Source organism: Helianthus annuus, chromosome 11, assembly GCF_002127325.2.
Source record: "Helianthus annuus cultivar XRQ/B chromosome 11, HanXRQr2.0-SUNRISE, whole genome shotgun sequence".
Lineage (NCBI taxonomy): Eukaryota > Viridiplantae > Streptophyta > Magnoliopsida > Asterales > Asteraceae > Helianthus > Helianthus annuus.
The window spans coordinates 185178717-185250805 of NC_035443.2; the positions used below are offsets into that span (position 1 = coordinate 185178717).

A 72089-nucleotide genomic window follows, 5' to 3' on the forward strand; every position below is an offset into this window, starting at 1 on the left:
TCCGATCTTCTTTGATTCTCAATGGTCATAGGTATGAGGGAAAGATTCCCAAAAGCAAGATAGAAGCCGAACGATTAGCAGCACTCATTGCCATTCTTCGGTGTATAGGTATTTTGGTAAACCTGAGATCGAGCGTGCATATAATTTCTATCGATTTAGTTTATCTTATTTAACTTATGTATGTGATTTTCTGATTCTGAATTTGGGGTAGATATGGCAGACATTGTTAATGTCAAGTTGGCGTCTTATCGTGAAATCAGTAGGGTTAAGGAAACGGGAACATCAAGATGAGGTGGCCATGAGGCTAGGAAACGAAGACGAAGAGTCAAGTATTTACCCTCTTAAAACCTTTCGTCTATGGATTTTGATTTCCTGTTTGTAGGAAAAACTGGATGAAGTAGATGGTTACGCATGGGGAGAGGCGTTACTGTCCACCTACTACTATGCGATTGAGAATAAGAAGAAATCTGTTGATGCCAATTGTTGGCCTCTTTTGGTAAGACTGTAAGACAGCCACTTTTTGGTGAGACTGATTATAGTTTGAATGGTCTAAAACAATCGGACCATTCAACCATCCCCCTTCCCCTTCTCCCGCCTACTCCATCTCCGATCGATCACCATCTGCCTGCTTGCCGCCACCTGCTCCTCTCACCTCCGACTGATGCCGACTCCTTCTACCTCCGACTGACGCAAGCTCCTCCCACGTCTGGCCTCCGTCCAATGCCGCCTCCATCTTCCAGTGCCAGCCTCCGGCCAACGCCTACTACTTCCAGTGGTAAGAAAAACCGATTTCCCTTTTCCTCCATTTTTTCGATTTCTTTTACCTTGTTTGCAAACAGGAAAAGCAAAAGTATTGTACCAAGTTTGAAAATTGTATGTTAAATTCAAGTAATTTAAGGCAAATTATATGCATTTTTTTTCTTCAGATTTTGCCTATTGAGATTCTTGTTTTATCAAATTTTGTCAAAGTTTTGAATTAGGTTCTACATAAGTACATTTTGCTTATTCATCGATTTAGTTTATCTTATTTAACTTTTGTATGTGATTTTTAGATTTTGAATTTGGGGTAGATATGGCAGACATTGTTATTGTTAAATTGGCGCCTTATCGTGAAATCAGTAGGGTGGGTTAATGAGATGGGAACATCAAGATGAGGTGGTCATGAGGCGAGGAAACGAAGACGAAGAGTCAAGTATTTGCCCTCTTAAAACATTTCGTCTATTGATTTTGATTTCCAGTTTGTAGGAATTTGGTTGTGTGTGAATTTCTGCTAGTTTCACTAAACCTCGATACGTTCGTATGAATCACCCCTCGTGTTAATTTGGTGAAACTAGCTGAAATTCACACACAACGAAAATCCTACAAACTAGAAATCAAAATCCATAGACGAAAGGTTTTAAGAGGGTAAATACTTGATTCTTCGTCTTCGTTTCCTAGCCTCATGGCCACCTAATCTTGATGTTCCCGTTTCCTTAACCCTACTGATTTCACGATAAGGCGCCAACTTGACATCAACAATCTCTGCCATATCTACCCCAAATTCAGAATCTGAAAATCACTTACATAAGTTAAATAAGATAAACTAAATCGATACAAATCGATGAACAAGCAAAATGTACTTATGTAGAACCCAATTCAAAACTATGACAAAATTTGATATAACAAGAATCTCAACAGGCAAAATCTGAAGAAAAAAAATGCATATAATTTTCCTTAAATTACCTGAATGTAACATACAATTTTGAAACTTGGTATAATACTTTTGCTTTTCCTATTTGCAAACAAAGTAGAAAAAATCGAAAAAAATGGAGGAAAAGGGAAATCGGTTTTTCTTACCACTGGAAGGAGTAGGCGCTGGACGGAGGCTGGCACTGGAAGATGGAGGCAACGTTGGACGGAGGCCAGAAGTGGGAGGAGCTGGCGTCAGTCGGAGGTAGGAGGAGCCGGCGTCAGTCGGAGGTGAGAGGAGCAGGTGACGGCATGCAGGCGGATGGTGATCGATCGGAGATGGAGTAGGCGGGAGAACGGGAAGGGGGAGGGTTGAATGGTCCGGTTGTTTTAGACCATTCAAACTATAACCGGTCTTACCAAAAAGAGGTTGTCTTACGGTCTAACCAAAAGAGGTCAACAATTGGCATCAACAGACTTCTTCTTATTCTCAATCGCATAGTAGAAGGTGGAAAGTAAAGCCGCTCCCCATGCATCTACTTCATCCAGTTTTTCCACAAACTGGACTAGATAATTATGGACGATATAATCATTACTCATGGGAGTAACAAAGCCGACAATTACTATCAAAAGAAGGGCAATCAGCTGTTCCTTGTGTTCTTTACTTTGGGCTTCTACTATTTTCTTCAAAGTGGGCACGTTCACTTTCTCATTTCTATCAAGTGAAATGAACACTCTTTCAAATGCCTCTTTATCCCGGCTGGTTTATGAAATTACTGCCTTTCCATCAATGGGCAAACCGGTCAAATACAAAATGTCCTCAAGTGTCACAGTTAAATGATGGCCATTTATCTTGAAGTAGTGGTTCTCCCTATCATATTTCTTCAATAACAAAGATAGTAGTGTAGTTGGAGTATGGGTTGTACTTGTGAGCCGCAACAACCTTAGTAGACAGTGACCATCCCCTTTGCTATCAATGATCTGATCAACGACTCTCTTTTAAATGCAGGGTCTAATGAATTGTAGATTGTCCCCAATGTACCAACTTTTCCGGTTGCTCTGTACCGAGACATTTAATCTGTAGTACCTAGCAGTTTGAAATCATGCATCAGACAAAAACTTTTAATAAACAAGAATTACACAACAGGAATAAACTGTAATTTGCAGTAAGAAATCCATTACAAAACATTTGTGGCTATTATAATTTCAATTAAAAACCATTTACAGATCATTCTCATTTGTAGCTACAGCATATTCAATTTGAAAACACTGTTGCCCATTTCCATTCCATTGTTGCCTATGTCCATTTCGTGACGGTTTCGACAGCGCCTCGTTCCACTATTTGGTGAACGAAACATTAGTCGGTTTGATCCGTTTTTGTGTAAAAATCGATTTGTTAAAACCGTTTTGTTAGTAATAATTTAAATCGTAATTTAACATTTTTTAGAACGAAAACTCAAAAAGGTTATTGTACCATACCTTAGACCTTGTTTGGACGAAATCGAGAAGCATTTTATTCGAATGAACACTCCAATGTCAGTATCTTCTTTGTTTGGCCTCCAAGTTTTAGGTGTTATTCGGTTGCTAATCATGTATCAGTTTAGCCTAGTTATGTGAATGTTTTTTTTAATTGCATTTTCACTTTCCCTTAGTCCTAAATTACTAATCAACTATTTGATACATCGCAGGGGAGTGGTGAACCCACCACCTTTTTGAGTTTTCGTCCTAATAAAATGTTAAATTACGATTTAAATTATTACTAACAAAAATGTTTTAACAAATCGACTTTTACACAAAAACGGATCAAACCGACTAATGTTTCGTTCACCAAATAGTGGAACGAGGCGCTGTCAAAACCGTCACGAAATGGAAATAGGCAACAATGGAATGGAAATGGGCAATAGTGTTTTCTAATTGAGTATGCTGTAGCTACAAATGAGAATGATCTGTAAATGGTTTTTAATTGAAATTATAATAGCCACAAATGTTTTGTAATGGATTTCTTACTGCAAATTACAGTTTATTCCTTTTGTGTAATTTTTGTTTATTAAAAATTTTCGTCCAATGCATGATTTCAAACTGCTAGGTACTACAGATTAAATGTCTCAGTACAGAGCAACAGGAAAAGTTGGTACATTGGGGACAGTCTACAATTCATTAGACCCTGCATTTAAGAGAGTCGTTGATCAGATCATTGATAGCAAAGGGGATGGTCACTGTTTACTGAGGTTGTTGCGGCTCACAAGTACAACCCAGACTCCAACTACACTGCTATCTTTGTTATTGACGAAATATGATAGGGAGAACCACTACTTCAAGATAAATGGCCATCATTTAAATGTGACACTTGAGGACATTTTGTATTTGACTGGTTTGCCCATTGATGGAAAGGCAGTAATTTCATCAACCAGCCGGGATAAAGAGGAATTGAAAGAGTGTTCACTTCACTTGACAGAAATGAGAAAGTGACCGTGCACACTTTGAAGAAAATAGTGGAAACCCAACGTAAAGAACACAAGGAACGGCTGATTGCCCTTCTTTTGATAGTAATTGTCTGCTTTGTTACTCTCGTGTGTGATGATTATATCGCCCATAATTATCTAGTCCAGTTTGTGGAAAAACTGGATGAAGTAGATGGTTACACATGGGGAGCGGCGTTACTGTCCACCTTCTACTATGCGATTGAGAATAAGAAGAAGTCTGTTGATGCCAATTGTTGGCCTCTTTTGGTAAGACTGTAAGACAGCCCTTTTTTGGTAAGACCGGTTATAGTTTAAATGGTCTAAAACAACCGGACCATTCAACCCTCCCCCTTCCCCTTCCCCTTCTCCCGCCTACTCCATCTCCGATCGATCACCATCTGCCTGTACACTGAAGAATGGCAATGAGTGTTGCTAATCGTTCAGCTTCTATCTTGCTTTTGGCAATCTTTCCCTCATACCTATGGGTCGTCCGTATTATAAACGCCCTGGTTCTAATAAGGCAAGTTTTGGAATGACTATTGTATACTTTTTTTAATTATGTATATTCTTAACGATTATTATTTGATAGGAAAACGATATCATTGATAGTAAATTTTACTCATTTGAGGATGAACTCTGGCTCTGTCGCTGTGGACGTGATTTTTGCCGCACCGCGTTTCGTAATGGACAAAAATATAGGTGTTGTTGTGTTAGGGTGAGAATTTCAAGGGCTATTATATTCAAGTATGTTTGTTTATAGTGTTGAATTAACTATTAAGTTCATGTGTGCCTGGGCAGGGAGGTGATGCTTGCAAGTTCTTTACGTTGATCTCGACCACCTGGGGTTCCACTTCCCCAACACATTGTCAGTCTCCTTCCAGCCCTTCAAGCCGAGGTTCTCAGTCAACCATTGGATAGCCTTCACATCCCACTCCCCCGACTCAATCACAGTCTTCCCGCTCTCCTTCCAGTAGTCAAGGAGCAAGAATGAGTAGAAAGGAGTTGCTTTTACGATCTCTCCAAGTGCCTCAATCAGCAAATGATGCCTACGTTGCTCTTATCGAAGAATTTGCTAGCTGTAAACTAGAGGATGAGTAGCTTACTAAATACGGTGAGGCGGGGAATAGTTTGCTGACTGTGAACCCAAGTTTAATCTTCTATCTCTTTTCTCAAAGAAATAGAGAGATTAGTCCAGTAGTATTTCATGTACTGCATATACAAGCATCTTGATACCATTTGTGATTCTCTCTCCCTAGCAACTTGTTTATACATGATCTGTGTATGGCTATTGATGCAAGTAAGTGTGGTGGATAGGTGAGTATATATGTTTGTTTTTCGACGACCGGAGACTAACAACTTTAGGGTTCTGTTGGTCAGGGTCCATTGGTGGCCAATATGTCAATAGCTGGGACTGCCGGTGGTTATTTTTTAAGTTGGGAATGTTGGCGGCCAACGACGAATAGTTGAGATTATTTAAATCTGGGCTTTGCAATGGTAAAGAACCTGACTGAACCGAACCGGAAGCGAACCGGAACTGTTTAATGTGAAATTTAAGAACCGGAACCGAACCGTATTTTAACAGTTCTGGTTCAATTTGTAACCAGATTAAACGGTTCTTGTGTAAACGATTTTCGCCGGAACCGGTTGTCCATTAAATCCTAAAAAAAAAACACTATCTTCGCGTACTGAAATTGTTTGATTCGGAAACTAAAAAGAAAAAAAATTGGAAATATCAAGTAAAAATACAACAACATATCGCAACAATATAAAGTACAATTAATAAGAGATCATCAGCTATCCTAAAATACAGTTAAAGAGAAAGCATTTAACATTAAAGTATCATTAGGTATTAAACAAAAAATCATTTAAAAATTTAAGTTGAATATATATATATAGGAGACCGTTAAAATGAAAACCACCTACAGTTGTAAGAACCATGAGAACTACACCGTATGGGCGAGTTGGACCAATTTTTTTTTTCATAAACGTAGATGCGTGTATTATAAACACATTTGTAAAAAAAATGTCGTGTGTGTAGTTTTGAGCACCACAAGTTTGTGTTTAAGGGTAAAATTTACGGTACCCGTAAACACAAATTTGTGGTGTTCAAAACTACACACACGACATTTTTTTGGAATTTTTTTTACAAATGTGTTTATAATACACGCATCTACGTCTATGAAAAAAAATTTGGTCCAACTCGCCCCGAATCAAAAAGTTCTCATGGTTCTTACAATTAGAGGTGGTTTTCATTTTAGCGGTCCCCTATATATATATATATATATATATATAGAGGCATGTTAACGTACAATGGATCTTATCGTACAAAAAGTATGCGATCATCCCAGCTGTACGATCTGGTGCAAATTCACTCTTGAACATGCGATTTTGCGGAAAAGACCAACATGCGAAATTGCTTTATATACCAACATGTGATTTCATCATATTTACCGACATGCTAAATTGCTACAAAAAAATAACATGCGATTTCATCAAAATTGCCAACATGCGACTTCCAACATGTTTTTTTATAACATGCAATTTCACAATCGCGTACGAGCGTACGATAAGACCTATTGTATGTTACACTTTTCTCTCTCTCTCTCTCTATCTCTCTCTCTCTCTCTCTATATATATATATATATATATATATATAGGGAGCCGCTAGAATGAAAACCACCTCGAGTTGTAAGAACCGCGAGAACTACACCCCACGGAGCGCCGTTCGCCATGGTTTATTTTACAAGTAGATTTGTATATTATAAACACGGCCGTAAAAAATCACGGCGAACAGCGCTCCGTGGGGTGTAGTTTTTTACACCACAAGTTTGGTGAAAAAAAAGAAAAAAGAAAAAAAATTAAAAAACACCAAACTTGTGGTGTAAAAAACTACACCCCACGGAGCGCCGTTCGCCATGATTTTTTACGGCCGTGTTTATAATATACACATCTACTTGTAAAAAAAATCATGGCGAACGGCGCTCCGTGGAGTGTAGTTCTCGCGGTTCTTACAACTCGAGGTGGTTTTCATTCTAGCAGCCCCCTATATATATATATATATATATATATATATATATATATATATATATATATATATATATATATATATATATATATATATATATATATATATATCAACTTGTATTCTTTCAGCTTGAATATATCAGTCACTTTGCATGCATGTAGAATAAAAATTCAAATTAGAATTCATAATAAATTTCATTTTGTAGTGTTTCTTGTCGTTGATCATTATCTAAGACCATCCACAATCAAATATCTAACTCTATCTCTATAATTACATTAAAAACACTATATTTTCTCTTAGTTTTTCAATTCAACGATATTTTTTATACTTTTATCTTTACCTTTTCTCTCTTCTCCACTCATAGCCACTTTTATAAAATATTAAAAAATTATAGAGATGAACAGTCACATGAGCATTTGTTAGAAGGGTGGCATGGTGCCAATAAGCGTGGGGTGGGACGGGGTGTTGAAGGGTGACATAACGTGACACGTGGCATACACTTTTTATACAAATCTGCACATGAGCAACTAAGTCTTGCAACTACTACCTGCACATGGGCAACTAAGACTTGCTCATGAGCAATTATAACCTGAACTACCCAAAGGTCGTCTATAAGGTCACAACGATGGACAAGTGTCAAGCAACAGATCTATTATCGATTCCTCCGGCTTATGTAAGTTAATGATCATTGCTAGAATGAATACCGAATGTAACGAATAACCAGATTTCAGATGTAGCAAAAATCACACACGACCTATGGGAATCACATAGTTGAACAAAAATTTACCATTAAATATATAAAAAGTAAACTATATATTTAGTTATTATTATAATTGTTATTTAGATATCCTAAGTTAGGATAACGCTTAGTTGTTTGTTTAAGGTTGCAACGAAATGGTTATGGTAACCGTCATACCGGTTCAACAACCAACAAATCCGCCATTTCCTTTTGTATATATATTCAAACCCACTGTAACTTTATTTTTTACCAAGAAGATATTCAATAAAATATCATTCCAATTCGTTTTGTATACTCTCTGTACAAACACACACACAAAATCACAAACACGAATACGATGACGATGATGATAACGACTTTCGTCAATATGTGGTATCAGAGCCCATGGTTGGAAATCGGAGAATTACTATCAGAATTACATGATCCCGGGAAGTGACGGCTGATAAAGATGAACAGCGGACAAGGAAACGGACGAGAAATAAACAACGATCCCGATTATATAAGTCCGTGATTATGCGCGATTGCAATCCTGAAACAAGAGATTGCAATAATGGAATTGCAATACGAAATTGCATTACTGGAATACGAATCGGGACGTCTCGAAGATAACGGAGATAAAGGGGAAGTCATAACACCGAAAGAAGAGAATTCAATGATACCAGAAATTGAATTCGAGAAACAGGCAATGAAGAAGACAAACCCGAAAGCGGAGATGAGATGGCCGGAAAAAAAATGTTTTAAATAAAAATGATAAGATACAACAAGACAAGGACGATTATTATGATAGAAAAGACGACAAGGATACAGAATTGAGCGAGAAATCGGTAGATAACCCAAGACATCACAAGAGAAAGAATACATATTATAGTGATGTTTTAAAAGATGATTGTGAACAACATGAAAGCAATCGGACACAAAGAATCATGATAAAGGATGTGAACGACGAATGGGATGATGCCCTGTTTTTTAAAGAAGTTTATACAAAAATTACTTCTGCAAATAAATCCGAAAAGATTATACAGAGAAGAAAGAAAGATTTAGCGACGAACTTTAGCGACACAGAAGAGAAGGCTTTAGAGACAGAAGAAGAATTTTTGGCGACAGAAGAACTATTAGTTTCAGAAAGAAGATTTAGCAATCCGGATGACGCAAATTTCTGGAAAACGCACGGGAGAAAACAACAAAGACAAAGACGTTATTGCTATCGACAACCGGGACGCACGATTCATCACGGATACATTAAAGAAAAGAATGAAGACCTATGCATGATTACTCAAGAACATGAAGACAACTACACTTCATATTTGTTAGGAAACTGGAATGCGGTTAAACATTATATAAAGCGAAGGAGGTTTCACTATTCCCATGATTAACCTAGTTTAGTTTAGGGGCATGTGTTAAATATATATAAACTAAACTATATATTTAGTTATTCTTATAATTGTTATTTAGATATCCTAGGTTAGGATAACGCTTAGTTGTTTGTTTAAGGTTGCAATGAAACGGTTATGGTAACTGTCATACCGGTTCAACAACCAACACAACAGCCGTTTCCTTTTGTATATATAGTCAAACCCACTGTAACTTTATTTTTTACCAAGAAGATATTCAATAAAATATCATTCCAATTCGTTTTGTATACTCTATGTACGAACACACACACAAAATCACAAACACGAATACAATGACGATGATGATAATGGCTTTCTTCAATAGGTATGCATGTGCAACTTCTACTTGCACAAGGGCAACTACACCTACACATTGGCAACTAGGACTTGCAACTACTACTTTGCACAAAGGCAACTACACATACACATTGCAATTACAACCTGCACATAGGCAACAAAGACTTGCCCATGAGCAATTATAACCTGAACTACCTAAAGGCCGTCTATACGGTCACAACGTTAGGCGTGTGTCAAGCAATAGATCTATTATCGATTCCTTCGGTTTATGTAAGTTAATGATTACTGAATATGATTTCCTTTCCCCTTTCTCATTCATTTACCAAACTATATATAATATACAATGTGTGACTTATAATAGGAAATAACCAATGACAGCTAATTACACGTTAATTACAACATAATTATCGGGATCTCTATTCTACCCCCGCAGTCGAAACGGGAGGAGATCGGATGCTGAGACTGGAACTGAAGTCTTCAAAGAGATTACAAGGTAGCCCCTTCGTGAAGCTGTCCGCAATCTGATATCGAGAGGGGACATGGAGAATCCTGACTTGACCGCGTTGTACCTGTTCACGGACGAAGTGAATATCAAGTTCAATCTGCTTCGTCCGTTGGTGCTGAACCGGGTTTCCTGAGAGATAGATGGCGCTTACATTGTCACAATAAACCAGTGTGGCACGTGTCAGAGGGTGATGAAGCTCAAGAAGTAAGTTTGGTAACCAACAAAGTTCGGCAACTACGTTTGCGACCCCACGATACTCTGCTTCTTCACTGGATCTAGAAACCGTTGATTGTCTTCTCGAGGACCAAAAGATGAGATTATCACCAAAGTAAATGCAGTAGCCACTGGTGGATCTGCGTCTATCAGGGCAACCGGCCCAGTCTGCATCTGTATAAGCAAGTAAAGATGAGGCTGAGGTGTGTCCAAGTGTGAGGCCGTATGTAATTGTGCCCTTTAGGTATCTGATAATTCGTTTAAGGGCATTCCAGTGGTCGGTCCTCGGAGCGTGCATGTGCATACATATCTGTTGCACAGCATAGGTGATATCCGGTCGTGTGAATGTCAAGTATTGAAGTGCTTCGGCTAGACTTCTGTATAGGGTAGGATCGTGGAAGGGTTCACTCGAGTTGGCGCTTAGTTTAGCATGAGTGTCGACTGGGGTGAACACCGGGTTGCAATTCTGCATATTGGCACGCTTAATAATGTCAGTGGCATAAGACTGTTGAGATAAGAACATATTATTCTTGTTCCTAGTGACCGAGTTGCCCAAGAAGAAGCTGAGAGGGCCGAGATCTTTCATGGCAAATTCAGAAGCAAGCTTGGCCATGAGTTGTTTGCGAAGATGGTCAGAAGAGGTCACAAGGAGAATGTCATCAACATAGAGGAGTAGAAAAGCGGTGTCATGGCCACTGTGGAGAGTGAAAAGAGAAGCATCACATCTGCTGTGGTGAAAACCCAACGATAAGGCATAGTCGGTAAACCGCTGGTACCAAGCACGCGGTGCTTGCTTAACCCCATAGAGTGATTTTCGGAGTAAGCAAACATGATTAGGAAAATCTCGGTTTCGAAAACCCATAGGCTGGTGCATGTAGACAGTCTCGTGGATGTTCCCGTTGGAGAAAAGCGTTTGTGACGTCTAGTTGATGTACGGACCACGAGTTTGCTAAGGCCAATGTTAAAACGGTCCGAATCGTGGCTGGTTTTACTACCGGACTGAAGGTCTCCCTGCAATCTATTCCCAGTTGTTGTGTACGCCCATCACACACTAAACGTGTCTTGTACCGTTGCAAAGTACCATCTGATTTAAATTTGTGTTTAAATAGCCAAATGCTTCGTATCATGTTCATGTGTGGTTCACGAGGTACTAATTCCCACGTACTATTTTTAATAAGTGCATTATATTCGTTAGTCATGGCGGAGTACCATACCGGTATAGACAAGGCATCGGATGGGTTTTTGGTAATGGGGTGATAGTATTGGTGGGGGCGGAGGTTTGTAGATTCAGGTGCTTTTTTCGGTTTGACAATGCCGCTCATGGAGCGGGTGTGCGTCGTTCGTGTGGTCGGTGGTGGAGGGGGTGTTGGTGGAGCGGCAGGATGTAATGAGTGTGTTTGCGGTGTTGGGTGGGATGGATTAGGAGAGACTGGGTGTGGTTGGGCCGACCCAACAGGTGTTGTTGGGCCGTGCGTAACGGGAGGTGGGGATGGGATTGGGAGAGGTGAGGGGGCTGGGCTAGGCTCAGTATATGTGTTGGCAGAAGGGCTCGGTGAGGAGGGGGTGGATGGAGGTGAGGTACGTGATGGGTGGGTGTTGGATGTTGGGTGAATATGAGACCAAAATAGAGGATTAAGGTGGTCGTTGAGGAAATCGTAAGTAGGTGGTTTTGAGAAGGTTTGTTTGTAGAGAAAAGTGGTTTCATCGAACGCGACATGACGACAGATGATGATTTGGTGGGTAATAAGGCTTAGGCATTTGTACCCCCGGTGTGTTGGAGGGTAGCCTAAAAAGACACAAGGTTGAGAACGAATGTCAAGTTTATGTGTGGAAGTAGACGGGGTGAGAGGATAACAGAGGTATCCGAAGACACGTAGGTGGTCAAATGTAGGGGTGGTGAGATAAAGGAGTTCAGTTGGGGATTTTGGCTTGGTTGGTTTGTTAGGAAGAAAGTTTAAAAGGTAAGTGGCGGTTTCGAGAGCGTGATGCCAAAAATGGTTTGGTAAGGAGGCGTGGGCTAGTAACGTACGGATCATGTTGTTTATGGTGCGGATTTTTCGTTCGGCTTTACCGTTTTGTGAGGAGGTGTAAGGGCATGAAAGACGGAAAACCATTCCATTGGCGTTGAAAAACTGTTGAAAAGAAGCATTTACATACTCCTTCCCATTGTCGCATTAGAATGTTTTTATGGTTCGTTCAAATTGGGTTTTTATTCGTTTTGCAAATTGGTGAAAAATAGTAAACACTTGGGATTTTTTAGCGAGAGGAAATGTCCACAAAAATCGGTTAAGTCGTCTAAGAATAATATATAATACCTATGTCCCCCAGAGCTAACAATGGGAGAAGTCCATAGGTTGCTATGAATCATGTCAAATGGTTGTAAAGTGCAAGAAGTAGAAGAATGAAATGGCAATCTAACACTTTTACCAAAAACACAAGACTGGCATACTTATTTTTAAACTTGTTAAAGTCAATGGAACATGAAGTTTTTAACGAATGTAAAGATTGTTGTCCTGGGTGAACAAGACGTTCATGCCAGAGTTGTGAGGAAATAGCTGCAAAGGCTGATGGTGGTGAACCGGCGGACCCAAGCACGAGTGGATATAGATCACCGCTGCTATTGCACCTGAGGATAGGGGTCCGGGTCTTGAGATGCTTCACAAGAAAACCAAAGGGATCAAATTCAACAGATACGGAATTGTCGGTGGTAAATCGACGAACAGACACAAGGTTTTTAAGCAATTTAGGTGAGTAAAGGACATTTTTTAGAATAAGAGGTGGGAAGGGCTTGGGTAAGTATTTGGTGCCTTGTCCAAGAACTGGTATGGTATCGCCATTACCAACAATTATATTTTTGTTAATGCAATTATTAGAAAAAGTGTGGAAATCACCTTGCTCGTTTGTCATGTTGGTGGTCGCCCCAGTGTCCATATAAGGTATGGGATCAGATTGCTGCAGGGACATGGTGTAGAGGGCTTGTTCGATATCCGTGGGAGCATACGCAGTATGATAAGCTTGATTTGGCCTGGGTCCAAGTATGCGTTGGGCTGAATTATTGGGCTGTTGCTGTTGATGGCCTGTATGTGGATATGGGCAAGGGGGACAGGCCCAAGAAGGCTGTTGTTGGGCTTGGGGGACATGATTCTGTAAGGACCAATTGTTGGACCATGGTGGCTGCCAGTATCCGCTATGTGGAGGAAACCATGGGGCGTGACCACGACCTGAATTCCGACCGCGACCACGGCCTCGGGAGCCACAGCCACGACCACGGTGACGTTCAGATGCGGCGGCGTCTGTACGATGATCAGAAGAAGGCGATTTGGATGTTCCGGCGGCAAGGGCAGTACCGGCAGTCTTGGATGCTTGGAGTGCTTGTTCGGCTTTTCGGGCTTCAACTTGGACAAGTTTGGAACGTGCCGTATAAAACGACGGAAGGGGCTCTTGCTGTTGTAAGATTGTGGCGATGCCCTCATACGATTCATTTAAACCGGCAATAAGCTGAAGTACCAACCGTTCATTATCCACAGGGGCGTTCACATTTGCAAGCTGGTCTGCGAGAACTTTCAATTCTTGACAATAAGCTGAGACACTTGAGAACCTGTCCAGCCTAGTATTCGAAAATTTGTGTAGCAAATGAATGGCGCGGGAACTCTTGTTGTCCTGAAAAATATCTTCAATGGCTTTCCAGGCAGCGTGGGCAATCGTGTTGGGTTTAAGAATGGTGTGAAGTAGGTCGTTGGATATGGTGCCGTATATCCACTGACGATCCCAATCGTCATCAATTTTGAGAGCATCTGCTGTTTTGCCATCGGTAGAAGCAGGTTGTTTGGAGGCAGGTGGAGGAGAAAGGTTGTCGGCAACAAGACAAGTCTGACAATGAATTCGAAAAAGTTCCGACCACGAGCCATATTGGCCGGATTCCATTTCGAGAGTGACAGGGATTACAACCTTAATATTTGAGACAGTGGAAGCAGGGTGGATGTTGTTTTTGTTAGACATGATTGAATGGAGCAAGTGAGAATAGGGGTAGTGCCATGAAGAAGAAGGGTTATGGCAGCAGAAGGGTTTTGTGAAAAGAAGGGTTTTGAAAAAGAAAGAGGGGAAGTTTCGAGAGAAATATTACTGGTCTCTTGATACCATATTGAATATGATTTCCTTTCCCCTTTCTCATTCATTTACCAAACTCTATATAATATACAATGTGTGACTTATAATAGGAAATAACGAATGACAACTAGTTACACGTTAATTACAACATAATTATCGGGATCTCTATTAATGATCATTGCTAGAATGAATAATGAATATAACGAATAACCATGTTTCACATGTAAAACCTCTCAATCGAATCAGACAACTTGTAAATGCCAATACAATATCAGAGCCATAGTTATAGGGAATTAGGTTATTTCTATACCTTTGACCTAGACTATCATTAAGTGCTCATTTCTATTCCTAAGGTAAAAAAACTAAACATACCCCACCATGTAAGCAAAAAAAAAAAAAAATCATGTGTGTATGTGTATGCCAAGTGCTCAATGCATCGAATCCAAAAGACTAACCGTACGCGAATGACCTACAACAACACCAACCAAGAATACTAGGATTCAATTGCGGCGAAGCACGAGCACAGATACTAGTTTACTCTAATAAGGAGGGATGAAAATGTAAAGATTCCATCACAATTTACTCTACCCAAACACCCACAAACAATTTATTCTGTCCAAACACCTTGGTCACAATTTACTATGGAAAATGAATAGGGTCTTGAATTTTTTATGCACCATTTCAGTAATTGTGATTCGCATCAAATGCATTACCTAAACCTTCAAGAGTAGTTTAGAACAAAATCAAGGACACTATACTTTGATGAATATTAAAACCTTATTAATAACCAATAACTTTATGCATATGGTAGTTGTAAAATTGGCTTTGGGAGTTTTTCAAAAAAAAAAAAAAAAATTGGATTTTTCATTTCTAACCTTAAAGTTTCAAGCTTTGGCAAGTTAAGTTTAAAGTTTTAATCTTTGTTTCCCTTTTAACCCTAAAGTTTTAATCTTTGACAATTTGAGTTTAAAGTTTTAATCTTTGGTAATTTAACCCCTTTGATTAATTCGATTTTTCACTTCTAATTTAAAAGTTTCCATCTTATACAATTTAACCCCTTTCATTAACTTGATTTTTCATTTCTAATTCAAAAGTTTCCATCTTTTGCGATTTAACCACTTTGATTTTTTTTACTTATGTGTTGTAATATTGGCTTTGGGGTTTTTCCAAAGAAAAAATGGTTATGCATATGGTTGTTGTAACCTTCGCTTTGGGGTTTTACAAAAAAAAAAAAAAAAAAAAAACAAAAACAAAAACTTGATTTTTTTTACTATTCACCCAAAAGTATTTCATAAATTACTTTTAACCCAAAATTATTTGTTTTTTTACTTTTAACACAAAACTTTTTATCTTTTACAAATCTATCCTCACAACTTTTTTTACTTTCAACTTTGGTCCTTTATAATTTTCATTTTCTACAAATTTTTCGCTTTATACTTCGTTCTAAATTTTGTGACTTAACACATCGCAACGTGCGTCTTTGGTTTAACGTTTTTACGTTTCGTTCTAAATTTTGCGAGTTAACACGACGCAACGTGCGTGTGTGGGTGAACGTTTTTACATCGTCTATTTTTTCCCGTTTGACAGGTTCAACATAACGTGTGCGTCCTAAATCGACTTAGTTATAACTAAAGAATCCCCGCCGCATTGCGGCGGGTCGTAATTCTAGTTAATATAAAAAACTAATAGGTAACAATAGAAAATAAGAAACATACTCTTTTAGAAATTCCATAGCCACGTCCTTGAGGCTGACTTTATACAGATGATTTTTAACCTTAAAGGTTGCATTCTCACGATAGTGTTCCTTCCAACAATCACAATCATTTAATTTAAATAAAGTACAACACAGCGGTCATTGTGAACATTCTTAAAATTCACCCCATATTGTAGAATCTCATGCACAACAAAAACCATATTTATTAATACTAGCCTACTAGGCATGCGATTAAGAAACAAGAGGTGGCAAGATGGGTCTGTGTGATAAGTTGCATAACATGACAAATGGATCTGGCTTGAAAAACTTGAAATGGGCCAGGATAGGTAGGGTTCACCTTGAAACACTATCTTGTCCATTTCTAAAATTGAATGTGTTAATTGTGATTAATTGATTAAAAAATAATATTATTTAATGATTATCTTTAATTTTATTTTTTAACAAAAAATAAATGTGTTAATTGTGACTAGTTGATTAAAAAATAATATTTTTCAATGATTGATTTTACTTTTATTTTTGAACAACATTTAATGATTTTCTAATTATTTGATAAAAACTATTAAGGGGGATGCATTCATTAAAAATAAGATATGGCAATTCAATCCGGCCGAGATAAAACACAATCCAAATCAACCAGTTAAGGGGTAAAGAGGCCCACCTCTAAGATAACAATAAATCAGTTGGAACTTGGAAGTAAAAAATAATAATTACCTTCATCATATTCCATGAGGAATTACTACTTGGAGAAGAATCAAGAACTGCCTTGTACGTCGGGTTTGACACGGCGGTTGCAGCCAATACTCTCACCGGTTCACCACCAGCAAACAAATTTTTTGTCAGTGCCCCATACTCAAATTGAATAATTGAGTTCCTACAAACATTTCGGACAGTTCCATCATAGCAAATAACCATTGAGTTTTTGAAAAGAATACCATGCTCAACAATTATATGAACGATTTCTTGGTAAAGATCCAGCCCATTGAACATACAAGCTCAAGACAAGCCCAAATTCCTCAAACGGGTACTTTTTGGAAAATGGATAATTTCCAACAAAATGAGAAGACAGATTATTCGATTTGATGAAAATCGAGATTAATTGATTTTATACAATGTTGTTTGTATTGTATAAAATCAATTAATCTCGATATCAGTGATGTGTCCCCGGCTTGACCGGCTGGTGTGCGTGGCTCCCAAAGCAATAGGTCATGGGTTCGACTCTTGCTTTAAGCAAGTTAACTGGTTTAGTTTTTAACCTGGTTTTGTTAATTAATTTATATCTTTTTAAATCAAATAATTTGTCTTCTCATTTATCTTGTCACCTTAAAAAGTATCCTAACCAAACTAATTATGAATGATAGTATGTTATTTGGTGTAGATATGGGCTTGTGTTCTTAAGCCAGAAAATCATAAAATCACAAACTCACTCCACTGAGTGAGCTTTTTTTATGTAAGGCTGTGGGGTATGGGGCTTGGGTTGGGGCGTGCAGGGCCGGTTTTGGGCCCGGCAAAACCGTGCCGGCGCCCGAGGCCCAAAATTTCAAAGGGCCCGAAAAGTCTTTATAAGCTTGTATATATTTATTAAATTATATATTTAGTATATTCATCCATTTAATATACAAAAAAATATTGGTGGTGTAGTGGCAAACACCATCTCAAAATAATGCAGAGGTCTCAAGTTCGAATCTTTGCTCTATCACTAGGTTTTTATTTTTGTAATTCATTCACCCTTAACCATAATTTTGGGCCCAATTCTTTTCGTCGCCCGGGGCCTAAATTTTTTCAAGAGTTTTCGGGGACGGCTCTGGGGGCGTGGCCCCTTAGGGCTTGGGTTTCAAGCCGGGCATGGGGCGGGGGAGCAAGGTGACATGGCGGTTTGTGAATGGCCAAAAGAAAAGAGCCGTTGGGCTAGCCGTTGGCCAATGGCTATAATAAAAGAAATTAATTTTTTTCTTTCATTTTTTCACTATAAAACTTACATTTTTCTTCCATTTTTTAGCACATTCACAAGATGAATTGATCGTTCAAGTATAAGGTCATCAACATTCTAAATTGATGTCTCCTTTCAACATCATCAACGGTCATATTTTTCAAAATTTTCTCCATTTGTCTAACAGTGAATATTCCATTACAGCTAAAAAATTTGGTTCTTAAATTGTTCAAATATGAAGGTTCCATGTTTTGATCGGAACGCTCTTGATAGATATCCCCTTAATCTTTCATCTTTCATGCCAGTTATCTTGGCCACATCTTTCATACAAAAAAAAATGTCTTCTATTCAGATGGAAACCCCTCTTATTATAATCGAAATATTTACATAATGGCAAAATGTTCCAAAAGATTCTCTTCCCTTTGTCACTCTAGAAAGACTATAAAAACTGGATCCTATCGTCAAATCTACTTTGTTATTAAGTTTAGATCGGCTATGTTTTTCAAATTTTCCATAACCTTGATCGGTTGCTCTTTTTGTTTTACCTTGCGAGTTGACAAATCAAGTTCTTTTTTCTTTTTAACCGGAAAATTCTGAAGCAGATTTTTCAATAGATACCATTTGTCGGAAGCAGGGGCGGACTTAGAAGGTTATTAGGGGTAGCACGGGCTACCCCTCAACCCCGTCTCCGTAGTGTAAAAATACATCTTAACTCCGTTTTCGTAGTGTAAAAATACCCCTCAACTTAGTCTCCGTTATACAAAAATACCCCTGGTCTAAAAAATAAAAAATGGGATACCCCTAAATTTTTGGTCTAGTTCCGCCACTGGTCAGAAGCACTTTTCCCTCAACTAGCCACCTTCAAAGATCAATAAAAAAGTAGGTAAATAATTAATATATATATATTGTTCAAAACATCAATATGCTACAGTAACGGCCCTATTAAACTTTATTTTTGCTCTAATAATAATCTGCAAAAATTCCAAAAGAATCTCATGCATACCTCCTCTATAAACTGTTCTTCTCTCTCTTAATAGCTAGACAATGCATCTACATGAACCTGCTCACTCAAACAATAAAAAGTTCTTATATCATTGATAGGCATGTTATTATGTTTGATTAAAGCCATATTTGGATCTCCCCATCTGACCAATTCAATTGAAATTGAATAGGAATTGGATATTGGAGTGACACTATCTTGGTGATCTCCATTGTTCCAGGAAAGTCACATTATATACATAGTTACAAATACGGTTGGAAATGGTTTAAATTTTGGCGGGATTAACCGTCATGGTGGTTAACTATCGCCATCAACAGTCGTTGCTTTAAACCATCGTATTGTTTAAATTTTGGCGGGATTAACCGTCATGGTGTTTAATCACATATTTATATGAGATGATCCTTTAACAATCTTTGGTAATCATATGTTTATATTAGATGATCCTTTAACAATCTATGGTTGCTTTAATGTATGAAAATGATTTGCCACAACAAGAAATTAGAACTTAAGAAATTAAAAGTTATTAATAAACTGTTGTAAGAATTAAGAAAGGTGCACTGTACTTGTTAGGGTGTACGGGGCGTTCTCGGGGAGTGGTTTCGGTGTTGGGTTTCCCCGATCGGGAACACCGCCGCCATCACTGCGGGGTCCCGAATCGGGGTGTGAATTGGGTGTGGGTTCACCGCGTGAAGATGGCACAACTTTCGAGGGAGACCGTTGACAAACTTTCGAAACCATCTTTCGAAGATGGCACAACTTTCGAAACCAACTCCCCTAATAGGGGAGTGCCGCCATCAAAAAGGGGTATTAGGGGAGTGTTAGAGGGGAGTTGACGTGGCTTATTCTGGTTGGTTACGTGTAAGAGGGGGGACTCACCTATTAGGTGAGCACCCCTTACACCCTTAGTGCTTTTCTTGATTATACAAAAAATAGGTAATTCATGGTCTTAAGTTGGATTATGACCAGAGAGCAATATTGGTCAACAAGAGTCAGTCGTCTTTGTCGACGTTGCTTCTCATTTCTTTAGTATATATATTAACCTGAGTAGAAACTTCTTGGAACCCACACATACGTTTGATAAAAAATATTTTATTGATCAAGACAAAAGAAGCATATATACTTAGAAAAAACGCCCTTTCACATTATCCGTAACGAGAAAAAAACCCGAAAATTGAATGCATCCTAAGGAAAAAAACCAAACCGAAAATCGAATAAGTGGAATATTTTTCAATTATTCGATTAGGTTCCTAGCTAACCATATCTGAATTGCTTATTCGGTTTGGTTATCAGCTCTATAAATCTTTCTAAATAAACGCATAATAGCCGGTTTAATTAGATAATTGAACGGACTAAGTCAGTTTAATCAGTAGAATTCGGTTCTATTATACACATTTTTAATTCGGTTTGGTTCGATTTTAGGTTAGGCTCAAGAAAAGTCCAAAATCAAATAAACTTTTACCGATATATAGCCTACTTTAACTGTTATAGTGACTCATCTTCCTACTTTGAAACTGTTATAGTGATTTTGGCAATCGATGTGTGTGTATGTCCACACACAATTATATAACAGATCGAGGTCCCCTTCAAAGAAATTTTTTGGAAAACCTATTGATATTCCCCACTTGCACCAAAGGAAGAAAAATAATAAAATGTAAACGTCAATGAAATATAACATTATGTATACCTAATCACACTGACAGTATACAAATTTGAGTAAATTGTTTTGTATTAATAATTAAATCCATACCTAATCACACTAACATTATAAAAAAGTGATTAATTTGTTTGTATTAAGCCATACGTGATATAATATAACTTTTTTAAAAGACAAAAAGAAGCATGCGTATATTTAAAAAAATGCATTTCATAGACGTGTATGTATTCGACTAACACGATCTAAAAAAAATTACATCGAGTTAACAATTAAAACAAAACACTACTTTATTTTTGCTAAAAAAAAACTAAAACGATGGAAAGACTAATTTTAAACTAGGGGCAAAATTGTAATTTTTCAGGACAGATGAGCGTGTGCCAAGTAGCCGCCTGACACGAATAAAAATTAAACCGAGTCAACCAATTAAAACAAAACAATATCATAGTTTTGTCAAAAAAAAAAAAAAAAAACCTAAAACGATGACATGACTACAATTATACACTAGAGGCAAAGTCGTAATTTGACAGAAAAAAAAAAACAAAAAACGATGGCAAAACTACAAATTTGAACCGAGTGCAAAAGCGTAATTTGGCTAGGAGATAAAAAAAAACAAAAAAACAATGGAAACTATAACTTTAAACGGGACAAAATCATAATTTGACTGCACCAGTGGGTGAGTGTTAGGCAATCTGAGACTATTCCCGTCCATATGATTTGTAGTACATATAATATAATATAAAACTAGGATTTTGACCCGCCGCGCGTTGCAGCGGCGTCAAAAGTTGTAGTAACTCGAAATTATAAGCTATATTCAACACGACTCATTTTTGAAAATCCTTAAGTGCATCTTTAAACTTCCCCATTGACAGATACGCAGCACCACGCCGAGAATAACCCTAAACCCAGCAAAAAAAATTCAAACTTTTACAACTCATAAACTTTCTACTTAAAATCAAGAAACATAAACAAACCATCAAACCTTTGAATACTTAGGGTCAATGTCAATAGCCCTAGAAGCATCCTGAATAGCACTACCATATTCCTCCAATTTAGTATGAGAAAAAGCCCGATTCGCCCAATACACAGCATTTTGACCATTTAATTCTATCGCTTTTGTATACAAATCAATCGCTTGTGAAAACTTATTAGCTGACAAAACCTAACACAGAGTACACATCAAACATCATATAAATATATAATACAGTAAAAAAATGGATCAACTGAAGCTAATAGAACTTATGGGTTACCTTTAAAAGCTTCATTAACTGCTTGTTTGATTTGTTCGGCCAATAAAACGTCAGATTTTTCAGCAGCCATAGTGGGCATAATAAATAGGACTGATAAAAAATTTGGTTTTGTGTTGGAATTAGATGAAAAAGTGTGCAGATTGCATGCCAATTGTTCCTTTTTCTCACTGTCAACACCTTCATGTGGATTGTAGCTACGGAGATTGATGATTGTTGTTGTAGAGTTTTGCCCTATCCGTCATGGCTGCAACACCGGTTGCATCTCACATACCATCCGGGTTGCCCCGCCAAGATACGGGCCGGATCTAACCCTAAGCCCGATTATGATGTTCGGAAAATAATCCATACAGAAATAAGCATCATCGCCATCTCCAATCATAACTTTCACGACATATACATTTAGTAAACTCGGAAACATAGTGTGTTCTAGAGAGAGAGAGAGAGAGAGAAAGAGGTAGGAAGTACCCTTTCATTCAAAACTTTTCAAAGGACGAAAACTGTAATTTACTCTTTTATATTTTATTTTCTTTTTCTGTTGAAGGGTTGTTGATTTTCAGCAAGAAGTGGGAAAGAACTCACCAGCTCAACATGATGTTGTGGCAAGAGAGGGCCAACTACCCTTTAAAAACTCCTCTTCTATGTTTTAACTTGCTAGTAATTTGCTCAATTCCATTCACAACCTAACAAAAGATTTCAAACAAAGTCCTGCAGAAATGCAGTAACTGGAGTGCACATTCTTTTGAGTTTTGATAATTTAAATGAGCATTGAAACATAATTAAATCTAACTTGTGTGTTCTGTATTCACCTGCTCTTCTCTGATTGGTCGAAATCAGGTTGTCTTCTATAAAGATGTCCTGTATGGGTCAAAATTTCGGTAGTTGAGTTCTCATAACTTTCTCTACTGGGTCAAGTTCTACTGTCTTTATTTTCTAAGTACTTGTTCATCAATCAATGTTTTGTTAATCAAATATAGTAATCTATAGGCAGGCTTTACAGTAAAGCCAATTTACTTGTGGAAATAGATTAGTTTACTGAATGCATTGATATATGTAAGAATGATAATACCTGTTACTCGAATCCTTTTCTTCCTCTGAATGTTCTCCAGCCAATTTCGTTCCCTTTTGACCCACAACCAAGTAATTTGCCTGCAAGTCCAAAGAATTGAATGGTGCCAAATATTGTCGTAATTGCATGCAAAATAACTTTTCATTCAATAAGGAATCACCTTTTTATCACTTAACAATTTGAATGACTCCACAACGTTACTCAATTCCACAATTAGTATTAATTTAGGGCCCAGACGTGTTAAGCATTAATATCCATTTATGCAGATGGTTCAGCGATTCAATCTGGGCATTCTTCATATAATATGTTTCTTAGTTAATTCAATGGTCAATGCAAACAAATAAAATTAGGGCTTCAAAATCACTTCAAGTCAACAAAAATCAGAAACCATATTTAGCTGCAGATTTTAGCAACCCTTGAAAACCAACAACTTTCTCTAATATGACAAAATTTATCACAACAAACCACGCACGACAGGTTTTCGACGAAATTCCCAACAAAAAAAAAGCCGATAAAATCGACAATGATGTACCATCTTGTTTCACCTAAAGATAATCAGAAGCCCTCAAATTGACAAACAGGTCCCAATCCCCACCTTCCTTCAATAAAATCGCCACCACATGAAGCGTGTACTTCACCATCGTTGGTCCTCTGTAGGTCACCGAATTAGAGCTAATCACCATCAACGAATATAGATGTCTGTCAATTTCAGAGAAAGGAAGAGGAAAGTGGTGCATTTGGGAAAGGGAGAAATGAAATAGAGATACGACCATGTAGCGTGGGAAAGGGAGAATACATGTAAAGACCGGAAAAAAGAAGGGATCATGGAAGTAAAATGCACCGACCTTTTACTTTAAGATTATACCAGTCTAAATCTGCCCAAAACCAGTTTGCATCTTGCTTGTCTCGGGCATGCGCTTAGGCTCCAGGTCTTTTTTGCACCAGTTTGCGCCTTGAGTGCGCTTTGGTCTTTTAACTGCTATGGCTGGATATATCTTGGTAAGGAGGTTTTAGCTACTATATGTTAAGCTTGAAACTTCAGTTTCTTTTTATGTTTTATTTATGGTGATTATTTGGTATCCCCTGTGAAAATCAGTTATCTTTAGAAGTTGGTTGCTGTAGGCATGTTATTTAAAGCTTTGAGTTGAAACTGAGCTAGAAATACTTGACTGAATTATAACCTTGAATGGATACTTTTATTGTTCCACGTCAACTATAACATAACTCCTCTTTCATGTAGATAACAAACTTACTCATATCAAAGCTATTGGTATGGTTTGGGAGTGGGATGAGAGCAAATCTTTTTTCTATAACAATTAAGTAATCCATATAACATAACATGTTGCTAAGAGAGTCAAAGTAACAAACATACAAAATGATTATAATATAATAACGCTAGCATAAACTTTTTATGATGAGTAAACTATAGTAATAACATATAATATGGTAAATAACCCTTTTAAACTTTCTGTGATGGTATTGAACTTGGGTTTTGTCATAGAAATGTAAGGCTGATGCCATTTTTAGTTGTAGTGATTATGAAAAATGTTGAATAACTTATCCTTTGAACGGTGGCATAGTGCTTTAGTGAATTTTCAGAAGAAGAGTAATGTATATTCTTGTGTGAGTATACAAAACACATTGATACATTTAGCCTACAGATAAATAGTAGTAATTCCATTCACCTCTTGCCAAGTGTCGCTCTATGTGAAGCTTGCTTTTGAATGTTAAACCACCCATAGTGGGGTGGTTTGGGCGTTTTTCGTCCAAAACGCCCCAAAAACGCCGCATCACCTGCCCCCGGGGCGTTTTTTTTTTTTTTTTTTTTTTTGTATTTTTTGGCTTGGGCATGACGATGAAAATGCCAGGATGAAGATTTATTGACCAATCAAACCGTTGGGACGTTATAATATTTGTTTTAATTTTCCAAAAAAATAAATAATTATAAACAATTGGGTAATTATGGCAAGGGCATTATAAAACTACACCCATTTTAACTTCAAGCCCCATAATGACCTTTGTTGTCTAGGCTTGACGATCATGCTCAAGGGAGGGGCTTGAAATTAAAACAAACTCGGCATATAACCATTGTTACTTAGCTCAGATTTATTAGAAGAGGGAAACGGTCGAGACAGGGAAGAAGGAGAGGAATTTGGAGAAAAAAAGGCTAAAATGCCCTCAAGCCAGATAATTTTCGGTTAAAATTAAACATTCATTCTTTCTAAGACCCAAAAGTATGGTGACTAAGCAAAAATTTGAGACAATATGTGTAATTTCTAAACACAACTAACAAAAAATGCAATTTTGTCTCATAACAATCTCCATCAATGTAATTAATAATGTATGGAAACTCTTAGAAGAAATTAACAATTGTAATTAATAAAAGTTAGAATTGGTCATATGCTAAAAGTCGTTACGAAATTAAGATTATATTCTTTTTTTTACACAAAGCTCCTGCTTCACTATAAAAGTTGTTACGAAATTAAGTTCACATAGCCTAAAGTTACAACTTGAGATGCGAGTTCGGACAAACGAAAGGGATCATTTGTATAATCAACAATAATAATAAGCATCTTGAACAGTTGAACCAAACTGTTACACAACACTTTTAAAAACGTTAACCAATACCAAATTATAAACAAATATAACCAAGAGTTGATATCTTATTATTTCTCATAATCAAATGAAAAGCAAATATTTAGAGTTTTGACACGGGAACTAATTAACAAACAATGCCTTCAACTATGATATCATACTTGTGTCACTGTCTTTTCTTGCTGATAATAAGGGGTTGAGGCACTTTGTTTCACACGGCAATGCAAAGCTAAATCAATAGCAGCTATGAATGTGTAGCCTATATACTAATTGAATTTTGTAGAGGATACTATGTAAGAAATCATCATTTTTTAGACTTTTCTTACTTATGGTCATGTGTTGGTGTAATTCAGATACTTCTTTACGAAGATATAGTTTTACCTCTATATGAAATAAGTTTGGCTACCTAAAAGAGCCCAGACTGAATTAATCTTACATTTTCCTTGATTTAAGCTCAAAATTGCATTATGAAGGATTATGAAGGCTCCTTGAGATCATGGCTAAAGTTTTAGAGTTGAACTTGAGCTTCCATTGGCTGATTACAACTATAAAACGCTAGCCACCTATATGAAGGGTATGGGTGTATTTTTTTCTTCATTTCTCTCCGACTAAGGAAGTAAAACACAAAAAAAAAGTGAATACGGTGCTGTTAGACACCTAACCTTACACGTTAACCAATCAAAACTACGTTGTTTTGATTAAAAATAATCTATTCCAAATACAATCACTTCCATATAAAGATTTGGAAAGATCCATCTCTTCATTCAATTATAAACTGACATAAGAGCAGCACATATGAAATCCGACAACTGAAAACACACATCAATTTGCAAATAAGAAGCAGTGAAAAAAACCCCAAAAACTAACCTGAATCTTGTATTTTGTAACTCAGACTGTTGTAATTAAGCAAAGAGCTGGAAAAAAACCCCTTGAGATCAGAGAGCAAGACACTTCAGGACACAAACAACCTGTTGCAACCAATACCCACACAGACATATGAACGGTAATTAACCCCTTCACAGTTTAAATGAAGAAAATATAAGTAACAATGATGATGTAATATAGTAATTAAGCACGCAATATCGAAAACAATCTTTGAGACATTTAAACAAACACTTGGCGTGAACTAAGGAACCCATAAGCAAGAAACGAAATTTAAAACCATGGAGCATGAAATCAAAAACCTAAAGTGCAATCAAGCATAAACCTAAAACCCAGCTTCAATACAAAACTTAGAAGACTGAGTAAAGCATAAGAAAAGTTTATAGAGCATAAAACAAAGGGGAACCAAGCATTTTTGGCTGAATAATAACAATTTTTGTTAAGAAACATTAGGGTTCAAGGCTTGTATAATGATTAATTGATGATATCTAATGATTAATTGATGATATCTTCCATTTTTATGGATGCAGGAGTACACTAAACTGGTCTTTGCAAAGCATGAATATAGAAGATGAAAGAGAAGAAAAGTAGTTTCATACTAACCTAAACAGCAAGCCATTGAGAGATATTGATAGCAGCAATTGTTGCAAGATGGCGAGAGCAAGCAAGCAAGATCGAGATAGTGAGAGCAGAATGAGATGAAAGATCTGGAAGAAAACCCTAGCCACACACTTAAAGCGTACGACTACTCTCTTAAAGGGGCATTATAGTCTTTTGGCCGGTGCACCGACCTTTCTCTTTAAGAATAAGGGAGATGTGTGGCACTATTCTTTTGTAGTATATATAAATAGCAAAAGCAAAAATCAGGACAATTTTCGCAATCGGAGATAGAGTGATTGGTGCGATCCAAGGATAAACTTCTATTAGTTTCACATTTTTACTTCTGGTTTTCTAGAATGGTTATATCTGATTATTAAAGTTTCATTCAACGACTTAGCGACAACATCCAAAAGTCCATTTAATCATTTGATTGAATAAATACCTTTTTTTTTTTTTTTTACGACAGAGCGATTTCATTAAAAAGAGCCAAAGCAAGAAGCTTCAGGCATGTACAGTACAACAGCAAATAAAAGAAAACAGTACAAATAAGGGCAAAAAAACCTTTCAACAGTGAAAACAAAATTGCAGCGAAGTTGTTACCAGGCCCCTTTAAACTCGCACCAATTTTTCAGTCGATCTTCAAGTTTTTTGACCTCGAATTGATCCAAAGGAAAGACAAAGCCTTTATCTCGCCCATTATCTTCTGTACTTGTTTGTGCTTGTTGTTAAAAATCCGATCGTTCCGTGTCCGCCATAATAACCAGCATACTGTTGCAATGATTGTGTATAGAGCCTTCTTTTTCTTGTTCGATTGCTGCTGCTGTTGTTGTGCAAATTCCAGCAGCTCTACCACGCTCAGTAAGTACCTGGGCAGGGGTATTTTTGTCCATAGCGAGGTTACCACCCATACTTGTTGTGCATATTGACATGTTATTAGTAGATGATCAGCAGATTCTTCTACTAAGTCGCATAAAACACATGACCGTGATGGTAGTGTTATGTTTCGTCTTGCAAGCGCCTCTCTAGTTGGTATTCGATTTAATACGACCCTCTACATAAAGCAGTTGATTTTCTTTGGAAGCCAACTTAACCACCTTAATGCTTTTGTTTCTGGTATGACATGCATTTTATCCATCTCCTTTCTTAATTCGCCCACTTGAAATGGTTCCACTGAGTCTCCCGAGAGCCACCACCATTCATCCGATTTTGACCCGATGTTTTGACCTTCGAGTGGCCGCAAGCATTCATTCCATTCCCCAATTACCCCTGTCTCTGTTAATACATTTCTGCTGCCCCAAAACCAAACAATTCTCTCGTTTATGGTTGTGTATCTTTGTTTCACCATACAATGTTTATTTGACTCCAATGCGTATAGGTTGGGAAACCTAGTCCGTAAAGTAGAGTCCCCAATCCAATTATCCAGCCAGAAGTAAATGTTGTCTCCGCAACCTTGCTTGAGTTTTAACCTGTTCTGGACGTCGATATGAAGATTACTTGAAATCCTTCCCATGTGTACTATTTTTTTCCATACCCCTCCGAATGAGCTTTTAAGTGGTATAGAAGACACTCCCCTTGTTCCTTCGTGTGTTGCTTTAATGACTCGTACCCAAAGCTCTGATGTTTTGTTTTTGAATCGGACACACCATTTGACCATAAGTGCCTTGTTTGTGGCAGTTAAACTACCTATTCCCAATCCGCCTTGTTCCACCGGGGCAGTTGCTTTGAACCACGGAACCCAACTTATTTTGTTGTTGTCAAGACACCCACCCCATAGAAATTTTCTTCTTATTTTCTCCAGCCTTTTCAACACCTGTACGGGTGCATTAAAAAGGGAGAAAAAATATGTTGGTAGGTTGCCTAACACCGCCTTTATTAATGTCACCCTACCATCAAAAGAGAGTGTCCTTGTTTTCCATAATGATAGTTGATTTTCGAATCTTTCAACTAAGGGTTGCCAGTTTTTTACAAGCCCCATATTTGCTCCTACTGGTAAGCCGAGATATGTAAACGGAAAAAAAACCCATTTTGCAATCTAGTATGGAGGCCATACGTGCTGTTTCTTCATTGTCCACACCCACCCCATAGAGTTGACTTTTTGAAAAGTTTACCTTAAGACCCAACGCCAAGTGAAAACATCTCAACATCCTCGCAAGATTGTGAAAGTTTTCTTCGGTCCATTCACCCACAAATAGAGCATCATCCGCATATAGAAGGTGAGAGATCGTCGGACCACTGTTCGATACCTTCAAACCTTTGTAAATCCCTGATTCAATTGCGCTACCCGAAGCCACGTGAAGAGCTTCCATAGCTATGATGAAAAGTAATGGGGACAACGGATCTCCTTGTAGCACCCCCCTTTGAATATCAAATTCCAAAGTGGGCGACCCATTAACTAATATGGACGTTCTTGCCGAGGATAGGATGCCCATTACCCATTTTCTCCATAAAGCCGGAAAACCCATTTGAGAGAGCACCGACTCCAAAAACCCCCAATTTAAGGAATCAAAAGCCTTTTCGAAATCGACTTTAAATAGCATTGCCTTACATTTTGATTTTTTTGCCCAAGACACAATCTCATTCACAATCAGTGGACCCTCCAAAATACTTCTCCCTTTAATATATGCAGTTTGAACATCACTAACCACAGACCCAATCACCCCTTTTAGTCGAGTGGCCAGTATTTTTGAGACGACTTTTGAGATGCATCCGATTAGACTGATAGGCCGGAATTTATTTATGGATTGAGGTTCGGATATTTTGGGTATGAGAGTGATAAAACTGGAATTACATCCCCGGTTGAGTTTGCCATGAACGTAGAAATAGTCAAGTATTGAGTAGAAATCGGTTTCAAATATGCCCCAAAAGTGTTTTAGAAACATGAAAGTAAAACCGTCCGGGCCCGGTGCTTTTTCGTTCCCACAACTCCAGACAGCATCCTTTATTTCCTCCTTTGTGAATCTTTTAACAAGCATGGTTGATTGTGTAGGGGAGATAACCTTGAAACCGTTGTTTATGAAAGGCGGCCTATCTCAAGAATTTTGCAAGAATATTGACTGAAAATAGTCTTTAATGTTCGATTTCAATTCCTCAGGTTGCGATATCCAAACATCAATAAAAATCAACACGTTTATAAGGTTGTTTTTTTTATGTCCCTTTATTATGTCGTGAAAGAAGGAGGAGTTCTCGTCCCCGTCTACCACCCATTTCAATTTCGCCCTTTGTTTGCGATCCTCCATCCTACAATCATCAATCTCATTAATTGTTTTCAACCAAACGTCTTGTTCTTTGACCTCCGCATCTGATAATGTCATTGTTCCCGCCTTAATATCAAGATCTTCCACTTTCTTCATTAGTTCTTTTATCAAGCCGTTATTTTTCTTAAACATCGCCGCACACCATCGTTTGATAGCCATTTTGATTGCTTTAAACCTTGCCGCTAACAGTTTATCCGGAGGATAAAAAGGAGGTACACAGACATAAACTGAATGGACAACTTTCTCGAGACCATCCTCCTTTAACCACGAGTTGAAGAATCTAAAAGGTGGTTTGCCAAAAAGCACATTTGAACAGAGAAGCAGCAATGGTCTGTGATCAGATCGATATCTAGGCAAGCTAATGAGTTTAGCAGCTGGCCATTTAGAAAGAAACGACTGGCCATTTAGAAAGAAACGACTGACAAACCAGAAACCTGTCTATTTTGCTAAATTTCTGCCCATCATCCTTCATATAAGTGAATCGACAGCCCACCATAGCATATTATTCTGATAGGGCAACATTGTTGATAAAGGAGTTAAAATCATTTGCGGATTCAGCACAAAAACTGGAATTTCGTCTTTCTAGTGCTTCACGGACACAGTTGAAATCTCCCAGTAGTATCCAGGACCCCCTGGCATGGAACTCATAAGGGCCATAAGTGTCGCAACCCCCGATCCCTGATTCCTGGGAACGGGCGGCCGCGAACCAGTTTCGGTGGTATCACGTTATTGTCCAATTTGGCAATGGAAATTTTCATCAGGACCGTAGTTAGGAAATATTTTATCAGAGTAAACCACCACATTTTATAACATTAAACACATGGGTAAAACCCAAATTTTTAGTACACACAATTTCATAGGGATACACCCTATTTTATTTAAGAAAAACATCTAATTCTTTTAGGTAACTTTATTGCCACTTTTCCTAGCCTTCAGTGCTGTCCAACTGGCTTGTATTTGGCTTTCACATTTTGTTACCTGAAACGCGTTTTAAAAATATTTTGTCAGTGGGAAATACTGGTGAGTGAATCCTAGTTTAATCAAGTTGAAATACCAATCATTTTACAGTATTGAGGGCGCATCCGCAATTACATTTGTTTCCAATATATAACAATTAACATCAGTGGTACTGTCATACTCAACTTGTGGAATGTTACCACGCCAGTAACAAATTTTGTATACAAAACCCCAACATACCCACTATAATTGTATTCTTACAAATACTCAATAACTGTTTAGGATATTTAATTAAGTGAGGTTTTGTAAAAACAGTTAACAAAAAGAAAGATTACTCACATTGTTGTCTTAGGGTTTTCAGTAAGGATTTCCTTATGACAATCTATAAATTACACAAATGCACGTGTGTTAGTATAATAACCCATTTTAACATTAGTAATACCCTCCCCGAGACGGCATTCCAACGACTACGTCGGGCAGAACCACGACAGCCGTTACGGAACCCTAGATCAATCGGGCAGAGTATCTAATACCTCTCCAGGGGTTATGATACTTACATCGTAGCAAAAAACCTCGCTATTTAGGGGGTATAATACCCGAGTATAGCTTATACTATCAGAAATTTGATATTAAAAGAAAGAAAATGAATGAGCAGACTGAAGATCCGATGCGTTCTATTTATAGGGGTTGAAATCGACTTTCACGCGGCTCGCGTAAAGGTAAGCTTAGGCTTACGCGACCCGCGTGAACCTTCGGTCAAAGCGTAGCTCGTCCGGATCACCTACTAGACTTGACACGATGATGAAACGTGTCATCACCGGGCTGTGCCACATTTTGGGACTCTCGCGGCAGGTGTCAGCTTAATGGGGGTCTCACGCGGCCCGCCTAAACTAAAGAAATCAGCGAAATCAGGTTCCAACCTTGATACCGCCCGCGTAAGGTTTGAGGTGGGTCTACACGGCCCGCCTCAACTTAATATTTCTTGTTTTTAGTTTATTTTTAATACTATATTGTATTTCGGGCTTGGTTTTCACATACGGGGTGTATTCAAAGACATATCAGGACATTTCAAATATTGTTAGGGTGTCGGAAAAATTACGGGGGTGTCAGTTTACGTTTGGGTTGTTATATCCTTCCCACCTTGTTTTAGAGCTCGTCCTCGAGATCTACTGGAATAGGTGTGGATATTTCTTTTGCATTTCTGATTCAAGCTCCCATGTGTATTCATGTCCTCGTTTGGAGTCCCACTTTACTTTTACCAGAATTAATCTCTTATGCTTGAGATTCTTAATTTTCTTGTCTTCAATCTATAGAGGTCTTTCTACAAATTTAAGTTGTTCATTTACCTCTATATCCATAAGAGGTACTACAAGTGATTTATCAGCTAGGCATTTCTTGAGATTAGATACATAAAATACATCATGTATTCCTGCCATTTCCTCTGGCAGTTGTAGCTGATAGGCTACAGGTCCTATTCTTCTAATAATCTCAAAAGGTCCAACATACCTGGGACTTAGCTTTCCTCGTTTGATGAATCTTACCACTCCTTTCCAAGGAGAGACTTTTAACAATACCTTATCACCTACTTGAAATTCCAATGGCTTACGTCTGTTATCAGCGTAGCTCTTTTGTCGATCATGTGCTGCTTTCAGTCGTTCCTTGACTTGAATGATTTTATCGGTTGTTTCCTGCACTATCTCAGGTCCAGATAGTTGCTTTTCCCCAATTTCTGCCCAACAGACTGGGGTTCTGCACTTTCGTCCATAAAGTGCTTCGAATGGTGCAGCATTGATACTTGTGTGATAACTATTATTATAAGAAAATTCTATTAAAGGTAAGTGATCGTCCCAATTACCTCCGAAATCAATTACACAGCTCTAACCATGTCTTCCATTGTCTGGATTGTCCTTTCGCTCTGTCCGTCCGTTTGAGGATGGTAAGCTGTGCTTAGATTCAACTTAGTTCCCATTGCTTTTTGGAAACTTGCCCAAAAATAAGAGGTAAAACGGCTATCCCTATCAGAAACAATTAATATAGGTATTCCATGTAATGAAACAATTTCATTTACATATAATTTGGTTAACTGTTCCATACTGAAAGTTTCCTTCATTGGTAAGAAATGAGCTGACTTGGTTAGCCTATCTACAATCACCCAGATTGTATCATTACCTTTTCTTGTTTTGGGTAATTTGGTAACAAAATCCATTGTTATCAATTCCCATTTCCAAACTAGCATTTCTAACTGTTGCAACGATCCTGAAGGTTTCTGATGTTCAGCTTTAACTTGAGAACAAGTTAAACATTTAGAAACATAAGCTGCTATATCCTTTTTCATTCCTATCCACCAGAAATTTTTCCTTAAATCCTGGTACATTTGATCACTTCCTGGGTGCATCGTATATTTAGACTTATGGGCTTCTTCTAATATACGGTGACGTATGTTTCCTATTTTAGGTATCCACATTCTCTTTTTATGGAATCTCCAAATTCCATCTGTTCCTTGTTCTAATTCCTTAATCATACCTTTTAATTTTTCAGCATTTTCCTTGATTACTGATTCTTGTGCTTTTCTAATCTGATCGTTTAAATCTACTTGTAGATTTATCTTAAGAGAACGTATCCTTTTTGGCTTTTCATGATACTTTCGACTTAAAGCATCAGCCACTACATTTGCCTTTCCTTCATGATACTGGATATCACAATCATAATCACTAAGCAATTCTATCCAACGTCTTTGTCTCATATTCAACTCCTTTTGCCCGAAAACATTCCTTAAACTTTTATGATCTGTGAATATGGTAAACTTACTACCATAAAGATAATGTCTCTAAATCTTAAGGGCAAAAATTATTGCTCCTAGTTCTAAATCATGGGTTGAATAATTCTTTTCATGATTCTTAAGCTGTCTAGAGGCGTAAGCTATAACCTTTTGACGTTGCATTAATACACATCCATAACCTAACTTATAAGCGTCACAATAGACTACAAAGTCCTCAGTTCCTTCTGGTAATGCTAGTATGGGTGCATGGGTTAATCTTTGCTTAAGGATTCTAAAGGCTTCTTCTTGTTTTGGTCCCCATTCAAACTTAATGGATTTACAAGTTAACTTGGTTAAGGGAATGGCTATTCTAGAAAAATCTCGAATAAATCTTCTATAATAACTGGCCAATCCTAAGAAACTTCTAACCTCAGTTGGCGATTCAGGGGTTTTCCATTTGGTAATTGCCTCGATCTTTGTTGGATCTACATGAATTCCTTCATGATCGACTAAGTGTCCAAGAAATTGTACCTGTTCTAACCAAAACTCGCACTTGGAAAACTTAGCGTACAACTTTTCTTTTCTTAGTAGACTTAAAAGTAAGTGCAAATGCTTTGCATGCTCCTCTTTACTTTTAGAGTAAATTAGAATATCATCTATAAAGACAATTATGAATTTATCCAAATATGGCTTACATATTCGGTTCATCATGTCCATAAATGCGGCTGGGGCATTGGTTAAACCAAATGGCATGACAGTAAATTCATAATGGCCATACCTTGTTCTGAATGCAGTCATAGGAATGTCCTCTTCCTGTACCTTTAATTGATGATATCCTGATCTTAAATCGATTTTAGAGAAAATCGAGCTCCTTGCAGTTGATCGAATAGATCATCGATCCTCGGTAATGGATACCGATTCTTAATCGTGACCTTGTTCAGTTCACGGTAGTCAATGCACATACGCATTGATCCGTCCTTCTTTTTAACAAACGAAATCGGTGCTCCCCATGGCGATGAGCTTGGCTGTATGAATCCTTTCTCCAACAATTCGTCTAATTGTTTCTTAAGTTCCTGCATTTCGGCTGGTGCCAAACGGTAAGGTGGTTTGGCAATCGGTGTTGTCCCTGGTAACAGATGGATTCTGAACTCAACTTCCTTGTCTGGAGGTAGCCTTGGCAATTCTTCTGGAAATACATCTGAAAACTGGGACACTACTGGAATGTCTTTTAATTCTTTTCCTTTAGTGTTAGTGATTATAGAAATCAAATACACTATAGATCTTTTTCTTATATAACTTGCAGTTTTCATCACAGAGATGAATTTAGTAGATCTAGATGGTTTATCTCCTTTAATTGTGATCTTTTCACCTCTTGGTGAATTTACTTGAATTGACTTCTGATCACATAAAATATTGGCTTTATTGGCTATTAACCAATCCATTCCTAACACGACGTCAAATCCTACCAGATTCATTGGGTAAAGGTTTGCAATAAATTTTTGATTAAAAATTTCTATTCTTGCTCCCTGCAAGATTTTAGAAATCCTAACGGTTTCTCCATTAGCTGTCTCTACCAGACATTCTTGTGGTAGTTTAGTTAATGATTGATTTAGAAGTTTGCAAAATGAAGTATTAATATAACTTTGGTTCGCACCAGAGACAAATAATACTTTAGCAAAAATATTATTAACTAAAAACATACCAGCTATGACGTCCGGGATCATCTTGGCTTCATCTGCAGTCAAAACAAATGCTCTAGCATTTTTAGTGTTCTTATTGTTTGCAGCTGGAGCCAATTTCGGACAATTCGTCCTGATATGACCTTTTTCTCCGCAATTGAAACACATTCCATTACTGGATTTCTTCTTGCAATCTTCTTCTTTGTGTCCTGGGGCCTTGCAGAAATTGCAGTGAGTGGAGCATTTTCCTGAATGCTTCTTTCTACAGGTTTTGCAGTATGGTGCAGAGGTAGAACCTACATTCCTACGGTTGAAATTCCTAGAACGGAATTCTTGAGTAAGCCTTTGAGTTAGGTTTCTCCTCTGGTCTTCTTCTCTAGTACAGATCAATTCATCTGTCAAGGTATTGGCTAGCTCTACAGCTTCTTCTATGGTTTGGAGTCTAGCTGCCTTGACTACATGCCTAATCTCCCCAATTAATCCCCAGATGTAACGGGAGATTAATACCGGTTCAGGTGATGCAAGAGTTGACACTATTCTAGCATATTCAAAGAATGTAGTAGTATAACCCTTACTATCTACCCCGGTCATTCTAAGGTTTAGAAACTTATTTGCTATCTGCTCCTTTTCATTGGGAGGGAAGAACTTCCTTTCTACCATATTTTTGAACTCTTCCCATTCCATGTTATAAACCCTATCACTTCCCCTTGACTGGAGGATAGTGTTCCACCATTCTAGGGCTGAGTTCAGGTTAGAAGCAAACATTATCTTATCTTCTTCAGCACACTTGCTTATTTTCAGAACAGCCTCAGTCTTCTCTATCCAGTGTAAAGCTGCAATGGGTCCTTCATTGCCCGAGAATTCTATTGGTTTGCAGGACCAGAATTCTTTATAAGAACAACCATATGGCATGGTTTTTCTTCTTTTGGGAATGGGCACCTGAAGTACGGGTCCATTGTTCACGCCGTGTTCTGGTTCAATTGGTCGCTTACTGCTATGCTTACTTTTATTATTCGCTTCTTGAACCGTTTGAATAATAAATGACATTGCATCTATGATTCTTTGTGCCACTATGTGTTGAACGACACTATTATCCATTTGGTTTCCATTGTTATTGTTGCTCGGATTCTCGTTATTCAGATTATCATTATTCGAGTGGTTGTCGTTCTGAATATTATCATTCTGGTTTTCCTGATTCACTTCGTTGTCCATCTTAATTTTAAACATTTACCAAATATTAATATCACCAATAATATTTGAATATAGCCAATCACATGTCACACACTTTTGGTCAAAAGCGTCGATCATTGCGACTTACTCTATTCATATAGTATGCATCTATTACACACCAGTAATGAAATAAAAATTACAATACCGACTGAAATTTACAACTACACTATTAATAGTAGGCATCCGTAGTTTTTTTTTAAAACACATACACACATATATTATTATATTATATTATTATTATTATTTCTACCGTCTCCACCATCGATTCAGGGATATGGATTCATCCAAAAACGCATATTGCGTTCATCGTATTTCCATACGAGACGCTCTCCCACTTGTCGCATTCTTTCACTACTTTCTAAAATTTCCTCACAAAAAGTCCTAAGTTCTTGTACGTTTTCTGCACTCATTGGGGTGCAAGTTCTAGGACTGGGTTCGGAATCTGGGGTGCGGGTTCCTGGTACGGGGCCTGGTATGGGTAAGGATTCTCTAAAATCTCCCTGATGTATGCATCGTTGTCGAAATAGGGATCTAGAGTATCTAACCCTGGGTAGGCTCCTAGATTTGGCATGGGCAAATCTTCATGGATAGGGTAATGTTGCGCATAATCCTTGTTGTCGTCCCACCATGGGTCGTAATTTGGGTCTAGGGGATTTGGTGCAGGTACCCTAGGTATCTCCTCCGGGTTGAAATCATGCATTTCTACTTGATTTCCAAGGTTTCTATTTCCAAGGGTTGATCAGGAATTGGTGGTTGTGGTTGGGGTGCTAACATTTGCTCCAGGTTTGGGTCAGCTACAGTGGTTGCTAAGATATGGATATTGGCTATACCCCTATTGAGCATATCCTGGGCATATGCATCGGTTTCTCTTTTGGCTGCGGCTAGTGCTCTCTGGTCTTGTAACTTTTTCATACGCTTCCTACGCTCGTGTGCTCCCTTACTGAACCATCCCCTCTTTTTCTGAGGAAATGGCTCTTCAGATTGAGCCTTAAATACGAATATTCCATCTTCTGTATCAGCAGAGTACCCCGAGAGGGCAGGCTGAGAAGAGGCACCTTCGCTGCTAGGTGAACCAGACAATTGACGATACGCGTCAGATGGTCCTTGGTCGCTCATACTGTAAACTAACAAATAGTCAGATAACACATAACAAGAAAATACAATTATACATGTATTCCCGTTATTTATTTCCTAACACTTTGAATTTTGATGTCAACGGAACACTTCTGTGGCTGAAACAGTGGCATAACTCTGATACCACCTTCTGTCGCAACCCCCGATCCCTGATTCCCAGGAACGGGCAGCCGCGAGCCAGTTTCGGTGGTATCACGTTGTTGTCCAATTTGGCAGCAGAAATTTTCATCAAGACCGTAGTTAGGAAATATTTTATCAGAGTAAACCACCACATTTTATAACATTAAACACATGGGTAAAACCCAAATTTTTAGTACACACAATTTCATAGGGATACACCCTATTTTATTTAAGAAAAACATCTAATTCTTTTAGGTAACTTTATTGCCACTTTTCCAAGCCTTCAGTGTTGTCCAGCTGGCTTCTATTTGGCTTTCACATTTTGTTACCTGAAACGCGTTTTAAAAACATTTTTCAGTGGAAATTACTGGTGAGTAAATCCCAGTTTAATCAAGTTGAAATACCAATCATTTTACAGTATTGAGGGCGCATCCGCAATTACATTTGTTTCCAAGATATAACAATTAACATCAGTGGTACTGTCATACTCAACTTGTGGAATGTTACCACGCCAGTAACAAATTTTGTATACAAAACCCCAACATACCCACTATAATTGTATTCTTACAAATACTCAATAACTGTTTAGGATATTTAATTAAGTGAGGTTTTGTAAAAACAGTTAACAAAAAGAAAGATTACTCACATTGCTGTCTTAGGGTTTTTCAGTAAGGATTTCTTGATGACAATCTATAAATTACAGAAATGCACGTGTGTTAGTATAATAACACATTTTAACATTAGTAATACCCTCCCCGAGACGGCATTCCAACGACTACGTCGGCAGAACCACGACAGCCGTTACGGAACCCTAGATTGTGACAACCCTCCAAATTACATGTATTCCGTACGATTCATTAATGTTAATTAAAGTGCTTGATGACTGTACTGAATTACTTAACTGCTTTCTAGTTACTATGTCATACTTACATACATGTGCTTGTTAACATAGTAGTATTGTGTAGAAAATTGACTAAATGATTCTGAATGTTTTCCTAAGTGTTAGGAATTAAAAGTATTATAAAAATATATATAAAAGACACTCTACGGATTAATTAAACACTTTAATGGAACAGTATCCAACCGAACAACCAGACACTACTCGGAACACAAAAAATATTGCCAAACACATTGTTTTTATTTTTCTGAACTAGTTATGGCCCCCGAACATCCTAATACACAATATATTATATAACACACTTATGGCACTAACTAGACATTTAAAACCAACCCCCCCCCCCCCATAACCGGTTGTGAAGTGGGACCCCACTTCATGATTTTCTTGATTAGTTTAATGGGCATGTAGAGTACTTAGGGGACATGTAATCCAAGGGTTAATAACATGTTGGGAGATCATCCATATAACCACTAGTTCATCATCAATTTCATCATTCACTAACTCAACAACACTCTCACTCTCTCCTCTCTTCTTGATCTCGGCCGACCCCAAGAGCACCACCACCACCATCACTTAATCACTTTCAAGCATTCTAAGAGCATACATAGGTGTTAGAAGGCATACAACGAAGCTCGGTGTGTTTGGAAGTTGAAGGACCACTCTCATCTTCTTTTATCCACCACATTTCTTCACTTGAACTCCCCTAGCCTTGAGCTAGTGGTAAGAACTTAGATCCGTTCATTTTTCATGTTATTTAATTGGTTAATGATGTATCATGATCAACATATTAAGAACACTAATGAATCTTATGAAGAAGACATGAACATAAACTTGCTAGATGAAGATATCATGATAAATACAAGTTGATATGCATGTTGATCATTGTTTTTTAGTAGAAATGATGTGAGTCATCATGTAGTCTTGCTAGATCATGATTAAAAACATGATCTAGCAAGACGAGAAAAGTAAGAATGTTGAAGGATGATGGATCATCCACTCATAAACCATGAACTTGAAGGAATGAATGGTTTCTTGAAAAATAAAGAATCAAAGTAGGTAATAATCATGTAGATCTAAAGATCCATGGGTGGAACTAAGTTAAGAATATGAGTTTCATAAAATCTTGGATCTTACATGAACTAATCACATTTTTATGGATAAACAAGTGTAGAAACACTTGTGTAATAAGAAAAGTTCACAAAGAAATATTTTTAGAAAATACGGTTGGAAGTTGTAAACACTGAAACTCTTTAAAAATAAAGTTTTTAAAGAACTAATCACATTTCAAAAGGTAACAAGACTTGCTAAGTATGCTAGTAAGTTACTACATATTTCTATAAATTTTCAAGTTCATGAGTTTATAGTTTATGCTTGTTTTTGGCAAGTTCGGTAAGTAGAGGTTGTATATTGTTGATTGGTGATTGTTGAATGATTTTTTTTACAAAAGAAAATGATATGCTTATAAGCATGGACACCTGCATTTACAAAGGAAACTCTGGCGAAATTTTCTAAAATTTCAACACTTACAAAATATATTTCTAAACAAGCGTTACAAGTATATTTTATAACTTGTGTTTCGAATATAAACTTCGCCATAAGTGTGTTACAAAATACAAAGTGTCGGAGGTTGTTTTTGTAAATAAAAATGGGTAAATATATATTTAGAATATATATCTTATATTAGAACACTTGTGTGGAAACTTGCTTATTTTTGTGAGATAGTTATATTATTTTAGGGTAAAATAATGTAACCTAACAATATAACTTGACGTTTGAACTGTGTGGTATGTGGTAGAAGTAATGAGTAGATAAACCGTACGTAGGATACGTGTTATGCATGAGAAACTGATTGTTATCTGTACCTTATTAGGACGTGCTTGATTTCCTGATTTATTTGAGTAATTAATCTAACCGAGCAAACCGAGGTGAGTTCACACACTTTCTAAGGCATGGGATTCCCGGTGGTTGGGAATGGGTTAAAGAATTTAAAATGGAATCTACATATCCTCCTTGGGTAGGATATGTACGGCCATCCTCCATAGGTAGGATGCCAATATTAATCCTGCGTATTCTCCTTGAGTAGAATACGTACGTTCGTCCTCCTTGGGTAGGACAACAACCTTAAAACTTACTAGACAAAACTCTATCATTAAGTCCCTCTTCTCATATCGACTTAATTGCCGAGGCCGATGGCGAGCGGGTCATTCGTTAATAGCGCTATTAGGTTTAACAAACCTCACACCGTGCCGTTCGGACGGGCGTGTACTATGGACTATGGCAAACTGTCAATGATGATAGACATTGACGTAGGGCACATTTAATGTTCGTCAGTTGTCGATATCTTAACGGTCTAGTAGTTCACATGGGGAAGCCCCCACTGATTATGGATATAGTTTGGGTAACAAAGAAGGAACTGGTTAATCATACTTTCAACTATGGGGTAACCCCCACGGCAAATAAGCCAACGAAAGACAAACAACGCTTTCGGAAACAACTTAAAACTAAACAACCAAACGTGAACTCACTCAACTTTGTTGTTGACTCGTTGTTACATGCCTTATAGGTCGCTAGATGCTTATGGAGCTTACACGAGGAGGAGGTCGTTGTGAGATATGGATTGTTATGTTCCATGCTTAATATTTAACCCATATGAACCTATTAAACTTACGTTTTGGGTCTTTAAACTTATGAATTACGAACTTATGTTTTAGCTTACGTATTATGCTTCCGCTGTTAACCTAAGGTCGGTTCACTTTCTTTTGGTCACCAATCGTATTATGGTTGGTTTTATTTACTAAATTGTGTTGTTCAATATGATTGGTGGCTCGATCCTGGTTATGCCACGCCTCCAAGCGGTGATACTTCACATGGTGGATTTTGGGGGTGTGACAAATTGGTATCAGAGCCATTGGTTATAGTGAACTTGGTTTTAAAAAGGGAAAAGCTTTTTGACAAAACCAGACTATAACCTGTACAGTGCTCAACGATCCACAACGATGCTTTGCTCCACGTGCAAGACTCGACACAATAGGTGGTATGATTTATGTTATATTGTCGGTTAGATAGTTCACACTGTGCATTAATTAACGTGATAATTGCTATTTGAACCTTGTGTGCTTACTCTCTACTGTCGTTCCACACTTACGCACTTTCGCGACACTTTTCTCACATACGTTGCTTTGTTGTGAAGATCATGAACGGACGCGGAGGACGTATCAACCTAACTCAAGCCCAGTTGACGGCTTTGATCAATGAACGAGTTGCTGAGGCACTCGCATCTGTCCCTGCAGGAGGTATAACCTGCCATATCAACCCATCTTAGGACGTTTAGATCCTACCTTCGTAAACCAACCCTTGTGCTTAACATTGTCTTTTATTCTCGCGCCACAGGTCAACCTGCACAGCCTCTGTGTGCATGTTCAAAACCTTCATGGATTGCCGACCTAGTACTTTCAGCGGCACAAAGGGAGCTGTAGGCCTTCTTCACTGGTTCGAGAAGCTTGAGTCTGTTTTTGAGATGTGTGAATGCCCTGAAGATCGTAGGGTGAAATTTGCTACTGGAACACTCGAAGGTGCTGCATTAACCTGGTGGAAAGCACAGGTTCAACTGCTAGGGCTGGCAGTTGCTAATGCCACCCCATGGAATGACTTCAAAGAATTGATCAAAGAAGAGTACTGCAGTCGTGACGACATCCACAAGCTAGAGATGGAATTTTTCAATTTGAAGATGACGGGGTCTGAGATCGAAGCTTACACAAAGAGGTCGAACGAACTAGCTATCTTGTGTCCCTCTATGGCGGATCCTCCTATCAAGCGTATCGAGCTGTACCTTAAGGGTTTGGTGCCAGAAATTCAAAGCCACGTGACCTCAGCTAATCTTGGCACCATTCAGCAAGTCATTCGGTTGGCTCATCGTCTCACTGATCAGGCAGTTAAGCAGAACAGGCTGCCCAAGCGTATTAGCGCTACCACTACTGATGCTCCAAGTGATAACAAGCGCAAGTGGGATGGAAATTCGAGCAAGGGTTCTACTTCAGTTCAGTCTTAGCAGCGAAAGACTGATGACCACCAGAGTCCTGGTCAGCAATCTTCTGGTAGTCAAGGACAGGGTGGATACCGAGGGAACCACCCCGGGTGCAACAAGTGCAACAAGTATCATAGCGGGAAGTGCCACAAGGGTCGTTGTCTGAGATGTAACAAGCTGGGTCATGAAGACAAGGATTGCAGGAGCCCACGTCCTGCAAATCAGAATCGTCAACAGCAGCCACAAGCTCCACAGAACCACCAGCAGCAGCAACAGCAGGGCAATAAAGGATGCTTTCAGTGTGGTGCTGAAGGCCACTTTAAGAGGAACTGCCCTCAGCTGAACCAGAATCAGAACATCCAAGGAAACGGGAACCACAATGGGAACAACAATGGAGGCAACAACGGAGGCAACAACGGGGGTAACAATAATGGCAATGGCGCCCGAGGTCGTGCCTTCGTGATTGGGCAGGGTGATGCAAGGAACGATCCCAACGTTGTGATGGGTAAGTTTCTTCTGGACGACTTTTTGTTACTGTTTTATTTGATTCGGGTGCCGATACTAGTTATGTGTCCTTAAAAGTTAGTCAAATGCTTAAGCGCACTCCAACGCTTCTGGACACCAAACACACAGTAGAACTAGCAGACGGTAAAAGTCTCGAAGCCACACACGTAGTTAAGGGCTGTAACCTCATCCTAGCTGGTCAGATCTTCGCTATCGTTCTTATTCCTATCGTTCTGGGTAGTTTCGACGTTGTTATTGGGATGGATTGGTTATCTCATCCGCCCCTACATGATTATGACAGCTGTTCTGCTTGTTCCTCTATTTCGGAACCCAAAGTGAGTCTTTCATCTTCATAGATGGGAATTTTCCTTTGTGCTTTCGATTCTTTGTTCTCATCGATACAGTTGGAGAGGCAAGGATGTCGATGTTCATCGTATGAGAGGGAGATGGTGTCACACCCCGATTTCCACGTGTCTCACCGGTGGGCCCGGTGGGGGATTACCGTGACGATGTTGGCAACAATATAGTCAAACCACACAATTATATAATGCACAGCGGAAGCTTTAAAGATAAATACATATTTCAACCTCTGGTGATAATATCAATGTATTACAGAAGTTGGATATCCACAGTGGATCGAAAATAGAAAAATATTGTCCATTCAGATATCGCATCAAGTTTGCGAGACTATCTATGATGCTAAGGATGCTAATACCGGCCCATTGCGTTTAGTACCTGCATTTAATCTTTTTGGGGAAAATACGTCAGTTTACACTGGTAAATACGTTCAACTGACACATTTGAAAATGTTTATTAAAATTGATTTGAATGCACAAGGCACAAACTCTTTTATAACTTGGGAAAATTATAATAATCTTGTGAACGTTTTACATGTTCTTTTATGCGTTTAGTAGCCCGGGTCGTGCCGGGTTAAAGATTAATTGACACACCACATTGCGTAAAACCGTAGTATAAAAACCAACGGCTACGTCTTTTAAATTTTATATGTCGACAATATATACCGGGTGTACGCCTACACCGGGATGTCGATGGTCGTGGCCATTTCGTAAAATGATGCCAAGGATATCCGGGACAACGGTCAATAACCCCCCAAAGGCTTTTAAGAAACAAAACTGTTTAAATGAGCCAATCATATTTAATCAATTAACCACCTAAGCGATGGAATTATATAATGCTCAATCAAGCGGTATTAATATACCGTAACCCAAGCCCATATAGGGGAAATAAGTCAAAAGTATTTACCTTTGCAAGTATATATCCTTAGTTCGATTAAATCGCCGATATCTTTTACCGGGGCTCCTAATCTGGAATGAAGGTTTTAATTAACCTCTTAGAATCCTAACGGTCTTTATATTGGCCGTAGCCTAGACCGGTTGGTTCCGATATATGAATATGGTTTAATCGCGCGAAAAGGCGAAAACCGAGAATGGAATGTGATTCTGCCCAAGCAAGTTCAGAGACTTGTCTTATATCGGCTAAATGTTCACACTCTGGATTTTGGGGTTCAAATAATATAATTTGACCCGTATCGGCTAAATTATGAAAACTAGTTTCATAAGCCGAACCGTGCGCGCAATAGGCGAAACGGTTAACTATGAGAGTCTTACGTTTATTTCCTAAGTCAATATGCCTTAAATAGGTTGTGGTATCAGTAGGATACCTTCCGTGACGCCCGTAACGAGTTTTAGTTAAATTACGCCCCGTAGGGGTTTTTCGGTCATTTTAAAGACTTTTAAAGGGCTTTTCGAGTTCTACAGGAAATCTGAGTTTCCCGCACAGTTTATAAAGCTTAAAATACTTTATTTATTATTTAAAATCAGTAGCAACTGGAATCGGGTCAAAAGACCTTGTAGAACTCATGTTTTGGCCGAAAAGGGCATATTCGGTATTTACCGAATCGTGGCCATAACCGCAGGTTATGAGCAAGGTAAAAATTATTAAAAATCTTTAAAATTCCCAAAATATTAATTTGTTACAGTGGGTAAAAGATTTGGTGACGAAATCTTGGTTTAGATAGGCGTTATGCTAAATGCGCCGTTTATTACAAAAGTTTATTTATTTTGCGCTAATTAGCATATCTCCTATTCTAGACCTCGGATTGACGTGAAACTTTACGGACATGCTTATAATTTAATAGGCAAGGTTCTGGTCCGTTCACGTGTCCGAAATACTCGTTTTAATTTCGAAATGGCGTTACGGTCAATTTTTAGGCGTTTAACGGAAATACGTAAAAGACTCGGATAACTCATGAACCGATCACAGAGGTTTATACCAACATGTGACCTGGTCCTAAGAGAGTCCTAAGGCATGTCTATACCTCACTAAAACGGGTCAGAACTGAAGTCAAAACAAAAGTCAAACTTTTGCGACATTCGGCTCCGAACCGGTTCAATATAGCAATTGGTCGATTCAAACGAGCGCAAACAAGTTTATATACTCATTATCATGTTTTATGATTATCAAAACAGGTTCCATAGCATATATATTATAGATTATGCATAAATCGCCAAAATAGCTTTCTGTTGACTTTTTAAGTGCGCGTTTGACTCGATATTTGACATAGTTAGAGTGGTGATCAGGGGGAACCTTTTTAGAGGTTTATTACCCACATAAATACCAACTCATAACCATTTTTGATTCGTCCTAAGACTGAACCATTTGCAAGTTATTGCCATGACAACCGTTAATTACAACGGTTGAGTTTATAAGCTATAACTATGGAAATGTATGACCAAAATGGGTATGAACGACTTACAGAAGTGGTGTCTTGCTTAGAGAGCAGAAGAGAATGCTAGAGAGCTTCTTAGAATGATCAGATAGTGTGTTTTGTGTTGTGTGTATGTTATGAGCTCAAAGGGGCTATTTATAGTGAAGCTAAGCTCTCTAGGTCACTACACAACAACCTACACTGATCATGATGATGGGTAGATGTCTCCTGAGTGCTATGGGTCGAGTAGGGGGCGCCCATGCCTCATTTATTGGAGATTGATCGTTCATAATGCTCAAAAGTCAAGATAACACCAACTTTCTGCATCTGGGCGTCTCACGCGGCCCGCATGGACATTCCATGCTACTTTTACGCGGGCCGCCTGGGATTAAGAAACCAGACGCGTAATTGAGGTGGCTCGCGGCCCGCCTCAACTTAAGTCTAAACCTCATGCGGGCCGCGAGAGGTTTATAATTCAGAAATTTTAAATCTTTAATCATGATTACAGAATCTGGTAATTAATAACGAAATCTTTCGTAATGATTTACCTGACCTTTCGGGTTTGAAGGGGTAACTTTGCGGTTTGGCCCTCGGTTAATTACAACTAAGGACCTCGTGTTATTTACCCGCGTTATTAAGTCCCCGGTTTATTTATTAATTATTCAGAAAGCCTTAACATTCATTATTGCCGCTTTTAACCCTTCTCCAACGAATTCGATCGTAACTTTCTCGTTTCACAACGAAACTTCGCGAAATTTATATATTATATTTTAGTGAGTGTATAACACTGTTACAAAGCTTTGGGAACGTTAAAAGGCCACTCAGAGGTATAATTAAACATGTTGACACAGTTAACCCCTGTAGCTTGTAATCTCTCACTTTCTTTTGTGTTTCGCTTCTGTACGATCTATGATTTATTTGTTTGAAGGTGCAAGCATTATTTAGGGCTACTATACAGTATATTTACCCTTGTTGACATTTATAACCCTCGAATTTATATACTTTCAAGGTTTGTCAAAATTAGTCCTTTATTTATTATAGATGCCACGTGTAATCAAATGACACGTGTTAACACATCATTGAACACAAAAATTCGAGGTGTTACATCCTCACCCCCTTAAAATAAATCTCGACCCGAGATTTACTCGAATAAATAGGGGTACTTTTCTTTCATTGTAGCTTCGACTTCCCACGTATATTCAGGACCTCTACGAGCATCCCATTTGACTTTTACAATCGGTACGTGTTTTCTGCGAAGCTTCTTTACCTGTCGATCCTCAATCGACAAAGGTTTTTCTATAAACTTTAAGCTCTCATCTATATGCACATCTGTGTGTGGAATCACCAATGATTCGTCGGCGAAGCACTTTTTGAGATTGCAGATGTGGAACACATTATGAATTCCATTGAGCTCTTCAGGCAAGTTTAATTTATAGGCAACTGATCCGACTCGTTCAATGACCTCAAAAGGTCCTATGTACCTCGGACTCAGTTTACCTTTCTTGCCGAAACGCATCACCCCCTTCCAGGGTGATACCTTAAGCAACACCTTTTCACCTACCTCAAAGTGAAGATCCTTGCGTTTTGGATCGGCGTAGCTTTTCTGCCTATCACGGGCAGCCTTGAGACGTTCCCGTATCTGGACAATCTTGTCCGTTGTCTGGAAAACTATCTCTGGTCCCGATAATTGGACCTCTCCTACTTCCGCCCAACAAACAGGCGATCTACATTTCCTACCATATAATGCCTCGAAAGGCGCAACCTTTATGCTGGTGTGGTAGCTATTATTGTAGGAGAATTCGATTAGGGGTAGATTCTTATCCCAGTTACCACCTAAATCGATTGCACATGCACGAAGCATGTCTTCTAATGTTTGGATAGTACGCTCACTTTGACCGTCCGTCTGTGGATGGTAAGCCGTACTGAAGTTTAAGCGCGTGCCCAAAGATTGCTGGAAACTCTTCCAGAAATGAGATGTGTACCTAGTGTCTCTATCGGAGATAATAGTCACAGGTATGCCATGTAAGGCTACAATCTTGTCAACATAAAGTTGGGCTAGCATGTCGGAGCTATATGTCTCCTTGATGGGTAAGAAGTGTGCTGATTTAGTCAGCCTATCAACTATGACCCATATCGTATCATTCCCTTTCCTGGTTTTTGGTAACTTGGTTATAAAGTCCATAGTTAAACATTCCCACTTCCACTCGGGAAGTTCAGGCTGTTGTAGCAGGCCAGACGGCTTTTGGTGCTCGGCTTTGACTTGAGCACAAGTCAAGCACTTTGCTACGTGGGCGGCTACAGACTTTTTCATGCCTATCCACCAATAATTTGCCTTTAAATCTTGATACATTTTATCAGCACCAGGATGGACCGAGTATTTGGAACTATGGGCTTCCTGGAGAACAACATCACGTAGTCCTCCATAAATTGGAACCCATATACGTCCATTTAGCCTTAAGATCCCATCTTTGCTAAGAGTCAACTGCTCCTCAGTTACTCCTAGCTTTTCATTTGGATAATTAGCTTCCAACACAGCCTCTCGCTGCGCGGCTAGTATCCTTTCTATCAAATTGTTCTTGACCTCAATGCTCTTGGCATTGATGCGAATGGGTTTTACCCTTTCTTTTCTGCTCAAGGCATCGGCGACTACATTCGCCTTGCCGGGATGGTACCTGATCTCACAGTCATAATCATTCAGGGTCTCCATCCAACGGCGTTGCCTCATGTTCAACTCCTTCTGGTTGAACAAGTGCTGGAGGCTTTTGTGATCAGAATAAATCACAAATTTAATACCATAAAGGTAATGCCTCCATAACTTTAGTGCAAATACAACGGCACCCAACTCCAAATCATGGGTGGTGTAATTCTTTTCATGCACCTTTAGTTGTCTTGAAGCATAGGCAATCACCTTGCCCTTCTGCATAAGCACACACCCCATGCCTGTGTGTGATGCATCGCAGTAAACCACGAACTCATCAGTACCTTCTGGTAATGTTAACACAGGAGCGTTGCTTAGCTTCTGCTTCAGGATTTCGAAGGACTCCTGCTGCTTCGGGCCCCAAATAAACTTTTCTTTCTTCTTGGTCAAAGAAGTTAAGGGCGCAGCAATCCTTGAAAAATTCTCTATAAACCTCCTGTAGTATCCTGCCAATCCCAGGAAACTACGGATCTCGGTAGGCGTCTTTGGCTCTTGCCAGTTCATGACCGCCTCTACCTTAGCGGGATCCACTTGGATACCACGCTCACTCACAACGTGTCCTAAAAACTGAACCTCTCTTAGCCAGAATTCACATTTCGAGAATTTGGCGTAGAGTTTCTCACGTTGTAGTAACTCGAGGATGCAACGGAGATGCTTCTCGTGGTCAGCTTGGCTTTTAGAATATATCAAGATATCGTCGATGAAGACGATGACGAATTTGTCCAAGTACGGCTTGCAGACGCGATTCATGAGATCCATGAACGCTGCCGGTGCATTAGTGAGCCCAAAAGGCATCACTAGGAACTCGTAATGACCATAACGCGTCCTAAATGCAGTCTTGTGTACATCTTCGTCTCTGACTCTGAGCTGATGATAGCCCGACCTCAAGTCGATTTTTGAGAAGTAGCTTGCTCCTTGCAGCTGGTCGAATAGATCATCTATCCTTGGTAAAGGATACCTATTCTTGATAGTAACTTTGTTTAACTCTCGATAATCGATGCACAAACGCATCGACCCATCCTTCTTCTTTACAAAAAGGACCGGTGCTCCCCAGGGAGATGAACTAGGTCTGATAAAACCTTTCGCCAGCAGTTCATCCAACTGGGTCCTCAGTTCCTTCATTTCTGTCGGAGCTAATCTGTAGGGTGCTCTTGCTATCGGAGCTGCTCCAGGAATAATGTCTATTCTGAACTCCACTTGTCTATCTGGTGGTAAACCAGGTAGTTCTTCAGGAAAAACCTCGGGATATTCAGAGATGACAGGAAGATCTTCTATCTTCGGCTTAGGCTCTTCTATTATCACCTGAGCCATGTAAATTACACAGCCTCTGTTCAAACACCTTGAAGCTTTGAGCATAGATACGTCCTCGGGTAATCCGTACTGCGTATCTCCTCGAATGGTAAGCGATTCACCACTCGGAGTCTTTAATACTATTTGCCTCTTGCTGCAAATGATTTGGGCCTGGTTATGGGATAACCAGTCCATGCCTAGCACAATGTCAAAACCCGCTAGTTTGAAGGGAAGTAGAGATAGAGGAAAAGAGTGGTTCTTAATGGATATCTCGCATCCCTCTAAAATAGTGGAGACGGCGTCTATCGTGCCGTCTGCCAGTTCTACTTCGTATTTTATATCCAAGGTTTTGATCGGCATATTTAACAGTTGGCAAAATTTCTGGTCTACAAAAGATTTGTCGGCGCCAGAATCGAATAGTACTCTTGCAAATATATTATTGACGAGAAAAGTACCTGTAAGAACGTTGTCGTTCTGGACTGCTTCCTTTGCATCCATGCGAAAAACTCTCGCATTTGACTTCTTAGTCTCTTCCGCCTTCTTGGCATACTTAGGGCAGTTACTCTTGATGTGCCCCTTTTCATTACAACCATAGCAGGTTGCATCCTTGATCTTTTTGCACTCTACGGTCTTATGATCCTTGGACTTGCATAGCCCACATGATGGAGTCTTTTGTTGCGACTGTGACCCAGATGCAAACCTACACTTCCCGGAGTGGGGTTTCTTGCAGACCTTGCAGTGAGGTCTTCCATCAGCTTGCCCCTCTTTCTTCGCCTCCGACCCTCTCTTGCCTTCACCGTTTCCACGGTGCTTCTTCCCAGACTTTCGTGAGGTATCATCCTCACGTTTCCGCTTCTTGGCCTCCTTGCTCCTTTGTGCCCTCAGACGGACAGCATCTAGTGTAAGAGACAAGGAGAGGTCAGTAACTGACCTGAAGGTCGTTGGCCTAGAGGCCTTCACACTGGCCTTGATCGCCGGCTCTAAGCCCCCAATGAAACGGGCAATCCTTCGAGGTTCTGGTGTCACCAGATATGGCACCAGGCGTGACATTGTGTTGAAGCTCGTCAGATATGCCTGGCAATCCAGGTTTGTCATCACTAGTGAGACAAAATCAGCCTCTATCTTCTCAACCTCATGTTGAGGGCAGTAGTTTTCCTTTATGAGGGCAATAAACTCCCCCCATGACATTTTGTATAAAGCAGACTTACCTGAAGCCTGCACCAGAGCTCTCCACCACGCCAGGGCCTCGCCCTTGAATGACTGGGACACAAACTTTACCACGTCCCTCTCAGCGCACCCGCTGATGTCCACAATCATGTCCATCTCGTCCAGCCAGGTGATACAGTCAACTGCACCTTTCTCCCTTGTAAATTCACGGGGTTTGCATGATACAAAGTATTTGTAGGTGCAACCCTTGGCACCAGACGCATCAGTGTACTCGCGATCGCGATGAACACTGTTCTCAGCTGACGAGTGCTTGTCGTCATCATTCTTGGGCTGAGAAGGTGGTTTGGGTTGTGACTTTGGTTGAGAGAGTGGTTTTGTCACAGACCTGCTGTTGGTCTCAGTGTTTTGACGATTCAGAGCTGCCAAAACAGCTTCGTCAATTAAAGCCTTTAATTGTGCGCCGGTTAGGTGCACCTGAGCGTTATCGTAATCGTCTTCATTTGTGTGGCTGTTGTCTCCGCTAGGATCCGCCATTGTAACTAAAATCTGTTACAGAAGATAACAAAAATTTATTTAGGAGTTTATTATGGGATTGTCTTTCATGACAATTCATTAACCATGGTAACAGAGACCATACGTGGTTAATCTTATCACATATTTAATATTAGGATTTGAATACATCCTATTGTATCTATAACAATAATATTGGCGGCATAAAGCCTAATTATGAGGATGTTTTATAATAGCAGCCAAGATTACCAAATCAATGGCATAGAGGTTTGAACCGTAGTTCCATTACCTCCTTTTCTGGAAGGGAGTCATAGACCACCACTGTCTTTTGTCTTTATAAGACTATTATTATGGCCCATAGGCACTACACCACTAATGGATGTTTCAATAATATTGGCCCGTAGGCACTGCATCACGAATGGATGTTTTAATAAGATTGGCCAGTAGGCGCTACATCACGAATGGATGTTTTAATAAGTTTGGCCCGTAGGCGCTACATCACTAATGGATGTTTTAATAAGATTGGCCCGTAGGCGCTACATCATTAATGGATGTTTTAATGTTTCGATCACCTTTACCGTGATCTAGCCCACGATTTACAAAAATCATTTAGCTGGGTCTTGAAATTCTTAAAAGGATTATTGTATAAGAATGACGTGTGTGATTTTAACGAATCACATCTGCCATGAGTGTTAACATGCTTGCAGAGGTTAACAGCGAATCTGAATCTTATAATTAGGTCGTACCATCATGACCGGATCTTAAAAGACACCAGGCTAGGTTTCACCTTTTAAGATTCTTTATTTAGGCAGATCAATGTAAAAGGAATGGTTTTGATTTATTTCATACATATGAAAACAACTCATAAAATACATTCCATAAATTTCAACTATTATCACATGTTGCCCTAAACGGGTCTTAAACAGTACATACCTTTAATAAGGTTAAAATAACAGATAGGTCCATACAAGGACTAGTTCATGACATATGTCTTTGTAGGATTAAAATACGATAAGTCCATGTAAGGACTGAAATACGGTAATGTGTCCACGCAGGGACTTATTTATAAAGGAGAAATTACACTAGTACAACCATTAAGGGTTAGTGGTCACGCTTCTTCTTCTAGCCCTTCAATAGGCTCGCCAAGCCTTTTAGAAGGCCTCGGTGGCTCTTCTTTTCTTCCTCAAACTCTCTCTCCACACGATCTAGTCGTTGGAGTATCTCCTCCTGCTCAGGGGGAGAGAAACGTGGTTGTGGTTGAGGAACTGGGGGTCTTGGTGGCGCTGGATACCCATGAGCTGAGTAATCTGGCGCTCTTGGGGGTCCATGAGCTCTGTCTGGGTAGCGGGCGTCATACCTGGCCGCTACCACATAGGGGTCGCGCTCGTAGTTGTAGTTGTAGTGCGCTTGAGATGATGGCTCATACAGATTATAGTTTGTTGCGTACGGAGGCAACAGGCGGTCGTCCCCAAATTGTGGCGAATTATGCGCAACTGGTGCTGAGTTCGCCTCTTGAGCTGGGCTTGAAGACCCTTCCTCTGGTACGGATGGGTAGTGGCTACCACTAGAGTGTCGAGGGGTACTGAAATGGAACTCCCCTCCACGGGTAGACATTCTTGCACCTGATCTTCTTCGCCTTGGCGGATCAGGCATTACCGGCTGAGTCGGTGGGGGAGGCGGTGGCGTCACTGCCTCGAAGTGCGGATCCTCAGAAGGATCTCGCGGATGCTGCTGCTGCTGCTGCTGCGAAGCTTGATGAGATGGCGTATAATACCACTCATGTTGATCGAACAAGGCCATAAAGCTGTCAGGGCCTTGGTATTGTGGACCATGGTAGGAAGATCCATCGGAGATTTCAATCGGATGCGTGGGCGTACCACGCGCTGGTTCAGTAGGATCTTCGTCCTCTTCCATGGGATCTTCAGAGAAGTGGTCTTGAGGACCAAGCGGAACAAATCCAGAAGGTTCCTGTATATAGTCAGCCGGGTTGAACTGACCTCGAAAGTATGGGGTAGGATCCCCAAATGTACGGTGAGACACCGAGCGCTGTAGCGGGATGTAGGAAGGCTGGGGGTTGTTCGGGTCGTTCTCGGAGTCTGGCCCGAATGAGTGTCGGTAGGATGGTGTTGAACTGTGCGAGGTTGAGTGCCTTGCTGGCTCGTACAGGTCTCTTCGGCGTTGGGGTTCTTCGCTCCTTGTCATAGAATGAGGTCTTGTACCTGACGGACCAGCTTCATGATCGTTATGCGTAACGATCTCTCCTCGGCCTCGTCTTCCCCTTCCTCGTCCACGAAATATAACAGGTGGCATTTTCCTGCTTCAAAACTTATTAAAAATCGTAATAATAGTAAGAGTTTAAAGACAAAAAGGAGTGTTAGTCCGAATTTGTCCTAAGTTATTGTCTAGACTCAAGTATGTGCAATTGTGTTATTGAGATTAAACACTTTAGGGTAGTGTTTAATTCACTCAATTGTTGGCTCTGATACCAACCTGTCACACCCCGATTTCCACGTGTCTCACCGGTGGGCCCGGTGGGGGATTACCGTGACGATGTTGGCAACAATATAGTCAAACCACACAATTATATAATGCACAGCGGAAGCTTTAAAGATAAATACATATTTCAACCTCTGGTGATAATATCAATGTATTACAGAAGTTGGATATCCACAGTGGATCGAAAATAGAAAAATATTGTCCATTCAGATATCGCATCAAGTTTGCGAGACTATCTATGATGCTAAGGATGCTAATACCGGCCCATTGCGTTTAGTACCTGCATTTAATCTTTTTGGGGAAAATACGTCAGTTTACATTGGTAAATACGTTCAACTGACACATTTGAAAATGTTTATTAAAATTGATTTGAATGCACAAGGCACAAACTCTTTTATAACTTGGGAAAATTATAATAATCTTGTGAACGTTTTACATGTTCTTTTATGCGTTTAGTAGCCCGGGTCGTGCCGGGTTAAAGATTAATTGACACACCACATTGCGTAAAACCGTAGTATAAAAACCAACGGCTACGTCTTTTAAATTTTATATGTCGACAATATATACCGGGTGTACGCCTACACCGGGATGTCGATGGTCGTGGCCATTTCGTAAAATGATGCCAAGGATATCCGGGACAACGGTCAATAACCCCCCCAAAGGCTTTTAAGAAACAAAACTGTTTAAATGAGCCAATCATATTTAATCAATTAACCACCTAAGCGATGGAATTATATAATGCTCAATCAAGCGGTATTAATATACCGTAACCCAAGCCCATATAGGGGAAATAAGTCAAAAGTATTTACCTTTGCAAGTATATATCCTTAGTTCGATTAAATCGCCGATATCTTTTACCGGGGCTCCTAATCTGGAATGAAGGTTTTAATTAACCTCTTAGAATCCTAACGGTCTTTATATTGGCCGTAGCCTAGACCGGTTGGTTCCGATATATGAATATGGTTTAATCGCGCGAAAAGGCGAAAACCGAGAATGGAATGTGATTCTGCCCAAGCAAGTTCAGAGACTTGTCTTATATCGGCTAAATGTTCACACTCTGGATTTTGGGGTTCAAATAATATAATTTGACCCGTATCGGCTAAATTATGAAAACTAGTTTCATAAGCCGAACCGTGCGCGCAATAGGCGAAACGGTTAACTATGAGAGTCTTACGTTTATTTCCTAAGTCAATATGCCTTAAATAGGTTGTGGTATCAGTAGGATACCTTCCGTGACGCCCGTAACGAGTTTTAGTTAAAATTACGCCCCGTAGGGGTTTTTCGGTCATTTTAAAGACTTTTAAAGGGCTTTTCGAGTTCTACAGGAAATCTGAGTTTCCCGCACAGTTTATAAAGCTTAAAATACTTTATTTATTATTTAAAATCAGTAGCAACTGGAATCGGGTCAAAAGACCTTGTAGAACTCATGTTTTGGCCGAAAAGGGCATATTCGGTATTTACCGAATCGTGGCTATAACCGCAGGTTATGAGCAAGGTAAAAATTATTAAAAATCTTTAAAATTCCCAAAATATTAATTTGTTACAGTGGGTAAAAGATTTGGTGACGAAATCTTGGTTTAAATAGGCGTTATGCTAAATGCGCCGTTTATTACAAAAGTTTATTTATTTTGCGCTAATTAGCATATCTCCTATTCTAGACCTCGGATTGACGTGAAACTTTACGGACATGCTTATAATTTAATAGGCAAGGTTCTGGTCCGTTCACGTATCCGAAATACTCGTTTTAGTTTCGAAATGGCGTTACGGTCAATTTTTAGGCGTTTAACGGAAATACGTAAAAGACTCGGATAACTCATGAACCGATCACAGAGGTTTATACCAACATGTGACCTGGTCCTAAGAGAGTTCTAAGGCATGTCTATACCTCACTAAAACGGGTCAGAACTGAAGTCAAAACAAAAGTCAAACTTTTGCGACATTCGGCTCCGAACCGGTTCAATATAGCAATTGGTCGATTCAAACGAGCGCAAACAAGTTTATATACTCATTATCATGTTTTATGATTATCAAAACAGGTTCCATAGCATATATATTACAGATTATGCATAAATCGCCAAAATAGCTTTCTGTTGACTTTTTAAGTGCGCGTTTGACTCGATATTTGACATAGTTAGAGTGGTGATCAGGGGGAACCTTTTTAGAGGTTTATTACCCACATAAATACCAACTCATAACCATTTTTGATTCGTCCTAAGACTGAACCATTTGCAAGTTATTGCCATGACAACTGTTAATTACGACGGTTGAGTTTATAAGCTATAACTATGGAAATGTATGACCAAAATGGGTATGAACGACTTACAGAAGTAGTGTCTTGCTTAGAGAGCAGAAGAGAATGCTAGAGAGCTTCTTAGAATGATCAGATAGTGTGTTTTGTGTTGTGTGTATGTTATGAGCTCAAAGGGGCTATTTATAGTGAAGCTAAGCTCTCTAGGTCACTACACAACAACCTACACTGATCATGATGATGGGTAGATGTCTCCTGAGTGCTATGGGTCGAGTAGGGGGCGCCCATGCCTCATTTATTGGAGATTGATCGTTCATAATGCTCAAAAGTCAAGAAAACACCAACTTTCTGCATCTGGGCGTCTCACGCGGCCCGCATGGACATTCCATGCTACTTTTACGCGGGCCGCCTGGGATTAAGAAACCAGACGCGTAATTGAGGTGGCTCGCGGCCCGCCTCAACTTAAGTCTAAACCTCACGCGGGCCGCGAGAGGTTTATAATTCAGAAATTTTAAATCTTTAGTCATGATTACAGAATCTGGTAATTAATAACGAAATCTTTCGTAATGATTTACCTGACCTTTCGGGTTTGAAGGGGTAACTTTGCGGTTTGGCCCTCGGTTAATTACAACTAAGGACCTCGTGTTATTTACCCGCGTTATTAAGTCCCCGGTTTGTTTATTAATTATTCAGAAAGCCTTAACTTTCATTATTGCCGCTTTTAACCCTTCTCCAACGAATTCGATCGTAACTTTCTCGTTTCATAACGAAACTTCGCGAAATTTATATATTATATTTTAGTGAGTGTATAACACTGTTACAAAGCTTTGGGAACGTTAAAGGGCCACTCAGAGGTATAATTAAACATGTTGACACAGTTAACCCCTGTAGCTTGTAATCTCTCACTTTCTTTTGTGTTTCGCTTCTGTACGATCTATGATTTATTCGTTTGAAGGTGCAAGCATTATTTAGGGCTACTATACAGTATATTTACCCTTGTTGACATTTATAACCCTCGAATTTATATACTTTCAAGGTTTGTCAAAATTAGTCCTTTATTTATTATAGATGCCACGTGTAATCAAATGACACGTGTTAACACATCATTGAACACAAAAATTCGAGGTGTTACAGATGGATTGCGATTTAGGTCAATAGGTTTTTTAGAAATTTCCACTTGTTCAATTAACTGACGTAAATTAAAAGGGTCTGGTGTAACAACTCTCATTAAAATTAATAATTAGAATGATAATTAGTCAATAAGGAAACCCTAATTGAGACACCCAAGTAATTCTGCACTAACCCTAAAATTTTCGAAACAATCGGAATCAGGATCAGGGCCCTAAAACTCAGGGGGGCTTAAACCCTAATCAAAATTATCCTTATTATACGTTGTCTGAATTGAATTTTATAAAACTGTTAACTCACCCAAGCTACTGGACACGAAACCTACCCTACCCTAAATTGGCATCTCAGGCGATACGTGGGAGGTTCCCCGAATTCTGCCGCGACACGCGGAAGAAGCCAATTTTCAGTATAAATAGAGGGCCTTGGGACTTGAAATTGGAAGTTAAAATGTCGTCCAAACGCTTTCTGTACAACGAATTATCACAATTATACTACAACTATACACACACTATTATCGAGGTGCTGCCGCGGAACAGGGTAATTACTCGATCGCTATTACGATTCAGTTTCCGGGATCAATATATCCAAAGAATGTCTAAGTGCCGCCCACATTGGGTTATGCTTTGTCGTTTGTCGATAATTCGATAAATGAGTTGAAGCATTATACTTTGTCGTTTGTCGATAATTCGATAAATGAGTTGAAGTATTATACTTTGTCGTTTGTCATTTTGATAAACGAGTTGAAGTATTGCACTTTGTCATTCATTGTGAGAATTTGATCTCGTAAGTTATCGTAACTGCTGTATTGATCACTAACCCTGTTTTGTGTGCATTATTGTGAAATTAGGTTAACAGGGCTAAAATCCTATTCTATCCGTAGTAAATCTGCAATGTGAGTTATTCTTCTTTTCTAAACTCTTTTCTCATCGTTTGTGAGTGCTAACTATTTTACAATACTCCAAATTCATTTTTCCGAGATTATAATACCAGTGATTAAGTTGATGTAATCACCAAATTACAGCCAGTATGTGGGGTATTGTGCACATTACTACGGTTTAAATCATTTTAGGTGGGCGAACCTAATTTAATTGATTTACGTCATTCATTGGGGCAGCCAATGGTGATATGACCACTGTCACAGATCCGGTCGAGTGACAAATACTGTGGGTAGTTGGTTGATATCAGAAACATGCGTAAAAGATCTTAACACTGTGAATAATCATAAAATGTGTCATTTTCAGTAACTAGAATAATTCACTCAGTATTTCCCGCTGACAAAATCTTTTTCAAACATGTTTCAGGTAATCTGCTGTAAATCAGGAAAAGTGCTGAGGAGCATTTCAAGCTTAAAATAGTGGCTCAGTATAAAATAAAGAAAGATGTTTTGAAATAAGGATTTATCACTAAGCTTATGTATTGTAAATTATCGGGGTTTTATCCCAAATTGTGAAATACAAATAATCGGGAAAAGTTTTAGCTTTACAACGATCCTGATATTAAAAATTTCCGCTGCTAAACTCAATTAAACAAATATCACGGGGTTTCTGTCCCGCGGCTCCGGAAACGGGTCAAACCGGGTCGGGGGCCGTGACAGAAACAAGGTGGTATCAGAGCCACTGAGTTAAGCTAATTAAGTATTTAAACAATACTTAATTTTCCTGATTACTATTATGTAATTATGTGTTATGTGCTTTTAACTGATTATTTGTTAGTTACAGTATGGGTAAACAAAAGTTGCAAGATATCTATCTTAAATTAGATAGATCAATTTACGAAGAGGGAAGTTCGTCCAAAACTAAATCTTCAAAGCTCCCTACAAATCCTAAAGAAGGAATATTTGTGCAAAAAGCGAATTATGAATATCCGCTTTCTCCTAGAAAAAGGAGTATGATTATTAAGAAAAGTAAGGAGCAAATCCGAGAAAAGAGGATTAAAAAGGAAACCCAGGATTTAATCAATAAATCACCTTGGGAAGATAAGTTAGATGAGAAATGGGCAAATTTATATATGCTAGCTACTGTAGCAGAAAATGCAAATCTTTAAAGTACTCTAAATCTAGTACTAGTATTTCTCAGTAAGTAAATAAATAAAACTGAGTATGTGTTTCCTTGTATTTAGTACAAATAGTGTGCAATAAAACTTCCATGTTATTTGTTAAACTTTGTTCCAAAGTTTTAACTGGATATTTTGTGCATTTTGCATATGTGCTACACAGCATGAACGAGATATCTGAAGCTTTTCAGAACCTCAATCTGTACCCAGTAAATATCGAAGTTTCTCATTAATTTACGGGATATTTTGCTGATGTGGACCAACCTGTAAAATTCCCTACTCCACCAGTGACCAAACGAAAAAGAAGGCCAAAGAAAAATTATGTATGGGGAAGCCGTATACGTAAGAAAAAGTCAGTTACAAAACCTCCTAAAATTAGTAAACCTTTAGAGAAAGGAAAGGCGATTATAATCCAGGAAAACCCTAATCAGCAAGAATAGGAAACTGAAGCCAATAATGAGTCTAGGCAAATGGAGGAACAGTTTGATCAGTATTCTCAAGAAATAGAAATAGAAATAGGGCAAGGGTCTAGAACAACTCAGGTAGAAGTTGGAGAGAGTTCTAGTCAAAACAAGAGAATTACTTTTCAAGAGCAGATAGATATTTTACTAGAAAAATGTGAGACTATGCAACCTGCCTGTCACGACCCCCGACCCCATCTAGCCGGAATCGGTGCCGTGAGCAGTCCAGTGGTACCGGTGATTATTTTGAAAAACATTGCAGCGGAAATTTCATCAGGACCGTGAGTTAGGAAAATATCAGAGTTTAGAAACACCGGATTTTTATTTAAATAGATGGAATAAATTCCATGTTTTACAAAGGTAGCTTTTAATGAAAACAATATTTTCTTAAGTTGATTTAATTAATAAAATAAGCCACTTCTTGAAGTCCTTCAGTGTCGGATCCAATCCTTACTCCAATCTATTGTAATTACCTGAAACGCGTTTTAAAAAGATTTTGTCAGCGGGAAATACTGAGTGAATTATTCATTTTACTGAAAATGACACGTTTTATGATTATTCACAGTGTTAAGATCTTTTACGCATGTTTCTGATATCAACCAACTACCCATAGTATTTGTCACTCGACCGGATCTGTGACAGTGGTCATATCACCATTGGCTGCCCCAATGAATGACGTAAATCAATTAAATTAGGTTCGCCCACCTAAAATGATTTAAACTGTAGTAATGTGCACAATACCCCACATACTGGCTGTAATTTGGTGATTACATCAACTTAATCACTGGTATTATAATCTCGGAAAATGATTTTGGAGTATTGTAAAATAGTTAACACTCACATAAGGTGAGAAAAGAGTTTATAAAAGAAGAATAACTCACTAATCATCATGCAGGATTGAGTTAACAAACTTCTTGATTCTACTTTTCCTGATAATTAAGCATGTACTTTATTATTCTGGATCTTCTGATGATTTAATAGTTTGTTTGATTGTAAGGGTGTAGTTGGGAGTGTTTTTGGTGGTTTAACAGAATAGAATACGTATTGGTGTAAAACCCACATCAAACCTTAACGGTAGTCATGAGATTCGAACCTTAACGAATTTCACAAAAACCGGGTTAATGATCAATACAGCTTTTACGATAACTCACGAGATCAAATTCTCACAATGAACGACAAAGTGCAATACTTCAACTCATTTATCGAATTGACGACAAACGACAAAGTATAATACTTCAACTCATTTATCGAATTATCGACAAACGACAAAGTATAATACTTCAACTCATTTATCGAATTATCGACAAACGACAAAGTATAACCCAATGTGGGCGGCACTTAGACATTCTTTGGATATATTGATCACTCGGAAAATGAATCGTAATAGCGATTGAGTGATTATTGGTTAGAACACCAACGTATAGAGAGAAGAAGAAGAGAAATGAGCAAAGAAAAATGAATCCTAAGCTTCTTATTTATAGCAAGCAGGCAAGCACCTCAATTCATAATTCTGTCGATGTGGGATAAGTTGACGTGCCTACCTACCTGCTTGACGTGCTAGCTAGCTTGCTTATATATATTAATTCAGCTGCTTCACTCGTTTTTCTTGCATAACTTTTAAAATATAACGTTTTATAAAACGACGAATATGTCTTTAGAACGAGCATATTTTTATCTACGTTTTAACCTAAGTTTCATTAAAAACGGAGTAAGGAAAAAAAATAATATATTTTATTATTAATATTAAACGTTCTTATACGACTCCATATATATCTATTTTTAATAGACCTTACTTAGCTTAATTAATCTTGTTAGCTTAATTAATATTGATTAACTGGTTAATTAATCATACTAAACTTAATTAGGGTTTCCTTATTGCATAATTATCATACTAAATATTAATTTTAGTGAGGGTTGTTACACTGCCAGTCCGGGTATTTTTACCTATCCTATCGAAAACCCCATCCCTATGAATTTTGCACCAACCATCACTGAACCAATAGTCCATGACCAACCTGTAGAAATGGAAGAATGGTGGACAAACGATTGGCAATTTCAAAATATTGTCAATAGCCCTTACTCGTTTCTTCCACAGTTCGACCCAGAACCCCTACCTAATCCACCAATGAGCAATGAAAACCTGGCTGAACTTCACCATTTCGGTGAAGAGTTGATGGATGCAGGGAATAGAATTAGGGAAATAGGGGGACAGATTGCCTGGAAGTATGACGAGAGGGAACTCCGTTTCTAGAATGACAAATAGGAGGGTGGTAAAACTATCTGTGACACCCCGTTGAAACGCTTTCACTTACGCTAGCTTGACAAGTGGCTGCCTTAACTTTCGGAACGAAAGTTCCTAAAACTTGGGGATAATGTGACACTTCGGGTTTTCCCGGATAACCTTTCGATGTAACTTACGTGTATATGTGTTTTTAAAATGAAAATTCGAACTATTGTGTTACATGTTATGTGTATTTATGTATATGTGTATATAGATATATATGTGTGTGTTATATATTAGAGCCGAAACCTCAACCCGACTCGAGACATGCTCGGTCTCGAGTGAACAGTAGTGATGGGCCGTTTGGGCCTTGACACCCCTTAGCCCACCCGGAAACAACCCTTGACCCACTCGATATATATACCGGCCAACCCTCACCATTTTACCATTTTGCAACATCTTACACTCTCACACTCTCACACTCTCTACCTCTCACTAAAACCCTAAAACCCTAACCAAGATCACCTTCCTCTCCTTCCTTCTCCCTCTCGGATCAACCAACATCAAGAGCACCCTCAGTTCGAACTCGGAATCATCACTCGAAGGCTTCATCCTTGCACCAACTTGAACACCTTTGTGTCTCACTTGAATCGGTTAGTGTTATTATGTTCACTAGGTGTTTTGTTACATAATGATGATAAATTGCCTTGAAATGTTTGCATGATTATTGGTTATTTAGTTGATATTGTTGATTGTTACTCTTGTTTAAGAAAATAGAGTGCTTTCCGGTTGTTACAATGTTTGGTTAGATGTTTGGTTAGATCGATTATTGTTATATGTTTCGGATCATGTTAATAAAGGATATGTTATATTGTTTGGGTTGAATGGTTTTTGTTATCCGAATGATATTAAGGGTTTGGTTAGAGAGTTTATACATAAATTTTGGGTTGTTTATTGATGAATGTGGGTTGAATGTTATTTGAATATGAAGAACACTTTGAAGATTGCTTAAATATTTCAAATATGCTTTGTTTGATCTGTTTTGTGCACATTTTAGACAAGAAAACATGTTTAGTGGGCATAGTACACTGTTACATGAAAATGCAATTCTATTGGTCAGTACATTGCAGGTTCTAGAAGATTTGTTGTGCACGTAATCACGGTTGCGAGTCGTAACCTTTGGTTGCGACTCGAGACCACATCAAGTCTTGTCGAGATCTCCCGGTTGCGAGTCGCAATCAACGCGTATCGAATCCGGTTGCGAGTCGTAACCACTGCTGCTAAGTCAAAACCGCCGGTTGCGAGTCGGAACCTCTGGTTGCGAGTCGTAACCAAAACATGATGAACCGAGACCTCGGTTGCGAGTCGTAACCTCGGTTGCGAGTCGCAACCACCCTTGTCTCGACTGGGCTATTTTGGTGTTATTGGGCTTTGACTGTTGGGCTTTCTGTTGACTGGGCTACGTGTTGTTACTGCTGATTGTATGTTTAGGGCTGACCCAATAACCCAACTGTTTGTTGTTACGCATATTATACGTGTTTGCTATATGTGTTTGCCGTACGTGTTCGCTATGTGTTTATTTGTACCCAACTTGACCCATACTTGGTAACCATGCTAGGACGTGGTGACCAACATACTTGACCGGGTAAAATAATCTACCGAGCAACCCAAGGTGAGTTCATAACTTAAAAGCATGCGTCCCGGTGGTTTGGGACACGAGACTAGAACAATCTTATCCCCTTGTAAAGGGGATACCATTCATTTTCCTTCCCTAGTTACTGGGAACAAACTTACTTTCTCTTCCCTTGTATTGGGAAACCTTTTAGTTAATTACTGTTTATACGGAATGCAACCAAACGGCACTAAACGCAACTCTATCACTCAAGTCCCTACTACATAATACCGATTAGTCGCCGGGGCCAGGCGAACGGGTTATTAGTTGATAGCGCTATTTAGGTTTTACCAACCTCACACCGTGCCATTGTATGGGATCGGTCGTGAACTAATGTACCCAGGCATCCGTCAATGATGATAGAACATTGACATCGGGGCATCCTGCGGAAACGCAAACGGTTACCTAGTGTTCGGTATTGGAAAAACAGTTTAGTCGCTAACTTTTGGGGTAGCTCCCCATGGCATGTATAAACGGATAAATTGACTGGTGAAACGAGTTTTTGGTAATTAAAACTGGACAACTAGTGAACTCACTCAGCATTATTGTTGACCCCTTACTGCATGCTTTGCAGGTGGCCAGTGACTGGAGCAGCTGCTTGGGATGTGTAGTGGTCGTCTGCCCGTGTGTTGGGCATTTATCATGATTACCTTATGAACATTGTTTAAAACTGTTCATTTATGCTTCCGCTATTTTTTTTTTTTACTCTGAACTTAAAACATTGAACTCTAAACTTAACACTTGCTAATCGTATGGTTAGTAAGCACTATTTGGATATTAAATTTAATCATTCAGTATGATTGGTGGCTGGATCCTGGTCAGTCACGCCCTCGAAGCGGGTGTTATCCGCAGGTGGATTTTGGGGGTGTGACAGATTGGTATCAGAGCCATTGGTTATAGTGAACTTGGTTTTAAAAAGGGGAAAATCTTTTTGAGAAAAACCAGACTATAACCCGTGACTCGTGACGACACTACACTCCACGTGCAAGGCTCGACTTATCTGACCTCCTAGCTCGGACCCATATATACTTGCTTATTTGTCTTATGCTTTCTGCTTTACTATACGTACTAGTTTGCCTAATTAGATAGATACGCCTCCCCTCTTCTATCTCATTCTCGCTATATTACGACATCACACTCATACTATGTTTTCTGGTTATGAAGACAATGAGTGGACGCGGACGAGGAAACGTCAACATGACTCAGGCTCAGTTCACTAACCTGCTCAACACGGTGGCTGCAGCTTTCGCAGCTCACCCTATAGGTCAGCCTGCGCCTGTGCAACCACGTGTCTGTACCTTCAAGACCTTCATGGATTGCAAGCCTCTTCCATTCAGTGGCACTGAGGGTGCCATAGGTCTCCTGCACTGGATCGAGAAGGTCGAAGCTGTCTTCGCTGTCTGCGAGTGTCCCCCTGCTAATTGGGTAAAGTTTGCTACTGGTACTCTTGAGGGAAGCGCACTTTCATGGTGGAAGGCGCAAATTCAAATGCTTGGTTTGGAGACTGCAAACGCTACTGCATGGGAAGATTTCAAGGATATGATCAAGGAAGAGTACTGTCACAGGGATGATATCCACAAACTCGAGGACGAGTACTATGAACTCAAGATGGTTGGGTCAGAGATTGAGACCTACACCAAGCTGTCCAACGACTATGCTGCTCTTTGCCCAAACATGTCCCGACCTATGTACCGAAGGATCGAATTGTACATCAAAGGCTTAGTCCCATAAATCAGGAGCCATGTAACCTCGGCCAACCTCACTGCCATACAGCCTGTGGTTCGTCTTGCCCACAAACTCACCAACCAGGCTGTGGAGGAGGGCAGGTTGCCCAAAAGGATCAGTACTGCGGAAGGAACTTCCAGTGATGGCAAACGAAAGTGGGATGGAAATCAGGGCAAGGATACTAACTCTACTCAGGCCCCAGCTCAGCAAAGGAAAACTGACAACAACAAAGGCACTCAGCAACAGGGTGGCTACCGGGGAAGCTACCCTAAGTGCAACAAGTGCAACAGGCACCACAATGGGGCATGTAACAAGGGCCAGTGTCAGCGATGCCACAAGATGGGGCACGAAGCCAAGGATTGTAGAAGTCAGTTCCCAGCAAGGCAGAATCAGCAACAACCCCAACAGCATCAGCAACAACCCCAACAGCAACAGCAGCAGGGAAACAACCGAGCATGTTTTAAATGCGGGGCAACAGGGCATATGCGAAAGGATTGCCCTGAACTGAATCAGAATCGCAACAACAACCAGGGAGCTGGGAACAATGAGCAAAACAACAATGCTGGGAATGCAAGGGGAAGAGCTTTCGTGATTGGAGCTGGAGAAGCAAGGAACGACCCCAACGTCGTGGCGGGTAAGTTCCTACTTGATGATCGTTATGTTTCTGTGTTATTTGATTCCGGTGCCGATGCCAGTTATGTATCCCTTCGCATTAGTAAGAAACTTAAGCACCCGCCTGCATTATTAAGTTCTAAGCACGTCGTCGAGATAGCTAATGGTAAGAACATCGAGGCCACGCACATGATCCACGACTGCACACTAGAATTGTCTGGCCACACGTTTAGTATCGATCTTTTCCCTGTCAAACTTGGAAGCTTCGATGTCGTCATTGGTATGGATTGGTTATCCAAGCATCGCGCTGAGATCCTCTGTCAAGAGAAAGCAGTTCGTATACCTCGTCGTTCTGGCCAACCCCTCATCGTTCAAGGCAACAAAGGTGGAGAAGTCACAGGCATTATCTCGCTCCTGAAAGCCCAGAAGTGTTTGCAGAAAGGGCACACCGCTATCCTAGCACTTGTCACCGACACCCACGGAAAGGAAAAGAGGATTGAAGATTTACCTGTAGTACGCGACTATCCCGAGGTATTTCCTGAGGAACTACCTGGACTCCCTCCCCACCGTCAGGTCGAATTTCAAATCGAGCTAGCTCCCGGAGCAACACCCATAGCTCGTGCACCTTACCGTCTAGCCCCTGCAGAACTGAAGGAACTCTCTACGCAACTACAGGAGCTATTGGATAAAGGATTTATCCGTCCTAGTTCATCACCCTGGGGAGCCCCGGTACTCTTTGTCAAGAAGAAGGATGGCACATTTCGAATGTGCATCGACTATCGTGAGTTGAACAAGGTTACCATCAAGAATCGTTACCCTCTCCCACGCATCGACGACCTATTCGATCAGCTGCAAGGATCGAGCTACTATTCTAAGATTGACCTGCGATCAGGCTATCATCAGCTGAGAGTTCGTAATGAAGACATCTCTAAGACTGCGTTCAGGACTCGTTATGGTCATTACGAGTTCCTCGTTATGCCTTTTGGAATGACTAACGCACCTGCGGTTTTCATGGACCTCATGAACCGAGTGTGCAAGCCGTACCTCGACAGATTCGTGATTGTGTTTATCGACGACATCCTGATCTACTCGAAAAGTCAAGAGGAGCATGAACAACACCTACGCCTTATTCTGGAACTCCTTCGCAACGAGCAGCTGTACGCCAAATTCTCTAAATGTGACTTCTGGCTTCGAGAAGTCCATTTCCTCGGCCATGTAGTTAATAAGAACGGAATTCACGTCGACCCAGCCAAGATCGAATCGATAAAGAACTGGCCTACGCCTAAGACTCCCACTGAAGTTCGCCAATTCTTGGGTTTGGCAGGCTACTACCGCAGATTCATTCAGGGATTCTCAAAGGTTGCACAACCCCTCACTATACTCACTCAGAAAGGCATCGCCTACAAGTGGAATGAAGCACAGGAATCTGCTTTTCAGAGGCTTAAGGATAACCTCTGTAGCGCTCCTATTCTCTCGTTGCCTGAAGGCACTGACGACTTTATGGTTTACTGTGATGCGTCTATCCATGGGCTCGGTTGCGTGTTAATGCAACGTGAGAAAGTTATTGCCTACGCCTCACGACAACTCAAGACACACGAAAGGAACTACACAACGCATGATTTGGAACTGGGAGCAGTGATCTTTGCTCTTAAGATATGGAGACATTACCTGTACGGTACCAAGTGCACTATTTACACCGATCACAGGAGTCTCGAGCATATCTTTAGGCAAAAGGAATTGAACATGAGACAACGTCGATGGGTCGAACTCTTGAATGACTACGAATGCGCCATCAAATACCATCCGGGCAAGGCCAATGTTGTGGCAGACGCCCTCAGCCGAAAGGACACTATACCAAAGCGCGTGCGAGCATTGCAACTTACCATCCAGTCTAACCTCCCTACCCAGATCCGAAATGCTCAAGTTGAAGCATTGAAACCGGAAAACATCAGGGCTGAGTCTCTGCGAGGATCGAGACAGCGACTAGAACAGAAAGAGGATGGCGCTTACTATGTAACAGGGCGCATTTGGGTCCCTCTCTATGGAGACTTACGTGAACTCGTGATGGACGAAGCCCACAAATCCCGCTACTCCGTACATCCTGGTTCGGACAAGATGTACCACGACTTGAAGACTACATATTGGTGGCCTGGTATGAAGGCCCACATAGCAACATACGTCGGCAAATGTTTGACTTGCGCAAGAGTCAAGACAGAATACCAGAAGCCGGCAGGCCTACTCCAACAACCAGAAATCCCGAAATGGAAATGGGAGCAAATTTCCATGGATTTTGTTACAGGACTACCTAGGTCCCAACGCGGAAATGACACTATTTGGGTAATAGTGGATCGATTGACCAAGTCCGCGCACTTCCTGGCCATTAAGGAAACAGACAGGTTTTCTACCTTGGCGGAGATTTACTTAAAGGAAGTAGTTTCGAGGCACGGGGTGCCAACCTCAATTATTTCTGACCGAGACGCTCGTTTTACTTCGGAATTGTGGCAAGCTATGCACAAATCCTTTGGCTCACGTCTGGACATGAGCACCGCTTATCACCCGCAAACGGATGGACAGTCTGAACGCACCATCCAAACCCTAGAAGACATGCTTAGAGCGTGTGTGATCGATTTTGGCAAGAACTGGGAGAAGCATCTACCGCTAGTAAGTTCTCCTACAACAACAGCTACCACACTAGTATTCAGGCAGCACCTTTTGAGGCATTGTACGGTCGTAAATGCCGGTCACCTCTCTGCTGGGCGGAAATCGGTGATAGTCAAATCACGGGCCCAGAGATGGTGGTAGATACAACGGAAAAGATTGCCCAGATCAGACAACGCATGGCGGCAGCTCGTGACCGTCAGAAGAGTTACGCTGATAAGCGTAGGAAACCATTGGAATTCCAGGTCGGCGACCGGGTTCTACTTAAAGTCTCACCCTGGAAGGGTGTGGTTCGCTTTGGTAAACAGGGCAAGCTTAATCCGCGATATATCGGACCATTCGAAATTACCGAGAAAATTGGTAAGGTTGCTTATAGATTGAACCTGCCTGAAGAGTTAAGCGCGGTACACAACGTATTTCACGTATCCAATCTGAAGAAGTGTCTGTCAGATGAAACGCTCGTAATTCCTTTCAAGGAACTAACCATTGATGAACAGCTACACTTTACTGAGGAACCGATTGAGATCATGGATCGAGAGATCAAAATCCTCAAACGTAGCCAGATACCTCTTGTACGAGTCCGTTGGAACTCGCGACGTGGCCCAGAGTATACCTGGGAGCGGGAAGACCAGATGAAGCACAAGTATCCCCAGTTGTTCCCAAACGAAAACCACAGCACTGAAGCTACAGCCGAATTTCGGGACGAAATTCCAAACTAACGGGGGGATGATGTGACACCCCGTTGAAACGCTTTCACTTACGCTAGCTTGACAAGTGGCTGCCTTAACTTTCGGGACGAAAGTTCCTAAAACTTGGGGATAATGTGACACTTCGGGTTTTTCCGGATAACCTTTCGATGTAACTTACGTGTATATGTGTTTTTAAAATGAAAATTCGAACTATTGTGTTACATGTTATGTGTATTTATGTATATGTGTATATAGATATATATGTGTGTGTTATATATTAGAGCCGAAACCTCAACCCGACTCGAGACATGCTCGGTCTCGAGTGAACAGTAGTGATGGGCCGTTTGGGCCTTGACACCCCTTAGCCCACCCGGAAACAACCCTTGACCCACTCGATATATATACCGGCCAACCCTCACCATTTTACCATTTTGCAACATCTTACACTCTCACACTCTCACACTCTCTACCTCTCACTAAAACCCTAAAATCCTAACCAAGATCACCTTCCTCTCCTTCCTTCTCCCTCTCGGATCAACCAACATCAAGAGCACCCTCAGTTCGAACTCGGAATCATCACTCGAAGGCTTCATCCTTGCACTAACTTGAACACCTTTGTGTCTCACTTGAATCGGTTAGTGTTATTATGTTCACTAGGTGTTTTGTTACATAATGATGATAAATTGCCTTGAAATGTTTGCATGATTATTGGTTATTTAGTTGATATTGTTGATTGTTACTCTTGTTTAAGAAAATAGAGTGCTTTCCGGTTGTTACAATGTTTGGTTAGATGTTTGGTTAGATCGATTATTGTTATATGTTTCGGATCATGTTAATAAAGGATATGTTATATTGTTTGGGTTGAATGGTTTTTGTTATCCGAATGATATTAAGGGTTTGGTTAGAGAGTTTATACATAAATTTTGGGTTGTTTATTGATGAATGTGGGTTGAATGTTATTTGAATATGAAGAACACTTTGAAGATTGCTTAAATATTTCAAATATGCTTTGTTTGATCTGTTTTGTGCACATTTTAGACAAGAAAACATGTTTAGTGGGCATAGTACACTGTTACATGAAAATGCAATTCTATTGGTCAGTACATTGCAGGTTCTAGAAGATTTGTTGTGCACGTAATCACGGTTGCGAGTCGTAACCTTTGGTTGCGACTCGAGACCACATCAAGTCTTGTCGAGATCTCCCGGTTGCGAGTCGCAATCAACGCGTATCGAATCCGGTTGCGAGTCGTAACCACTGCTGCTAAGTCGAAACCGCCGGTTGCGAGTCGGAACCTCTGGTTGCGAGTCGTAACCAAAACGTGATGAACCGAGACCTCGGTTGCGAGTCGTAACCTCGGTTGCGAGTCGCAACCACCCTTTTCTCGACTGGGCTATTTTGGTGTTATTGGGCTTTGACTGTTGGGCTTTCTGTTGACTGGGCTACGTGTTGTTACTGCTGATTGTATGTTTAGGGCTGACCCAATAACCCAACTGTTTGTTGTTACGCATATTATACGTGTTTGCTATATGTGTTTGCCGTACGTGTTCGCTATGTGTTTATTTGTACCCAACTTGACCCATACTTGGTAACCATGCTAGGACGTGGTGACCAACATACTTGACCGGGTAAAATAATCTACCGAGCAACCCAAGGTGAGTTCATAACTTAAAAGCATGCGTCCCGGTGGTTTGGGACACGAGACTAGAACAATCTTATCCCCTTGTAAAGGGGATACCATTCATTTTCCTTCCCTAGTTACTGGGAACAAACTTACTTTCTCTTCCCTTGTATTGGGAAACCTTTTAGCTAATTACTGTTTATACGGAATGCAACCAAACGGCACTAAACGCAACTCTATCACTCAAGTCCCTACTACATAATACCGATTAGTCGCCGGGGCCAGGCGAACGGGTTATTAGTTGATAGCGCTATTTAGGTTTTACCAACCTCACACCGTGCCATGGTATGGGATCGGTCGTGAACTAATGTACTCAGGCATCCGTCAATGATGATAGAAAATTGACATCGGGGCATCCTGCGGAAACGCAAACGGTTACCTAGTGTTCGGTATTGGAAAAACAGT

At 39.6% G+C, this 72089-nt stretch overlaps 3 protein-coding genes across 15 annotated transcripts; all 3 read right to left on the reverse strand.

Annotated features, from left to right (window-relative positions):
- Window positions 1–9998: 9998 nt before the first annotated feature.
- LOC110888972 (uncharacterized mitochondrial protein AtMg00810-like) lies at window positions 9999–11174 on the reverse strand. Its single transcript, XM_022136464.1, has one exon. The coding sequence runs from the start codon at window positions 11172–11174 to the stop codon at window positions 9999–10001; it is 1176 nt and encodes a 391-aa protein (XP_021992156.1).
- Window positions 11175–18501: 7327 nt separating this feature from the next.
- LOC110891427 (serine/threonine-protein phosphatase 5-like) lies at window positions 18502–27398 on the reverse strand. 13 transcript variants are annotated; one of them, XR_004873348.1, is made up of 8 exons: window positions 27096–27395; window positions 26478–26578; window positions 23016–23095; window positions 21950–22804; window positions 21682–21861; window positions 19612–21091; window positions 19052–19108; window positions 18649–18907 (listed from the first exon to the last, which is right to left on the reverse strand). XR_004873348.1 is itself a non-coding variant. In XM_022139117.2 (5 exons), the coding sequence occupies exons 3-5, from the start codon at window positions 22130–22132 to the stop codon at window positions 21524–21526; spliced, it is 438 nt and encodes a 145-aa protein (XP_021994809.1). In that variant the 5' UTR covers window positions 22133–22804; window positions 23016–23095; window positions 26478–26597; the 3' UTR covers window positions 21305–21523. The 13 variants fall into 13 exon arrangements, 1 of the variants encoding a protein (XP_021994809.1); XR_004873350.1 differs by lacking the exons at window positions 18649–18907; window positions 19052–19108; window positions 19612–21091 and adding an exon at window positions 21305–21598 and having other exon boundaries at window positions 21950–22330; window positions 22529–22654; window positions 22756–22804; window positions 27096–27333; XR_004873351.1 differs by lacking the exons at window positions 18649–18907; window positions 19052–19108; window positions 19612–21091 and adding an exon at window positions 21305–21598 and having other exon boundaries at window positions 21950–22260; window positions 22529–22629; window positions 22756–22804; window positions 27096–27312.
- A 25767-nt stretch (window positions 27399–53165) lies between these two features.
- Window positions 53166–54353, reverse strand: LOC110888970 (leucine-rich repeat extensin-like protein 5). Its single transcript, XM_022136462.1, has one exon. It carries the CDS (start codon window positions 54351–54353, stop codon window positions 53166–53168), a length of 1188 nt encoding a protein of 395 aa, XP_021992154.1.
- Window positions 54354–72089: the final 17736 nt, after the last annotated feature.

Bases quoted from the DNA above. Each gene is read 5' to 3' on its own strand.
- LOC110888972 (XM_022136464.1), bottom strand. From the start codon at position 11,174: ATGCACCAGCCTATGGGTTTTCGAAACCGAGATTTTCCTAATCATGTT.
- LOC110888970 (XM_022136462.1), bottom strand. From the start codon at position 54,353: ATGCCACCTGTTATATTTCGTGGACGAGGAAGGGGAAGACGAGGCCGA.
- LOC110891427 (XM_022139117.2), bottom strand. From the start codon at position 22,132: ATGAAGGTGTTGACAGTGAGAAAAAGGAACAATTGGCATGCAATCTGC. The intron at 21,862-21,949 runs GTAACCCATAAG...ACTCTGTGTTAG, and splicing joins AGTTAATGAAGCTTTTAAAG to GTTTTGTCAGCTAATAAGTT. The intron at 21,599-21,681 runs GTTTGATGGTTT...TGCTGGGTTTAG, and splicing joins TTGACCCTAAGTATTCAAAG to GGTTATTCTCGGCGTGGTGC.